Here is a 72,089-nt window from a genome sequence, read left to right as displayed (position 1 = left end):
GTAGAGGATGATTTGAATGGAGGGGTGAGGAAAAGAGAGAAATCAAAGACAATTCCTATATATTTGGCTTTGGCAATAGAATGGATGATATTGTGGTTCATTCTGGTAGGGAAAAAATCTGTGAGGAGATAGAATTTAAGGGAAAATACCAATAGTCTGACTGATATACATTAAATTATAGATACCTATTAGCCATCAGTATAGATATCAAGAAGGAGTTGGAATTCTGAGTAGAAGTAGTGACTGGAGCTACTTTAGGGATCTTTGGCACTTATGCTGTATTTAAAGACAAGGAATTAGATGAAGCAACTCCCTGGAAAGTGTGTAGATAGAGAGAACGGAGAGCTATTCCCATAGTTAGGGGTATGACAGAAGAGGAAGAAGCAATACAGAAGACTCTAAGGGTGGTCTGTAAGGTGAGATTAAAATTGATAATTTAGTATTATGAAAGCCAAGTGGAAAGCCAAGTGAAGAAACTGTTTCAAATGGGAGAACCAGTCCCTGAATACTGCTGAGAAATCCAGTGATAAGGAAAATAGAAATGATTATTGGATTTGGTCACATGGAGGTCATTCATGATCTAGAAAAGGGTGGTTTCAGTGGAATAATGAAGTATAAACCCAAATTGAAGTGCATTGTGATAATAAGGTAAAGAGAAGTAACATCCCGTCACTACATGATCATGGTTTGAACTAATAATTCCATGATCAACAATTCATCTTGTGTGACCATCAGCCGTAGGGTGACTGTTGACGATCCATGATCTTTGAAATTCATAGAAAATGAAAGCTTGTAGTCAGATTTAATGCAAAAATCGGAGTAGTATTTCCATCCATGAAAACCATAGCTATTAAGAGCTAGTGTGAGGTCTGCAAGTATAATTTCTCACCTGAAGTAATACAGAATTTTCCTTTCCTTTCTCCACCCATCCCTCCTTCAAATCAAATCTCCAACAGAGTAATGATCTTTCATAAAAATAAAATTCAATCTGCATTAGCCTGGCAAAGATGGAACTTAAAATAAGCTCTGAGGAAAAGATAGAAAAGACGAAACAGGACTCTAGATAGAAAGCCTTGGGTTTTAATGAGCTCCATTTCTAAATGCAAACATTTTTATGACTTGGAAATCAGAGGGACAGATATGTTAAAGTGATAAATGTATGAAGCTGGCAATCAGAGTCTCAAATGAGGAAATAAAACAAAAGGAAATTATGGAGAGGAGAGAGAAAGTTGAGTTTGTTTTAATCCAATTTTTAATCTTAAAAATGATTAGCCATAAAAACAGTGGAAGTGGTCTTAATGTTCCTTGAATTCTAAAACTCCTAAACCTTCTGAGGGACAACAAGGAATACCTCAATTTCTGGTGTTAATTATATTATGGAACAGGATGGCTGGATTTTAATCAATAATCACAAACCTCTTTTATTAATTGTTAATTCTAATTGTTGCTTTAAACTTCCCTGAGTTTCTTGCTACAATGGCACATAGAATGCTTAACCTTTTGGCCTGGTATAAGAGTGATGGTTCTTCAATTAGTTTTTTTTTCTTATTTTTTGATATTTTGGAAGTAATTTTCCTTAAAATTTCCAAAGTTATAACCCAGTAGTTGGCTGATAAAACATATTGTGAAATAATTTGGTCCCACCAAGTTTTAAACCCTCATCATTTCTCACCATCCACCTAGTCTGGAAAATTGGGCAGACTGCATTTAACGATAGCGTCAATGGTAAAGTAATACCCATTTGTTTGTTCCAATGTCAAATAGAAAGTCCTGGAAATTTGTGGAGGTTTATTGTATCTTGGGCTTCAACATTGCTTTTCACAGAAAGCTCTAATGAGAAATAGAAGTCACTTTAAGAACGGAACATGACCTGAATCATGAAAAGGAACTCACTGGGTATCCCTAGTTCTCCAGAAAGGAGATTCTCTTCTTTACCTTTTAATTATCTCACCTTCTTTCTTTCTTTTTTATTGCTACAAGTCTAACTTGATTCATTAAAAATTCATGAATGCTTTTGCATTTTCTGTAAATAGTGGTTGCAGAAAAGTACTTTCTAACAGAAAAGACATTACTCATTTACTCAGGGGAAAAATAACAGCCACTCATTAAACCATGACATCAAATCTAGGCTGTCAATGGGATTATTAAAAGCTATATAGTGCTTCTTGCTGACTCTTATTTCCATTATTACTGCAATTATTTTTCGTTCACAACTGAACTATAATAGCAAAATATGTTTGGAACTCTCTATGACAAAGAAAACAAAATCTTGGTAACAGCAGTTTTAATGGTACGGGCCTTGAATTAGAGCTTAGTCTCATGCATTAGTAACCAGGCAAGACACACCTAGTGTCAGGTGAGGACAATGTTCCCAAACATATGTTCTATTAAGATACCAAAAAGAGGCCTTCCTTAACTTTCTGAATTTATTATTAGGCTGATGCTGGTAAATTATGGGGGGAAAAAGTCCTTATAAGTAAATATTTCAGCCTAGGGACGTAAATGATCCAGAAGAAAGATGTAGATAGCTTTTCTAAGACCACTATGGTGAAAATCTAAACCTTTTTGTTTGTGTCATTTAATATTTACATTATCAAAGGATTATCTGAACTTTCCTTCTGATAGGAATATTCTCCTTCCTTTTACATTTAAATTTGTGTTTGTAGTTTCTTATGTATTTGATAGTAGGATATATTTAAAATAAATTAAAAATGAAAACTTACACTTACAGAATATGTGAAAGCTATATTTTCACATCCTTGTGAGAATCACACTATCATTTCATTTATCTGACAGGAATATTAGACAGCTAAATATCTCGAAATCCTTTATTGAGGACTCAGTGTGCCTAGGTTGAGCCTTTGTACACCAATGGGCTTGTTCAGCTAGAGCTCCACTTCTAACACCCACCATATGTGTTCGGTTGATGTAATTAGAAGTATTCTTGTCCTCCCTGCTCTAATTCCTGCCTGGGGTGGAGCCTGTCCTGAAAGCCTGCCTAACTCTTACTCATCATTTCTCCCTGCAACTTTTCTCTGTATACATATTTCCAGACAGTGCCTGGGGTTCCTTTTCTGTCCAGAGAGCTACTTTCTAGAACCATGATCCTCCATATCACAAAACTAACTACAAGCAGTGCTGTTAGCTTTAGGGCAGATATACGCAGGAACAATCACTGATCAGTTACAACATGGTGGGGGGGTGGGGGGTCACAGGGCTGGAGCACAGCAGCAGAAGCTTTCTTTAACACTGCCCTCCAACAGCCACCATGTATCAATTAGACTTGGCATGTGGGAGGAAACAGTTTCCATTCTGGTTTAAAGACTCTTGTTGCTGTGTCCCAGCCCCAGATTCCTGCTCTTGTCTTGCAAGTCCTTAATGACACCCAAGTTTGTCACTCCTATGATTTTCAACTGCAGGTAACCCCTGCAGGGAACAATCCATCAATGTTCTCCCATTCCCAGACCTTCCTATTCCAGACTTACTTTCCTTTCCACACTAACATACCACTGAGAGCTTTTGAGTAAGTTGTGCTGGAATTCCTTCTGGTACATATTACTTAGATGGTTCATTGGTCACTACTTAAATATTTTCAGAAATCCAAGTCCATTATCTTGTTGAGTACTCAAATTCTTAGCAATCTACCTAATTACGTTGTGAGGGTTTGGCAGAGGTGTGGCTTGGTCGTCACTCAGGTCCCCAGAGACCACCTGAAACTGGGTATAGGATAAAATGTTATTTATTCCCAACTCTACCCTGCTGATAGGCATGGGGTTGCTAAATGTTAAGTACTAACCTCTTCAGCATTGGCTCATACCGGGACACCAGCTGAGCAAAGGTGGAGATAGCAGAAACTGATGTTGTCACACATTGAATATTGCTCTATCAATCCTATGAGGTGCCAACATCCAGGCTATAATTGAAATAATGAATTTTTTGGAATCTGCTGTGAGACTTTACATGTGTCCCTAATAAGCTTTTTCCTGATGTTATGGCCTGTTGAAATAATTTTGAATCTTGACTTCATTATTTATTATTTATGACTTCATTATATGCTAGAGGCAGTAAAGTATCATGATTGAGGCCACAGACTCTAGAGCCAGACAACCAGGGCTCATAGTCCAGATCCAAACTTATTAGCTGTGTGACTTCAGGCAAGTTACTCAACCTCTCTGTACCTCAGTTTCCTCTTCAATTATTATAGCAATAGGGTTTTGTGATTATTAAACATATTAATGTAAAAAAAGTGCAAAGAACATAGTTAAGTGCTAAATACATGGAAGAATTCTTATTAATTAGGTATCTATCCCACAATTTAACTCATTTAAAATTTAATAAATGTGCCTTTTCTGAAAGTTGTTTATTATTTTTGTCAAAAAAAATGATGAAAATGTCCTATGGACAGCATTTGCATTGTTCACTAGATGTAGACCCTTTTACTTGGATATTTTTGATTGACATTCCTTAGATATTGCATCATTCAGATATAAATTTACCTAATAATATTATCCTATATAAATATATCCATCTTATTAATTGTTCTAACATGGAAAACTACCAAATATTTTGTTGAATAAAATTGCTCTGTGTATATTTCATCTGATCTACATTTTTATTTCATTAAAATGTAAAATGAAGTTTTTTCACGTTATTTATTCTTTAGGACCCATATTAACTTCTAGTGTTGATCACACATTTTCTGTCTATAAACCATTTGTTTGACAATGTGTTCTAGAATTTTTCAAAAGAGAGACATTCTGATTCTAGCATGCATTTATCAGAAATTATCCACTCTGTCTCTTTGAAGTCAAGATAGATTTTACTTATGTCTTCTGTTGTTCATGTTTCTAAAGATTTCTGACAGTTTCCTTAAGATCATCTCTTTGTATGACAGTTTATCTTGTTCCAGATATTCTAGAAGTCATTTATGAAAATAATTATTTTATTTCTATTTTCTAACTTGGATACAGGCTCCAATAGGGGACAGAATTGCCTCCATTTGAGAACCACTGATGTACGTTATGCTTGCGTGTCTGCAGAACATTTTCTGGAAAAACACATCAGAAACTAAGTGACTGCTTCTCTGGAATCACTTCTCTGGGGCAGGAGATGAAGAGTAACTTTTAGGCTACTGAAGATTTTAATCTGTGTATGTATAATTTTAATATCATAAACACATTTATAATATGCATTCCCAAGTCATTCTGGTCTTTAAGTACCCTGACAATGTTCTTTCACACTTTCGTAAATTTTTCTAGTTGTCCTTGATTATATCTCACTCCTCCTACTGTTTTGTAATTCTTTTGTCTTTTTAATCTTTCGAGAGAACACTCAATGCTACCACATTGATTTCTTTGGTTCCCATGTTACCCACCATTACTGGGATTGGTCGCTGCATGATAAGGGTTTCTTTCTTTCTCTGGGACTCTCTTTTTTCCTCTCTCTATGTCTCTTCAATTATTACTCATTACTGAGACTCTAAATCTGGAATTATACCTATATTTTCACAAAATGTTTAAAATTGACGTCTCTAAAATTTACCTCACTCATTCAGATAGGCATTACTTCTTGCAGCTCTACGCCTCATCCAGTTTAACCAAAATGCCATTTAATTGGGCACAGTGGCGCTTCCAGCTGGCAATAGTCAAAAAATAGCAGTTTCTACTTAGAACAGAACCTGGCAGCTGGGGCATCCCAGAGTAGCAATCCTCATTGCTAAAAATGGTTCTGATATTCCGTTTAAAACATACAGTATATTTTTATTTAGAAAATATTTATTTAGCTGTCAGAAACACTTCAACTAATCACTACTCTTTAAAAGGGCTGGAATCTGGTTACACCCTCAGACATCCTCAGAGCTCTGGTTTTTCATAAGCTGTGTATAATGAACTATAGTTGAAGAACCCTTTATAGTTTCCCCATGTGGAATTTTCTTGTCACCTACTGTATACACAACACACATATCTAAATCCTTTGCATCTTCTAAGGTCCTATTCCTGCCTTGTCTGCACCCTCTTATCTTGCATGGTAAACAGAGACACGCCTTCAACAGGGGGAAGTAGAGAAGATCAAGGAGACTTAGTGACTCAATTTAATCTCCTTATGTACCCAGACTGAGAGATTTCAGCAACTACAGAGTCAGACATCTCTTAATGGAGGAAATTGGAAAGCTCGGATAAGATAAGGAGGAGGAGGTGGTAACTGATTAGCTGTAAGGGCCTCGGGAACAGACTGACCATGAGAAAATCAATGGACTTTTTTTTGTCTGTTTCTAAAGCAAGTGGCATCCAAGACAGAGTTCAGAATCAAAGCTAAGTCAATAGTCTAGGAAGAGAAATCTATGTTAAGGGGATCCATAATTGACCAAGCAAAGTCAAACTATGACCTAGCCAATCTTTCATTTTTTTCTCTGCCTTCTTTCCTCCTCTCCTAGGTATTGAATTTTATCTTAGAAATTATGCCTTCCAGAATATCTGTATTGAAGGGTTCCCCCTGGAATTACTATGGATACACACATATGATAACATATGCTCATATACGTTACTCTTTATTATTGTATACACACATACATTTTTTTCATCCCTTTGGCTCTTGTGTACTTAGTGTTTGAGAATTCATTTTACTTGATGTTTTTCAAGGGTTGCTAATTCATGTGTGTGTTCCAAGCACTGAATCCTCTTTCTTTTCTGCTCTCTTGCTGACCACTGTTTCTTACCCAGTTCTATCCACTCTCCCCTGCAAACCCGCTGTTCTATATGTGTTCACATATGCCTACTTATGTGCAAGATTCTGCAAACATAACATATGCTTAAATCATTTATGTCTTACTGAAATTTCTGAATAATATTGGGCAAATAATCATAAAGATGAAAATCCTGGAGATGTGTAGTCACTAAATCCTATGAGAAAAATCACTCAATGCTTCTTATCCATGAACTGTTTCAATATATCCCCTCAAACTCATCAACTATCTCACACAGGAAAATTTCTGCAGACCTTACACTTAGATTGGAATAAGAAGGAGCAATTTACTCACTTATATTTTGATGTGACAGCATGGAAATAAAATATAAATTTGGCTTTCATGGTAGATGAAGACAACAAAGACTTAGGTCTGGGAAGGACTTAGTTTACATAGCTCATCTAATCTAACACTTTCTTTTAAGGTCAATCAGATTATCATTTTGCATATGGGCATTAATTTGCTGAATAATATTGTCATTATTATTTTGTAATTCCCAGAGAAAAAGTGAATATACCCATCTCAGCAGAGAAATTTATATTATTTACATTTGTCATTGCTGAAGATTTGTTAACGTATCATGTATGTTGGTGCGATAGGCCAGTCTATGTTAAAGCTTCTAAAGAAGAAGCTCTTTGACATTTGCAAAACTTGTTTCCTGTTGGACTCCAATTATGCTCAAACTGAGCTGATTTTAAACTGGTCTCTGTGAAGATGCTGTCTAGATCCTTTCTCAACTCAGTACTTCTCAGGGTAGGACCAGCCTGTTACAATGCTTGCAAAATATTTTTTTCTTCTTCTGTGTTTGAGAGAAACACTAAGTAAGTTCACTGAAGCTGTTGGTAATGAAAACTAGTAATCCAAATATTTTATCTTGTTTATTCTCCCTGTGTTGGCTACTTTGAAGTGTTATATAACTTTTTGGTGATCTGGAAAAGCGATACAAAGAGAAATGTTGGCTAGCCAATGTTAATATTTGCTCAAAACAGTGAGTCATATAAGCTGGGATTTCCTCTTTGGGCTGCGTATTACTGGCATATTATCTGAGTCTCATTATAATTTGCTGCAATAGTCCTGTTTAGAATATGGAAGAATGCCTTGTTCAGGGTAACGGGAAGCCTCTATTTGTCTTGATATTCCTGTTGGAGAGTTTACTTTGGTTGCATTTGGAGGAATTAGTAATCTCATCAATGGTTACCGGGTAAGGCTGTTTGTTTTGCCTTTTCTTCCCACTCTGTGACATGTGTCCACATACTGGCTCATCCGCAGTTCTTCTAAGAAACAGTTATTTATCTGTTTTATCTCATACACTGACCACCTAAATCAGAAGAAAGTTCAGAAAGTGTCCTTCAACTAGAAAAGGCTTATGTGCTAACAGAATCAAGCGTAGAATAATCTACCATGTAAAAAACAAAAATTCGTCATTTTCTTTCGTACAGGCAACATGAGCTGTATGTATACTATTTCCTTAGGCTTAACTTTTCATGATTCCAAAGGTTTCTTTGGGTTCTAGAGATTATAATGTGCTGTATTGTCATGCCATCTGTGTATAAGATGAAACTGTTTACAAGGCAAGTCACAGATAGGCGGCTTGGTCACATTTCTCCTCTCTGAATAACCCCGTACCAATGACTCCAGGCAGTAACAGTGCAGTGGATAAGAGCATGGGGTATGGAGTCAGGCCAACCTGAACTTAAGTCTAGGCTTTGCAACTTATTCATGTATCCATTTGGGCAACTCTCCTCATCTGTAAATCAAAGATAATGAGAGAACATGTCTCATATGAGAACTGAAAGTGATATTATAGGTAAGACACCTAAGCAAAGGACCCGACACAGAAAATAGACCACACACATTTGTAGTTTTTATTGTATAGTTAAAAACCTATGTGCCATAATGTAGAAAACAGTATGGCAGTTCCTCAAAAAAAATTAAACATAAAATTACCATATGATATAGCAATTCCACCCCTAGATGTATACCAAAAAGAATTGGGGGCAGAGACTCAAACAGATGTTTGTACACCCATGTTCATAGCAGCATTATTCACAACAGTCAAAAAGTGGCAACAACCCACATGTCTAGCAACGGATGAATAGATCAACAAAATGTGGTATATACATACAATGTAATATTACTCAGCCTTAAATAGGAATGAAATTCTGACATATGCAACAACATGAATGACCCTTGAAGACATTATGCTAAATGAAATAAGCCCAGGCATAAAAGGAAACAAATATTGTGTGATTCCAGTTATGTGAGATACATAGAGTAGTCAAATTCATAGAGATAGAAAGCAGAATAGTAGTTACCAGGGGCTGGAGGGAGGCAAAATGGGGAGTTAGTGTTTAATGGATACAGAGTTTCTGTTTAGGAAGATGGAAAAGTTCTAGAGATGGATGGTGGTGATGATGGTACGACAATGTGAATGTACGTAATGCCACCAAAGTGTCCACTGAAAACTGGTTAAAATGGTATATTTTATGTTATATATATTATCACAATAGAAATTTTTCTAAACAGTCAATTTGTTAGTCATTTGTAGCCAAAAAATCCTTATTCTTTTCACCTAAGAGAGGTTCTTACGTATCCTATACTCTTCATTGTGATTATGATGATGAAATTATTGATTATTAATATCTTTTGATTTCTCTTTTGTAGAACTGTGGAAATATAAAGCTGGTGCAGGGGTGGAGAGGAACACGTGTATTAGTCTTCTAGGGCTGCTATGACAAAATACCAAAGACTGAGTGGCTTAAACCACAGAAATTTATTTTCTCACAGTTCTGGAGGTTGAAAGTCCAAGATCAAGTTTGGTTTCTTCTGAGGGCCATAAGAGAAGGATGTATTTTAGGCTTCTATCCTTGGCTTGTAGATGGCCACCTGTTTGCTGCCTCTTCACATGGTTGTCTCTCAGTGTCACACATGTTTGGTATCTCTCCAGATGTCCTAATCTCCACTTCTTATAAGGACACCAGTCGGATTGGATTACAGCCCACTTTAATGGCCTCATTTTAACTTAATCACCACTATAACAGTTTTATCTCAAAATGCAGTCACACTCTGAAGTACTGGAGGTTAGGGCTTCAACAGAGGAATTTTAGGGCAGGGGACATGATTCAGTCCATAACAGAGGGTAGTAAAAAGAACAGATAGTTTACTATAACTTGTGCTTAAGGAATCAATCTCATTATTCAGTTCTATACATTGACTCATTTATTTTGTCAAAAAGAGTTGTTGGGAGTCTGCTGTCCCAAATATTCTTCTAGCTGCTGGAACCACAGTGATGAAAAAGGCAAGATCTGTGACTGTTTAGTTAGGCAGGAACATCCAATCAACGAATGAATCAATGAATAAAAAATATAATTCCATGTAGGGATAAGTGGTATGAAAACAACTAATGAAGCGTCATGTGTTAGTGGTGGAATGGCGAGAGGGTGATAATTAGATAATGTAATATAGGAAGATCTCTCTGAAAGAGTGATGTTTCAGCAGACCTAAAAGAAATAGGGTTCAGATTTGCAAATATCTAGAGGAAGAAGATTCTAGAGTTGAGGAAAGAATAAGCTTGACATATTCAAAGAATGGAAAGAAGACCAGTGTGACTGGAGTAGTCAGCAAAGGGAAAATGGTTGGAGAGGAGTTGGGAAAGTTCAACAGGGGCCAGATTGTATAGAACCTTGAAGGCTACAAGACAGATCCTATTTGGATTTTATTCTAAATGCAATGGAAGACATTTGGATCTTATTCTAATACAATGGAAGCCATCAGAGGGAATTACAGAGGAGAGATATGATCTGATTTATATCTTTAATAGATCACATAACTGGATTTTGAACAAGCATGACGGATAACGAGGTCATATGCCTTTATATGTTATTCCCACCACCTCTTTAAAATGTATTCAGTGGGAATAATCTTGCCCTGGTCCTGGATGAAAACTCTGGCACTCTTTCTGCTCACTCTTTCATAATAAACAGTTCTATAATGACTTTAAATTGCAAACAGAGTTTCAGTTCAGGAGTGTTCAGCCCTGTATAACAATCCAAATCTTGAATTTGACTTAGTGTTCATTTCTCTCTTCTCTCCCAGTCAGGCTGGCACTATATGGGAAGCCTGCCCACATTGGAAAGGAGGTATAATTGACTTCTCTCCCTACCCACCACTGCCCCTCCATGCTGCTCTTGCAGGTGAATGAGACTTTGCCTCAGTGGCTTTGCATTCTCTGGGCCTAAAACATGATTAAAACTGTTGTGGGCCCATGTTTCTTGTATTTCCTTTGACCCGAGTATTTATATCTCTAGTCCTGTTGACCACTACATGTTCTTGCTAGGCTCCCAAGCATCCGGAAGTACACATCCATGCCCTTTCTACTGAAAGTTCCTTGTCCTCCTGGCAGCTCTACTGGACAAGAGGCAAAGACATCCCTTTACCCAGCGTCTTTTCCCAAATCCTCTTTCTCTTGGACTCTTGTTCAGAATGGATGAGAAATTCAAGATACTTGGAATAAGTTGTCAAGGATTTCTTTTGAAAAACTGCATGTGAGGATTTGCTGACGCCTGCTTTGGGACCTCATGTTGATGTTTCAGTGAAACTAGGGCAGGGAGAGTGCATTTCTTATATCATGTCACATGACTCCAGCCACTGTGTGAAGAATGTGCTGTATAGGAACCAGAGAGGAAGGAGTGAAAGCAGGTGGGCAACAGTAGCAGTCCAGGTGAGACACAGTGGCTGCTTGGAAGGAAGGTGGTGATGAGTAGAAAGATTTAGGATGTTTTGAAGATAGAGCTGCAAGAACTTACTATTGATTTAGCTATTGGGGGTGGTGAGAAGCGAAGGTAGACTTTGAACTTTTGGCCCAAGCCAGTGGAGAGAGAGAGGTGCCATTATCTGAGAAGCATGAGACCACAGAATATTGCATTTAGGGTGTGGATAGGAGTGTGTGAAAAGGAAGATTTATGAATGAATTGTTCTGTTCTGTGTATTTTAAGTTTTAGAGCTGGATTTATGAGTCTGGAGTTCAGGGAGGGTTCAGGACTGAAGCTATAAATTTCGAACTCATCAGCAGATAGAAGATTTAAAATCCATAGGATAGGATAAGATTACTTAGGAAAGAAGTGTATTTACTGGAGAGTAGATATTCTATGGCTGAGTCCTTTTGATTCTAAAGTTTAGGGTTTGATAGGAGGTAGAGAGGTGAGGGACACAGAATAAGATGTGTTCAGTGGATGAGTGGATTTACAGGAAAGTGTGGTATGTGGAATCTGCCAAAGTCTAGTAAGAAGAAGCCAGATGATTGGACTCTGGATTTGACAAGAAAGAGTTGTTAATGATCTTGACAAGAGTAGTTTCATTTGGAGTGGTAGAAGTAAAAATATGATGGGAGTGGCCTAAAGAGATTGAGAGAGAGACAGAGAGAGAGAGACAGAAAGGAAGAGGCAAAGGAGAGAGAGAGATCACAGTGTGCATTGAGTCAATTGCAAGTTTTGTAAGTTTTTTTCTCTATTTTCATCCATAGTCCTGATAAAAATTTTCAAAAAAGGTCAAAGAAATAATGCCGTCGTCTGTTAGACACTTTGCTCCTGGGTGACAGAAAATGGAGTTCCATTGCATTATCAATATTTTTAGCTCTCTTGGTGAAACAAACAAAAAGTATGAAGAAAGAAACTTGGCAAAATGATTTCAAGTCCTTGCTGAGCAGGACGTCTTTTGTTTTGTTCTATTTAAAAAAAAAAAAAAAATTTAGTCGCACTGCACACCTGTTAGAATAGCAAAAATCCAAAACACTGACAAAACCAAGTGCTGGTGAGGATGTGGAGCAACAGGAACTCTCATTCATTGCTGGTGGAAACGCAAAATGGTACAGCCACTTCCAAAGGCAGTTTGGCAATTTCTTGTAAAACTTATATTCTTACCATATGATCCAGCAATTGCCCTCCTTGGTATTTATCCAAATGAACTGAAAACATATGTCCATACAAAAACTTATACCAGGATGTTTATAGCAGCTTTATTCATAATTTCCAAAACTGAGAAGCAACCAAGATATCCTTCAGTACGTGAATAGATAAATAAACTGTGGTCCATCTAGACAATGGAATATTGTCCATTGCTAAAAAGAAATGAGCTATCAAGCCATGGAATGACATGGTGGAAATGTAAGTACATATTACTAAGTGAAAGAAGCCAGTCTGAAAAGACTCCATACTCTGTGATTCTAACTATATAGCATTCTGGAAAAGGTAAAACTATGGAGACAGTAAAAAGATCAGTGGTTGCCAGGGGTTATGGGGGAGGAAGGAATGCATAGGCAAGGCACAGAGTATTTTTAGGGCAGTGAGACTATTCTATGTGATACTATAATGATGGATACATGCCACTGTACATTTGTAAAAACCAGAGAATATACAACACCAAGAGGGAACCCTAATGTAAACTATGGACTTTGGGTGACAATAATGTGTCAGTGTAGGATCATTGACTGTAACAAATGTACCACTGCGGTATGGGATGTTTATAGTTGGGGAGGCTGTGTGTTGGGGCAGGGGGTATATGGAAACTCTGTACTTTCCTTTCAGTTATGCAATGGACCTAAAACTTCTCTAAAAAATAAAGTCTATTAAAAATAATTAATAGTATTTAAATAATAAGTGGTTTTAGCAGATATTCAGATTTCTGAGATTTAATTCCACTCATTTTGGCATTGCCAAATTTTAGAGGTGAAGGGACTATGCACTGTTCCAACAATTTCATTAAAATGATTCATTTCTTTTTACTTAAATTTAGTGATTCAGGCATCCATTAAACCCTAGTGCAGAAAGCCTTTTCCTCTTCAAACAACTTTCTCAATCTTCCAACACTGACACATCATCAGAATTGTCAGAATTAATTACTTAGAGATGGAGTGTCTGCAGTCATTATAAATGATAATTATGTAGAATCTTCTGAAATATGAAAAGTACCATTAAGTGAAAACTTGTACAAAAAAAAGGAATGATCGTCACTGTAAAGATGTACAGAACTGGAATAGTTTACAATAAATAAATAAGTAAATAAGTAAATAAATAAATTTTTATATTAGAGTGGCAGGATTTTTTTTCCTCTGTGTTCCAAAACAATTAACCTTGTTATGTAGAATTTTTATAGTGAATTTTTTTCAATGAAATGTGTTGTTCTGTTGCACTTAGTTGATTTTGTTTTCATTGGAAAATAGTTTTAGTCACTTTCCGGTTAAAAAGGAGTACATTGCTATGAAAAATTTGGAATATCTGTTTTCATAGGTGGCTCTTAAATGCACTAGATATCCGTTCCTCACTTGGCATATTTGTGTTCTTCATACCATCTTCTCTAAAAAAACCTGTTTACTAGTTGATCCTATTTATTTCTACAGACCAGAGAAGCTGTGATGTAAATTTTGTGCTTAGTGACTCAAGGATTGGCACAAACAATGGATCTAAGTATTTAGAGCCCATTGTGGGATGTGTTTCTCTCTGGAAATGAAGTATATATCCAAAGTGCTTTGGAGAAATCCATTTTCAAAGGGAGAAAGAAAAGGATTCTGCAAATGAAATTTTAAGTCCTTATTGTGTTATCCAAACCCGTATAGTACTTGTCCCATCCACCTCTCTCAGAATTATTTGCTTTTATTCCCTTCATTTTCTCTGCTCCAGCTATGCTGATATGCTTTGCTTTTCACAAACATGTCTCATTTCTTCTCCTTAAGGCTTTGATGCTGTTCCAGCTGCCTGGAAGACACCGCAGCCAGCTGCTGTGTTGATTAATACTTATTCAACTTTCAGTCTCCAGGTAAAAACCAACCTCTTCAATAAGTTTTCCCAGATCCCATTGAAATCAACTAATTATCTGTCATTTGTAATATCCGTTTTTAGATTTCAGCTCTCTGTAGGCTGGTAGTCTGCTTTTGTCTAGCCCTGCATTCCAAATGCCTTGCACAATGCCTGGTATATAATAATAAGTGCACAGAAATATTTACTATATGAAGAGTCAGCACCAAATACTCAGAAATGCATCCTAGAGAGGTCACAACAGGAGAACTGATCTGCTCACCATTGTTTCCCATTATTTATGCACAGGCTTTTTGTGGCTGTGCTCCATCACACGTGCATTGAACATTAAAGTAATTTTCTTAGCACTTGTTATTTGAAATCAAGACTTAAACTTACACTTCACCAAAGTTCCTCCTTTGAAAAGTTGTTTTCCAGCTAGCATTTTCTTCCTGAATTGACTGTTGCTGAATCTAATAAAAATAATTTATCTATTTTGGAGTTCAACTTATAAAAGTTTCTGGAATCCAATAGATTTTAGCTATTTCTTGAATACTACAGATGTCTTGCTTAAAAAAAAAATTACAACACCATATGTTCCCTGTTCCCATGAGTGGGTTTCAGGGAAGTTTTAACAGTTAAAGTAGGTTTTTTCTTTCTTTTGAAACCTAGCATGTGGATTTAGTGCTTATTAAAGTGAGAGACGGAGTGTAGTGGTTTGATTTAGGATTAGAAAAGGGAGCTGCACTAAAAGCTTAGTTCCAGAGCTGTGCCAAGAGCCCTTCCCTGAATAGCTCTCACACTTACTGCAAATTGCTGAGATAGCCCTTGGATGCATTGTTTTCCGTCTTTTACCATTAGGCACATCAGCTCATCCGTTCCCTTCAAGAAGGCTGTGTTCAAATGCTAAGCCAAATAAGGACCTACTGAAAAGATGGATGTGTTTACTATTTGAATCCTTCGTTCTCTCTTTTCATGACACAAACTGTCTGAAACAACCAACTGCAAGCCTTTAACTTTTAAAAATCCAAACTCTGTGGCAAGTACACCCATCTATTAAACGCATAAACCAAGTAGCCAGAGACATGTCATTGTGCAAACAAACCTATGTGTGATGCCTGACACTGCCTGGCCACTCCATGTCACTAAGACAATATCTTCCTGAAAATGACTGAAGGCAGTCTCCGTTAAAGAAAATACTGCACAAATTGTTTCTTATGACATCTACAGTTATTACCCAGAGCTAAAACATTTTCCCACAGTTTAAAATATATATTTAGAGAGAATGCTAAAACTGGTATTGATATCTAATGTCCCAGTACTTACTGTTGAGCAAAACTATCCAAGGATGCAATATCTAAACAAGACTTAGAAGAGGCCAGGGCTCTGCAGCTACAATGAGGACCTGGTCCCTGGGATGCTCAGACTCCCTGCCTTTGCATGACTGTGAAGAGGGGTAAAGGTTCCAGAAAGAATCCAGCATCTGAATCATGTGGTACATCATACCAAACCAGGGGATGGCAAACTGTGTGCCCATGGGCCAAATCTGGCCCATTGCCTGTGTTTATAAATAAAGTTTTATTAGAACACCACCATACTCATCTGTTTATGAATTGTCTATGGCTGCTTTTGCACTACAATGGGGAATAAGTAATCCTTTTAAAATGTATTAAAGTGAGAAGTGTAGGTATGGAGATGGTGTAATCACTCCAGATGACTCCAAAAATTGTCTCACAGATCATTTCCGGTATATACAGGGATCAACAAAGAGACTAAGATAGTTGGTATATAGGGTGTGAATTGTGAGAAAAGTGTTGTTAGTGCCATGGAGTTGATTCCAACTCCTAGTGGCCCTATGTACAGTAGAGCAGAACTCTGACTGGTCTTTTTTCTGCATCCTCTCACCATTTGGCACTGTATCAGACCGTGCTCTGCTGCTATTCATGGGGTTTTCATGGCCAATTTTTTCAGAAGTGGGTGGCCAGGTCCTTCTTCCTAGTCTTTGTTAGTCTGGAAGCTCCACTGAAACCTGTCCACCATGGGTGACTCTGCTGGTATTTGAAATACTGGTGGCATAGCTTTCAGCACCACAGTGACACACAGCTGCCACAGCATGACAACGACAGACAGGTGACGTGGTTCCCTGACTTGGAACCGAACCTGGGTCATGGCAGTGAGAACAACGAATCTTAACCACTAGACCACCAGAGAAAAGTGAGACAAGCTTAAATAAGTAGGTTAGTGAGTCAAGACAGCTTATGTACCCCTATCCTTTTGACTCCTCCTTTAGTCCTGGACTGTGGCTGTTCACCAACCAATCAGGATTCATCTCCATTACCTTGGTACCAAGTTGGGGCCATTGCTTTTTAAAGTTATTGGAATTAATTGCCCACTACATGTATCACAGGTATTTTGTCTTTTATAACTTCACCACTTAAGAACTACCTAAGATTTTCCGTAATAGTCTAGGGGTCCTTCCTGGCTATATATGTATGCATGTACGTATATATTTATGTATCTATCTATACAGAGTATTTTTGAAATAGTCTATTTTTACTATATTAAAATATTTTGGATATCCCTCATCTTTTAAATTAATCCCCTACATAATTTGGGTTTCTCCACAAAATCTTTATGGTTTCATAGGAAATTTTCTAGATACTAGAAGCACTCAGTTTGTGCTTATAATCCAAAAAGATATTTAACAATGTTTTTAGTATTTTTAAACGGGTAGATCAAAGTCTTATTACTCAGTATTAATGAAGAATGCTCAAAGATGGTGAAAATGAGGCTACTACTTACTGATTATAGGTAAATTATTTAGCCTTCCTCAGTCTCAGTTTCCTCATATGTAAAATGGGAATAATAAGACTACATAACTCAGCATTGGTGTAGCAAAATATAAGATAATTCAAGTAACACGCTTGAAACATACTAAGTTATTTTTATTATAATTATCAGGTCACTTTCACAATTCTCTATAAAGTTCAGGCGTATGACAAAAAAAGAACATCAGGATATCTGCCACAAAATTGTGCGTCAGTCTAAATGGAACGTTTCCCACCAAAAGTGAAAATAGCCCAGTCTGGCATTTCTTTGGGTTGGGAAGGAAAAAAACAATCATATGTCAAAGACACTATTTTATGAGGATTTAACTGGGCACAAATTGAATGTGTGGCTTGGTCAAAGAGAGAAATATTTGCAAAACATCTCAAAGATGGCAGTGATATCCACATTGCCATTGGTAGCAGTTTAAAAATGATAACATTATGCTGCCACATATTTCTGAGAAAATGGTAAATACTTAAGGGACAATAAGCCCAATTTTCCCAGTACATACTTGTCTCTTTTTCAGTGTTCAGAAGCATGTTAACACTTTCATAGTGCCATGTGGGAAATTCTTTCTCTACGAAATTAAATGGCACACATCAGCAAAACTCAGATTTTTTTCGCTTCAGGTTTGAAGCCTGAATGATCTTCTCAAATGCTTCATTCCAATGTTATACCAAATTTGGCTTTAAATAAAAAGATCTTCCTTGTCAAAAGCAACATATCCAGTAAAGTTCAAGAATTAAAATGAGCATATTCTTTCTTTGATTTATTTCATAAATTATGTTGGTATGAGAAAAAATATATACTTTTTTGAAAAAGAAGGTTTGTTGCTATTTCTATTATTAGTGAAATGCATACAACTTTGGCCAAAATTAAACAAAACCTTCTAATCATTCTAGTCAAGTTCAAATGAAGGTTGCTCATGGGAGTGACATCTAAGGTGGATCTTAATTTACTGGAACTGGTTTACCCGGTCCTTTTGTTCTCATGATATTTAGTGTATGGTTAATTCACAGTGATTGGACAACATAATATTTTGAAATAATCCATCACGCTCATGTGCACCAGGATATAATTGAAAGTCATAGGGCACTTCCTAGAAAAACAAAAGATGTTTTGTACAGACCACATCTGACTACATGTCAATTTCGATATTCATCCAACTAGATTCAATGACATTGCATAATTTCTAATAAACTCTTGAATACTGTTATTTTTTCTTTTTTAAAAAAGAAAGCAATAAAATAAAGCTTTAAATGCTTAAATGTATAATTAATGGTAGCTGTGATGCTTCTGCCTCATGTTAAAGGAGAAAGCATCCTATATGCTTTGAGAGAATTCTCTCTCTAAATGGGCATCAGAAACTCGTGTCAATAATCACTGTAAAGTGAAACTTCATGAGTCTCTTGGAATTTCCCAGTTAACTTTCAAAGTTAATATATTTCTGTTCTATGCTATTTGTTCTTTGGCATTAAAACTCTTTACCTTAGTTAAATGGAAATAGATTAATGGATTTCTCCAAATAAGCTTACAGATTTTAATTTATGGATAATAGAAAGCAATGAAAAAACACTGGTTTGGCTGTCGGTATAAAAGACGTACATCTACGGAAGTGTAGCGATAGCAAAACTTCACTGTCTATGAAAACATTTTCTTTCCTTTGTAGGTATAGTGAAAAAGTCAAAGTTTTGGAAGACTTGAAGGCTTCTGAATTTTTTTTTTAATTAAAAAAAATGACCTATTTGGAAAATAGTTCGGCAATTCCTTAAAAAGTTAAATATAAATTCATAAATGTGTCATGTGATCAAGCAGTTTCACTCTTAGGTGAAGAGAAATGAAAACACGTGTCCCCACAAAGATTTGTACAGGAAAGCTCACAGCAACATTATTTAAAATAGCCCCACACTAGAAACAGTCCAAATGTCCATCAACTGCTGACATATCCATATGGTGGAATACTACTCAATAATAAAAAGGAACAAGCTACTCATACATGCTAACAACATGGATGAACCTCAAAATTATTATGCTAAATGAGAAAAGCCCTCTAAGATCAGCAATAAAATAAGAGTGCCCACTCTCGCCACTTCTATGAACATAGCACTGAAAGTCCTACCAGAGCAATTAGGAGGGAAAAAGAAATAAAAAGCTTCCAAATTGAAAAGGAAGAAGTAAAATCGTCTCTGTTTGCAGATGACATGAACTTATAGGTAGAAAACTCTAAAGATTCCACCAAAAAAACTATTAGAACTGATAAACAAATTCAGTAAAATTACAGGACACAGAATCAACATTTCTATATACTAACAACAAACTATCTGAAAAAGAAATTAAGATAACAATCACATTTACAATAGCATCAAAATGAATACATATCGAATAAAGGGTTAATATCCAAAATATATAAGGAACTCTTAGAACTCAATAGCAAAAAAACAATTTAGAAAATGGCAAAGGAACTGAATACAGTAGACATTTTTCTAAAGAAGACATACAAATGGACAACAGGTGTATGAAAAGATGCTCAACATTACTAATCATCAAAGAAGTGCAAATCAAAACCATAATGACATATCATCTCATTCCTGTTAAGATGTCTGTTATCAAAAAGACAAGAGATAACAAATCTCTTTGGCAAGGACATGGAGAAAAGGAAACCCTTGTACAGCATTGGTGGGAATGTGAATTGGTACAACCACTATGGAAAAGAGTATGGAGCTTTCTCAAAAACATTAAAAATAGAACTGCCATCCATATCACCCAGCAATCTTGTGCCTGGGTATATATGCAGAGGAAAAACAAATCACCATCTCAAAGAGATTTCTGCACTGCCATATTCATTGCAGCATTATTCACAATGGCCTAAGTATCCATTAGCAGATGAATGGGTGAAGAAGAATTGACTGCAAAAAGCCTGTGAGGAATCTTATTTTTGGAGAGAGAATGAAAATGTTCTAAAATTGATTTTAGTGATTGTTGCACAATATTGTAACTTTGCTAAAAATAAATTATACCTCAAAAGCAAAAAAAAAAAAAAAAAAGACATCATATTTGTTTTTAGAAAAGAAGGACCTATTTTGTCCATGGTCTCACAGAAAATTAAGAGGCAGAGATAATATTCCAACTCAGGTGTGCCTGCCTCCAATGTTTTAGTTTGCATTTAAAACTCAGTTCTATAGCACACTAAAAAGCGTAGAGCAAATTCGTTTCAGAATTAAATTTGGTAAATATTGAAAGCCTACTCTATGTTTAGCATTTTAGCACTTTTTGGCAAGAGAGGGTTTATAATATATACAGAATGGCCTCCCTCCTAAAATAGTTAACACTTTGTGTGGAAAATATAGAAAACAATTATAAAGTACCACAAGGATTTTGTAACTGGAAAAAAATATAGACAAGTAAGTTTTTCAAGGCTTCTGAGGATAAATGTCTTTGCCAATGGCAGGAGTAGTTCATAAAGAAATAAGATTTGTAAAGGAGATATGGAATTTGTGGCATAGAAATATAGGCTATGGGCTGCCTCACCGAGGGGGAAAACCAAGTCAAAGCCAAGCTAAAGGTAGGAACAAAGTGTGTGTTGGCACAAGTGAAACCCATTGCACAATGAAGGAGGAGAAATTAGCAAAGCTCCTTCAAGTTTCATGGGAAACAGGAAGTCAAAAAGATTCAGAAGTCGTAAGATGAATGAGATTTATTAGATAGAGTGTCTGGTGGTGACCACAGTCGGTTTGTGGACTAGAGACTGGAAAAAAAAAGATCACGAGGAATGTATTACAGAAAAGAAGTGACAGGGTTGTTGACTGCATGGGAACAAAAAGGAATAGCAAAATCATAGACATTTTTAAAACATAGAAAAGACAGGCTAGATAGTCATTATTTCATATCAATTTGTGATTGATAGATTTCTCCACACTTTGTGAGATAGGCTCCTAAAAGATGAGAAAACTTAATCTTGTAAGTTAAGTGCTTACCCAACATAGCACATAGCAAAGGCTGAAGAATATTCCTCATGACTCCAAATCTAGGGTACTTTTTTCTGTACCTGGAGTTATGCAATCAAAGATCACTAGGAGTCAGGCTGGCGATGTGCATAAGTGAAGTAAATTAGGTAAAAGAGAAAAAAAAAAATGATGGAAACATGATGAAAAATGGCAACTGTTATTTGACTTTATTTTCCGGGAGTAATAGAGAGTGGTGAGGACTGTGGAAAATGCCTCATCTTAAAGGGAAATCACTAATATACTCCAAAAGGACAAAATCTGAATATTCGGTTATCAAAACCAAAAATGTAGGAGTCATTCTTGATTATTGCCCTTTTGTCTCACCCCACAGCCAAATCTTGGACATTCACCTTCAAAATATATCCAGAATTTGATCACCTCTTCATAGTGACTCCATTGGCTCCAAGCCTCCATCACCTCTCTCACTTAAAATGTGTCCTCCCAGCTGCTTTTTCAGAGCTCACTCTTGATTATCGAGCTTCTTAGTTAGAAGGTTATCATTATCTAGATTATCTAGATGCTTCTTAGAACTAAGGCCTTAGTTCCTTGCATGTGGACCTCTCCAACATGCTTGTTTCATCAAGGTATGCAAGCTGACAAGGCCATAGCATCCACTAACAAGATGTAAGTTATAATCATCTGTGACCAAAACACGCTAGTAACATCACATCATTTTTGCCCCTAGTGATTAAAACAAGTCACAAGTCCCACCTACCAGCACCCAAGGGAAGGGGATTACACAAAGGTGTGAATACAAAGAAGTGGGGATCATTGAGAACTATTTTAGGAGTTGCTTACTGCTCATGTGTCTGACAAAGGACTTGTATTCAGAATATTAATGAACTTCTACAACTCAAAAATAAAAATATTTTTAACTCAGTTAAAATATGGGGAAAAGACTTGAGTAGAGAAGACATCTGGTGGCCTATATATATATGAAAAAGTGCTCTACATCATTAGTCATCTGAAAATCCAAATTAAAACCACAAAGAGATTCTACTACCTGCCCACCTGAATGGTAAATTTAAGCAACTGACAATACCGACTATCGTCTAGGACGTAGTGTGACTGGAACTCTCCCTATTGCTTGTGGGAATATAAAATGGTCCAACCACATTGGAAAGCACTTTGGCAATTCCTAATAAAGTTAAACACATACCTACCCGTGACCCAACAGTTCCATTCCTAGGCATTTCTTCTCTCAGAGAAATGAACTCATGTGTCCAGACACACACACACACACACACACACACACACAAAATACCTTATTCACAATAGCTCCAAACTAAAAAATACCAAATGTCCATCAACAGGAGAATGGAATAAAAAAAAATGTAGTATATTTCTATGAATTGCTATGTAGCAATTCTTAAAAAGGATGAGCTACTCATGCACAACAACATGAATGAATTTCAAAACCAATATTTGAGCAAAAGAAGCGAGAAACAAACAATTCATTCTGAATGATTCCATTTTTATGAAATTCAAGAAGAGGCAGAAATAATATATGATGATAGAAGTCAGCACAGTTGTTATTTTTGGGAGGGGTTAAGAAACAAGTTTTTGACTCAGAAGGAACATGTGGAAATTTTCTGGGTATGATGGAAGTGTTCTATGTATTCATCTGGATGGTGATTGCGCAGATGTATATGCATGTAAATAGTCACTTAAGAGTTGTGCATCTTCCTGTATGTTTATTTTAGCTGACTAAATTAAAGCAGAGTGAGAAAACACTTTGAAGTGCATTCAAAACACTTGGGGATCTTTTTAAATTGCAAATTCTGATTTAGTAGGCCTGCAATAGGCTTCAGATTCTACATTATTAACCAGCCTCTAGTGATGCTGATGCTGCTATGCCTGGACTGCACTGTAAGTGGCAAGGTCCTAAAATTTATTCCTCACTGTTCTCGTGACTATTGTTGTATAACAAACACTCCCAAACTTGGTGGTATAAAATAACCATTTTATTATGCTGATGATTCTTTAGGTCAGCAATGTGGACAGGGCACAGCAGGGGTGACCTGTCTTTTACCCTGAGGTTCTACAGTATCGAAGGCCTCAGCTGGGAAGAGTCAAAGACTGGACTTGAGGGCTCAGGCTGGAATGCCTGAATGCTTCTTCACTCACAGGGCTGGCGTCCGGGCTGGGGGGACAGGAAAGTTACATGTTTCTGACAAGTTGTTGTCAAAGTGGAGTATACATCAGAATCACCTACAGGGCTCACTAAAATTCATACTGCTGGGCTCTACCCACAGAGTTTCTGCTTCAGTAGGTCTGGGATGGGCCTGAGAATTTTAGATAATGATGCTGATGGCAACTATTTGTAATGTTAAAATAATGCAAACAGTCAAAGGTAAATAGTGACATTGACATTGGCCTTTTGGCATTTGTTGTTGTTGTTTTTCTTTCCTGGTCTCCATATTGACTGTTTCTTTTGCTTTGGTCTCTGAGTTTCAGGTTGGAAGCTTTCCTCAGAACATGCCTGGTAATCCTTGGGTGTACATTTGTAGTTAAGATTGGGGCACTAGAGAGCGTACTGAAAAGTCTGTGTGTTTGGTACTATTCTGTATGGTAATTGGGTGCCCTCTCCGATGAGGTTCCCCAAAAGCAGGCTCTAAAAAGGAGATTCTTGTGAAAGTGATCTATGTAGTGATTGTGTTGGTGGGATTGTTAGGGAGTAGAGTTAACATGTGGAGAAGGAGAAGAAGCCAAGCAAGGGTGAGACTCCAGGCAAAATCCCAGCCCCAGCCCAATCTTGCAGAGAACTCCGGGGTGAGGGACACCAGTGGGCCTTCACACTCCTGCTTCAGTCAGTCACTGGATAAGTGTCATCCCGAGGAGAAGAATAACTCCCAGACTCTTCTAGCTCTTTGCCTGGCGTGCAGTACAAAGAGACACCAGTAGCAAGGAATGCCCTCCAAAGAGAGTCCCAAATGCCAGCTCTTAGAAGCAAAAGCCCACAAAGGCTTGGGGATGGGGGTGCTGAAATGATAAAGGGAGTCACAAGAGAACTGCACGTGGTGATGGTGGGGGCACCAATAATGTCAGCTCCAGAGGTGCTGGGAGGTTTTCTTTGGAGAGTTCTATGAGTATTTTCTCTGGGCAACAGGGGGAGTGGGGGGAGGGGACATGTGTGTTCCACAGGTCACAGTGCAGACTTCTCTTTAATCTCCCTCTCTTCTACTATGTCCAGACTTCTAGAGTCTAGACATTCACTGGACTCAATTTTTCCACAGAATAAATCTCTCCTCTCCTGTGGGGTATTGCCTAGGTTTCGTGATTTGAATTGGAATTCAGCAGGCCAATAACCCAGAGGTTTTGAGGAGATGAGAGAACAATCTCCCACTCCAGAGGATGTTGAGGGAAACAGAAAAAAAAACCCTGGTATTAGTGAAAGCCCTGAGGTAGATCATCTTTGACTCACACAGTAGGGCCAAAGGCACATTAGTTAAGTGAAACAAACTTCACAAAGGCTGGGTCTAGTAGGTGAGGAAATCATAATCTGTGGTTCTGAGACATGAACCCACACCTGAACTTTTCTAGACACAGTCATACCCAGAGGTTTGACCTCTGGGAATCTATTTCAGGGCCACAGAAGGTCAACTTGGATGCCAACAGCATTTAGAGATTCTACTGTGGGTTATGAAGAGTAAATCAGAAACCCAATAAATGATAGATATGTTGTTAGTCTGGCCATATTAGACTGAAAACATGACTAGTTCATACTTGGAAGGTTTGTTACTCAGATCCTTCTTTGAGCAGTAGAACTCTGATTATCTTGATCATTTATTCTCTAAACTTAATACTTTTGGCTTCTTACGTGAATAAGCCACTTTTCCCAATGTCTGAAAATTCTCCTAGTTGATGTTATTATTCCTTAATATAAATTAACAAAATTTGTTCATTTAACAAAATGATCTATCATGCTTAAATTTGAACAAAAATCTTACTAGGCAAGTTACTAGACTAGATAACAAAATTTGAACAGAAGTTATTTACTAGACACATTAACATTATTAATACAGCGGTTTGCTACAGTAAAATATATGAAGATTTGAATCAGAGTTACCAGCTATAAAATTTAGACAAGTTACTTGTCTATAAAATGGAAACAATAACATCTACTTCACAATATTGTTAAATCAGGCAATATCTGTGAAGCATGAATTGTAGTGGGTAGCCTGTTGTAGATGTTTAATACGTTTCAATTCCCTTCTCCTCATCCACCCTTGACTTTGCCAGAGCACTAATCTCTAGCCATCTCTATTCCCTGGTATAAGATCCCTTATGAAAACTACTATACAAAGTATTTAATTACCTCATAATCCTATGAGAAACTAAGTATTACTGAATATTGCATAATATTCACAAACTGCTTTTCCTACTGGTAATCCCAGAAATCAGGGTAAATGTAAAGCAGTCAACACAACTAAAAGAACACTTAGAGGGTCTAAATATTATCTTCATTATTTTTATTTATTTATTTTTTTAATTTTTTGTTTATTGCAGTAACATTGGTTTATAACATTGTATAAATTTCAGGTGTACATCATTATACTTCTATTTCTGCATAGATTACATCATGTTCACCACCAAAATACTAATTACAGCCCATCACCTATCTTCATTATTTTTAAAATAATTATTAAAAATAAGGTAAATTTCCTTTTAAAAAAACCAAACAAACCACAATGAATAATGAGGATGTGATAATCCTACTCTTGGGGAAAATGAAATGATGAAATTGCCCTTTTCTGGTCATATCTGCTCTTCTCCATTGTCCTGCCCTCCTGCTGCCACCATTCTGCATGGCACTGGGAAAGTTAGAAAGAATGAGCTAGGAAGGAGGATGGAACTGCCCTTCTCAGAAACCACCCACAATATGTGTGGGAACTGAAAGTAGAATAAAAACGAAAACTCCAGGATTAACAGCAGGTAGTCACTCAGCAATTCTAAGGGATTTTCACAGCATGAGAAGGAAGGAAGGTACAGTGGCCAAAATAACCAGTGAGTGATGAAGAACAAAGGGAGAGTTAAAGGATTATTGTCCAAATAGAGAGTTGGTCAAATGAAGAGAGGGCTAAATTCAGGGATTACGATGTCTGAGTAGAATTGTTAGTTGTCCAGATGTGTCACCACTTTTCAAAATAATATTTTTTCTTGATTATAAATGTACTAAAGCTTTTGTTGCAGAATTTAAGACAATGCAATAAAAGATTACAGTACATAAACAAGCATTGCTGCCAAAAATTTTACATACTTTTTGTCCTCATATTTTATATGAATCAGGGTCCTGGCAGGAAACAGAAGACACACTCACATTAGGAAAAAAAATAGGGTTTACTTACAAAGGAAGTAATTACAAAGGTGTGGCTGAATGTAGAGGACCTACAAAACAAAAACTCAGGGCTAACAGGGCTGTTGCCAAAAGAAATAAAGGGAAATGTTACTGTAAGCCAGAAAGAGAGACAGTTATGTAGAACAGGATGCTTTGTGAAGAGCGTTAAGCCCTCTGACCTTCAGGAACACAGCCAGTTTAAGATGCCCTCTCACAGGGAGAGAATCAGGATTATAAATACCTTGGCCTTTCTTCCCTAGCTTCCTCCAGTCTTTTGTGTGGCCTTCCCATTGATCAAACCTAAGTCAGAGGAAATGGGGACCCTTTAATGTCACCTTGTGAATTTGGAAGTCCCCAAGAACTGAGGGTGGTCTCAGATTCAATAATTTTCTAGAAGGACTCATCGAACTCAGCAAAGCTGTTATGCTCATGGTTATGGTTTATTACAGTGAAAGGATGCAGGTCAAAATCTGTCAAGGGAAAAGATGCATAGGAAGGGCCCAGCACAAGCTTCCTGTTGTCCTCTCCCAGTAGAGTCATTTGGACAGCACTTATTTCTCCCAGCAACAATGTGTGACAGTACACACAGAATGTTGCCAACCAGGGAAGCGCACCCAAACCATGGTATCCAGAGTTTTATTGAGGGTTGGTCACTTAGACAAAGCTGACTGCATGTGTGACTGACCTTAGTCCCCAGCCCCTCCAGAGGGTGAGCTGATACCATGTGGCCCAAGTCCCCCACCATAAATCACGTTGTTAATATAGACTATCTGGTATGGTCCAACACCCCCAGATAAACAAAATCACTCTTTTCAGGCAAGACATTCCAAGGATTTTGAGTTTATTTCCCAAGAGCTGGAGGCAAAGGGCCAAACCTTTGTTTGTACAAAGTAAATTATTTATTGTATACACCCATTTAGCTCAGCAGGATTGGCTACATAATTAGTAGGGCTCAGTGCAAAATGAAAATGTGGGACACCTATTAAAAACTTCTACGAATTTCAAGATGGTGACTAGAGGGCATTAAACCAAGTATGGGGCCCTTCTGAATGCAGCGACATGGACAATTGCACAGGTCACCTGCACATGAAGCTAGCCTTGATGGTCAACGTCCATCAGAGACCAGCAAGGATGAGGATGAAGAGTGAATATGGGGGTAGGACAAATGGGAGATATCTGGCTCACCTGTGTTATTCTACTATACAGGTTTAAAAAAAGTCTTTCTACTATGAAATTTTAAACATATATAAAAGTAGACAGAATAAGAAAATAATCTCCAATGTACTCATCATCCAGTTTAGAAATTATCATCTCATAGCCAGTCTTTTATTCATCTATACTTCCACCCACTTCTTCACCTCATAATATTTGCCAAAGTAAATCTAAGCTATCTCTTTAAAAGATAAAATCTCTTTCAAAGATAAGAATCCTTTTGAAAAATATATAAACAATTGAATTCTCAAACCTAAAAGATAATAAAAATACATATGTTCATTATTTTAATATGCCCATATATTGTATTTTTCCATTATTTAAAAATCATTTAAAACCTTATCTTTAAGGACTACTTTATTTCTCTATTTATTTCTATTCATGTTATTTCCTTTGAAATCATATTTTATGTAATGCTAGGATGAACATCCTTTGATTGCATCTATGCTTACTTCCGTAGCATAGACATCTGGAAGGGAAATTGGTTCAAAGGGAATTGGTAAATTCCTATGGACTGAATGTTTGTCCCCGCCCCCCCCCCCCATTCATATGTTGAAGCCTAAATCCCCAATGTGATGGTATTTGGAGATTGGGCCTTCAGAGGTAATTAGGTCATGAGAATGGAGTCCTCATGAATGGAATTAGTGCCCTTATAAGGGATGAAGAGACCAGAGAGCTCTCTCTCTGCCATGTGAGGATACAAGAAGAGAGCCATGTGTGAACCAGAGGGCCTTCACCAAGATCCCTACCATGCAGGCACCCTGACCTAGAACTTGCAGCCTCCAGAACTGTGAGAAATATATTTCTGTTAAGTTACCCCATCTATGATAATTTATTATAGCAGCTCAAACTCAATAAGATATACACATGTTAAAATCACTTTCCAAAGAGGTAAAGTTGCTTTTCAGTTTAGGAAAAACTTTGGGTTAGTTTTTCAATGGCTCAGTTTATTTGCTAATTGGTCATACCTGCCCTCATTCACCTGGTACTAGGTGCTGTGGGGAATTCCAGAGGTTGAAAGAACCTGCTCCTAAGGCATTTACAATCTATTATATTTACAATCTATTTACAAGTTATGTCCACAAACAGCTCTAATGCAAGTTAACAGTCCGTGTACCTTCAGGAAGAAATAGGAAAATGCTGTAGGAATTTAGAAAGCTTAAAAAATATTCCACCTGGGATTATTAACATAGTTGTTACAAGGATCAAACAGATAATGTTTATGAAAGCAGGCTGAAAAAATATATATTCACATGTGATATATCTGTTTGGTAAATAACCACCTGAGCTTACAGAATCCTTTTTGCTTCCATCTGTTCTATTATTAGAAAAAAGTAAGATACTCAAAGGAACATGCTGTTTTGCTTCCAAGGGTAAGCCAGCTAATCAGATGGGAAACATACATGTCCAAGGAACGATAGGAAGGACGTAAGACTGTCTCTCTGATGGCTCTTACCTATAAATTCAGGCCCAGAATTAAACAAATGTAAGTGAGCAAGCAAAACAACAAACAAAATGAGGGCTCTTTTCTGCTACAATGACTTTGTGTGTGTATGTGTTTGACTAGATTACTTCAAATAGTTGTTTGGGCACTTTTGTCACCTTTGTAATTGCATATAATCAGATACTTATGGAAAAATACAGAATGACAGGTTGGAAAGAAAAGAAATTTCAACTGGCATAGTCCATTGGTGCATTTCTGTTCATAGAGGCAAAAAAAAAAATCTCTGGTCTATGTGAAGATTGGTGATACAGAACCTGTCTCCTTTCTGATGACGTCTCCTGAAGAAAATTTGATTCCCCAGGAATCTGTTAAGAGAAACTCAATCACGTATCCTTCCTGACAAACTCTCAGAAGATAATAATCAAATATAAGGATGTTGGAGGAGGTCATCAAGAGGATGTGACCGCTAGTTGACCAGTGAGCTGGACCTGGGCTATCAGAGGCTCTTCACTCCCTTCCCTGTCCTTGGAATGTACATTCTGCCACGTTCCCACCGTGGGAGCCATTTTCAAGGACACAGCCTTGAGCGAGCACTATGTTGTTGAGGCCATCTGGACTGACTATGTGACTGAGCCCCGTTAAGGCCTCTCTATAAACTTTTAAGATGCTGATGGGAGGACGCAGAGATCTTTTTGTCTTGTGGCCACCGGACAAGCCTCCTGTGTTAAGTTCCCTTGCTTCTTAAACTTGCCACCTGCCAATTTGGAGTGATCTGCCTCTGTCTTTGGTCTCTCCTTGCCCTCCGAATGCAGGGGGCCAGTTTCCAATTTCAACTGGGGAACTCCTGAGATTGTGAACCCACAAAGGAAAACCCACAGCTAGAGAGAGAAGGTCTATGTCCCAAGACATCACCAAGTTGAACAGTTGTTGATAAATAGTGGCTGGAGATTAATAAGTAAACTTTTAAAAAGCAAGTGGACAGGTCCCACAAGAAGACTGAATTACTAATTAGGAAGCAATTCCGTATGCCATTGAATGTGGGAAAGAAAACCCCACACCTGATCCAATCTGTCAACCTCCGGGTTGTTCCTTTTCTTTAACCCATATTACTTTTATAACTTTTCTCCACCTACAGGTTAATGAAGTTACTGTTGCCTCCAGGATTAAGAAAACATGCTTCCTATAATAAAGCAAAGATCTTCAGGTAAAGTAGTGTATAGGATTCCCATATAGTATGAAGAAAAGGGCACTTGCCTGGAGAGTAGGACATTTTGACAAAATCAGTTTGGTATTCTTGAATTTAGATGCTGTTGCATTGCACTTTACATGTTAAAATGGTCTGTTATTTTAAAGGATAACATTGTAACATCAAATTTTGTACAATTAATCTCTTACAGTGGCCTGGCAAGGGACCCGTTGTAACAGGACAATATTAACCTATTTACATCAATTTTCTTTAAAAAGAAAAAAGGAAACTCAAAACTCTATAATCTCAGTTTCCTGAGAAGCCAACAACTATAATGGAATCATGTGATATTTATATGTTTTATTTTACAACTGGACTTTAATACAATATGTGAGATACTTTTTATTAACAGATTTTGCAAGAGTTTGTATTAGTGGAATTGTGTTTTTTGTTTTTTGTGTTTTTTTGCTTTTTGTGGTTTTTTTTGCTTGTATTTTATTTTTTTGCTTTAGTGGGTGTTTGCATGCTTGGGAGGCTGTGTGAGTACGTGTGTGCCTTTAAAGAACTCTTCTCAAGAGACTTGGAAAGTGATAGTTAGAGGATGGTGGGTTATGAATTAGTCCAACTAGTGGGGAGAAAAGGTGAGTATAGTCTTTATCAGGAATAACAGCTACAATTAAAAAAAAGTGACACTTGATTTTACCTTCTTGAGGAAGATATCTTAATCTTCAAACAACATTCACTCCACACACTCATACACATTAAAAAATAGATCTTTATCTAAAAAAATAGATCTCTAACTTAACTAAAGCAAAGCATTTTAATGTTTCATTACATGTATCCAAATTAGTCCTAGATGAATTCTGGAAAAGTTGCAAATATATTAAACTTTTATAAATTGCTAAGACATTAATGTTTTATAAATTAAACCATATTTATATTACCAAAGCAAACTCACTTTTTAGCATGATACACATATATAATATAAAATTTATAATATAAAATATATGAATATATAGTCATTTGAAATTAAATTTTGTTTTCTCAGATTTTCCTTAAAAAGGACCTACATGTATTTATCTATGAATAGGCTAAGAATCCTCAAATTCCATATGATGCTTGTCAGCATGGTAAACCTAATTTATAAAATGGTGCACACTTCTTAAATTCGGCACTTCCCTTATTTTAGCCAAATGATGTATTTCTTTTGATTTATTAAATGTAACAAATGTTCTCCAGAATGGAAGGTGTGACCTCAAAGTTTGGAGGTTAAAACTAACATTGCATAATTGGCATTATTTGATTTCTTTTCTCCTCCAAATTCTTTCTATATGATGGTCTTCCTCCTCCTTCACTGTGGAAGATCAGTTGCATTAATGGTCAACTGTAGTGCCCTCAATTCTGATCTGCACCTGGCCATGTGACTTGCTTTCACCAATGAGATGACTGGAGTTATGACAAGGCAAGCAGAGACTTGAAATGATGCTTGCATATTTCCTCTTGTGCTCTTGCACCTTCTCCATTGACAGGAGAATTTTTCCAAGCTAGAGGATAGGAGACTTACGGAATATGTCTTATAGAGTCTACTTGCCCCAGCTGAGGCCAACATTCAGTTGACCCTCAGAAATATGAAAGGCCAGTCAGTATCACCAGAGGCACCCAGCCAACCACACCAGACTTGTGAGCGACTTATTGTTGCATCCCTCTGAGCTTTTGTGATTGTGTATGATGGAGCATTATCATGACAGTAGATCAATCTATTACTGATATGTTCACCTTAAGGCACTGTTTCAAGAAATTGATTGTATTTGCAACTTATGCAGCTTGGCCAATACGTGGTATCTTTGAGCAATCTGAGACTTTGGAGACGGTAATTTTACCTCTCAGATCCTTGATTTCCTCATCTATAAAATAAAATCATCAAGCCACATCAGCTTCATGGTCACTTCTACATCTGTATTATTTGATTGATTGATTGATTTTAAAGGTGATGACTTATTTTGAATTTACCTTTAGAAGGCTTTTGCAAAAGTAAATTTATGGTTCTGTGTGACTAGAACAGTCCCGAACTATTGGGGAGGATTTTGTTTCTTTCCATTAAAACTTACCTATGTAGAACTCCCCACCCAATGCCCAGTATCCACCCCCACCCCGCCCTCCCACCCCCCTCCACCCCTCATCCCAGACAGAGAGGCAGCATTAGTGGTGGTTAAGCTTGCTACCTCTAGAGACAAACATCTTTTCTCCATAGCCCAGCTCTGCAACTTAGGGCTGTGTAAACTTGGGCAAGTCGTGTCGGGTCTCACTGTCTTCATTAGTTAATGCTAGTACTTACCGCAGTGGTTTGCTTTAGAAAACTGAATGAGCTCATCTGTTAAATTTAATACATATATTAAGAATTTAGAATGGTGCCTGGCACACCTAATATTATTATGCTTTGGCTATTGGAATAGTGATCCTTTCAATTCTCCTGCCTCAAAGATTTTGGTTAAGAACTAAAATAGTTTAGTGTCTGAGTAGAAAGTGGGCATTTTTGATAAGACCACATTTGGTGGAGCATGACCAAGATCAGTGGGCTGTTTCATCAGGAAAGGTGAGGCATAAATAGATGTGCACACAATTATTATCAACCTTGGGAGCCGCAATAACCGAGATTCCAAAAGAACCAATGTCACATCTCTCCTGTGTCAGAAGGAGGCAGTGTGGTGTCGTTGAAAGAACAGAGAAAAACCGAAGTCAGAAGATCTAGGTTTTATTTCTAATCGTTTCTAGTTATCCATTTATTTCTAGTTTGTTATATATGTCTAATGACATCTCTTATCAACTTGCAGTGGACTCTGATGACTTTAGACAAGTCATGTAACCTCTTTCAACCTCAAATTTTATCTTCTGTAAAAATGATGTGAGCTGTTGGAAAGACCCCATTGAGATGCTGATAATATATTTCTCCAGTCTGCTAGCCTTGTACTTCTTAAGTTCAGTGAACTAGGAATCTTTAGGGTGCAAGGTAAAAATTCAGCTTCCATCAGGGAGCCCAATTTAGACTGTCTATAGAGTGGAGGTCAGGAAATCTGCATTTTTCACAAGGTAATTCAGATGTGGTCTCTGGAACACACTCTGAGACACGCTTTGTTGCTTTCCTTCTCTGCTAGTTAGGAATATGAATAGCAGACTCTTTGTCTGTCATGGCATTGTGGGCATCCAAAGAGAGGATGTGTGAGAAGGGGGCGCTTTTGTAAAGTTAATGCCTAGAAACTTACTTACTCTTCTTGTTAACTAAGTGCTCAATGCCTCAGAACTCCCCTATCCTAAGTGCATTTTTGGTCTTGGGGAATCCTGATTACCTACCTCTAAGCAACAGGGCTTTAGGACATTTCTAAGCAAGGTGTTTGTGAGCTGATGGATGTCTTCTCATATTGATCTTAGGAGGTTACATGGAAAGGAGACTAACGGTGGTGCCCCAAAAGAGCCTTTTTTTGCCACTGGATCTGTGATTGGCCTCCTCCACATATACCATCTCTTTGGATGCGCAGAACCCTCAAGTTATATAAGAACAGCCTCTGGTTAGTTCGACTCCAACCCGCTTCCAATACCTGAGTGCGTTGTATTTCCTGCTGGTAAACTGGAGAAATCAAACTAAGTAACAAACTACTGCTTTTGAGCCTGGGACACTTCCAATCTAAGGTTTCTAAGGAGCTACAGGGTTTCACTCCGGTGAAAACCAGACAATTTCAGTTGAGCAGGTCAGGATGAATCAATTAAAACAACTATATAAAAATGGCAACTCAGACCCCTCACAGCATAATTGCCGTTGACAAAGGCAAATTGGGGATTGGAGGTTCCTGAGTGAGGATGCTTCCAGCCTTTCCGTTTCTCTTCCTTTCATCTCTGTTCTTTCCCCCTCACCTTTCTTGTGCTCTGTATGTCTCATTTTTGTCTTCAACTTTATTGCCCTCGTGGCATCCCTCTTTCTCTGTTTTCAGCTCTCCTAGTCTTCCTTTCTTCTTCATAATCTAAGTCTCTGGCCTGCCTCCCTCTCCACTCCATCTCTTGGACCCCCTCCCGCCCTCCCCCCACCAAAACTCCCTACTGATTTTATAAGTCCCTCGGTAGGTCTGCAGTTTATTGAAGGGTGAGGGAGGGTAAGTCCACCCTCTGGTTGTGGAGGGGGTGGTGGTTTCCTCCGTGGGGTTCCCTAGTCATTGCAGAAGGGGCAGACAGCTTTCTGGCTCCCGTCTGTCGAATCCCAATCAGAAGGCCCTGTGCTGCTGTGGGTGTCTAAAAGCCACCTTTGGGCAAAAAGGATAATAAAAACGTTCAGTCAGACATTCAAGGCAGCGTTCCAAACTGCTAGCTGCCAATTCCCCAGTTAAGAGAGGCCTGGCTCCGAGCCTCTCAAATTAACCCTTTTCCCTCTGCATCTCCATGGAGATATTTCTACTACGATGTCTAGAATTGAGGGAAAAAAAGAGAGAGAGAAGACGTTTCAGGATGAAATAGAACTTTAGGCAGAATCCAGATTTCAGTGTTGCAAAGTTTTTATTCCATTTGGACAACTTGTGCTTCAATAAATAAGATGTTGTGAAGAGAGGGTGGTCAATGTGTTTGAAAGAAAAACATTGAAGGGTGGGACTCAGCTTTCTCTGGCTTTTTAACAGCCATGAACGGGCTTGATATTTTTGGCTTGGGTATATATGTGAATGTGTGTGTGCGTGTGTGTATATTTTTTCTTTTTAAAAATATGAGGTATTAGGCTCACTCCCAAAGCACATTCAATTGAGGCTGCCTCGAAGCCACGATCCTCTAATAGGCCATTGTGTCTTGCAGAAAGGAAAAAAAGAGGAAGGAAGGAAGGAGACTCGCTCCCTATGACACACTCACCTACATCCTGATGGCAGTGCCGCTTAATGTTCCTCTGTCAACCTCCCTTTCTAGTTCTATCTACATAGGGTGCTTGTGTTTAGAATGCTCATGTTTTGGCCAGGGGCTTCATTCTACTGCAAAAACCTCAAACATTATATAGTTAATGAGCCCAGGTCAAAAGAGATAGAATATAAAGATAGGGAGTCAGACAGACTCAGAACTCACATAATGCTCAGTTTGCTTTGTCATCTGCCTAATGGCCTGAGTTTGAATCTTAGCTCTGCATTATGCTGTCTCTGTTATTTATTTTACATTTCTTCACTGGTTAAATGAGGATAATAGTAGCACCTATTTCACAGAGTTGTGGTGATGACTAAATGAGATAATACTTGCAAAATTCTTCACAAAGTGCCTGATGCAAATTAGTGCTGAAAAATATCTCTTATCATTATGAAGTATAACTTATTATTACTATCATGATTACTATCATGGTTGTCATAATAAATATTTCTGAGGCTCCTTAGATGCCTGTTGCTATAGAATGAAGTAACAATTTCACTCCAAGACCATACCAGGTTTTTGTTTGATAAGCATCCTCCATCTTGGAAGGGCCACATTTAAGCCCAATCACCCAGAATTCCTACAGCATTTTGCCAGATTCCCTAGATAACGGTGTTCAAAGAAGAAACTGACTAGCTTCTAAAACATTTTCTACTTTCAGTGAATCAGTATTCAGTCCGGTTATAGAGGAAGCCCTCAGTTGAGGTTTTGGTTCAACCTGAATGAAATCCATTCCCCAGCTTAAACCTAGCCAATTATTACCCATTTCAGCTGCAATGGCTAGCTTTTGGCTATTAAAAGAAGCATATCTTTGCACAAAAATAAGTCTTGAGCCCCATAAAAAGAGGACAAGGGTGTTAATAATTTGAGTTGAAGATATGGGTAGTAAGAGGGACCTGTCTGTATTGATTTAAATTATTCTAACATAAAATCAGCAAAACAATCTATGCAGCCATAGCTTAATCAGTTTTGTCTAAAGAATAAAAATGCTAAAGGTTTATCTCCTGTCTTATCTTTATGTAATCATGAATTTTAATGGAAATCTAGTTTATGATCATTCTTCTTTTATCCTTCACAAGCCCGGGACCCTCATGCCACAAATGAATTTTCCAAGACTAGTATTTTGCTTCTCTGCTTACTTCTGAGGCAATGTCCTTAGTTTCTCTTAACTATACTTTGTCTTCTCAACTCAGCTGTTTTATAAGCAAAATAGTGATTTGATAAAGACATCTGCACTTAGATGTTACTCTTCTTTGTTTTCTATTTGTCCATGACCAGGACTTTTCAGGAGGCATAACACCTTATATGATGAAATGACTGATCATAAAAGTGGGAGTGCCTAACACCTAACTGAGAAAAAAAAATAGATGTTTGCTGCAGAGGCTTCCAGTTGGCCTCACATTCTTGCCAACCTCTCCAGGAACTGAATATTTAACTCGAAATGCAGTTGTTGATCTTAAAGTCTGTATTTGCCAGCCTGCCTTGTAGCTAGGTAAGTCCATATGGTAAGGTTCTCACCAATAAAATGTAAGCAGAATATTTTTCCTTCAAATGAAATAGGTGTATCCTGCTTCTCGGTCTCTTCCTTCTTGATGTCTGGAATATGGAGACAATGGCTGGATCTCCAGCACAGATCTTAAGAGTTCAGTGCAATCTGAGCACGTGTGTTCCAATGAACTATTACTGTGTAATAAACCTCTCCAAATTCAGTAATGTATTTTATTATGCTTGAGGATTCTGGGGGTCAGGAATTTACACAAAGCACAGTGGGGATGGTTTGTTTCAGCTCTATGAGGCTTCACAATGTCTGGCATCTCAGCTGTGAAGGCTCAGATGGCTGAGTACTGGGATGACTTGGAGGATTCTTTAATCAAATGTCCAGTGCGCTAGGGTAATTTCAAGGCTAGGCTTGTCAGCTAGGACAGTCAACCAGAATACCTGCACATGGCGTCTCCCTGTGCTTGGGCTTCTCACAGTATGGGAGTTAGATTCTAAGAGCAGATGTTCTAAGAAAACCAAGCAAAGCTGTGTGGTCTTTACTGACCTAACTTTGGAAGTCAAAGAGCATCCTTTCTGCTCCATTCTTCTGCTTTCATGCCAGCTCATATTCAAAGGGAGAGATAACTCTTCTCCATCTCTTTATTGGAGATTAGCAAGGCCGTGTTGCATAGGAATGTGTGGTAATGGGATCACACATTGTGACCGTCACTGAAAACTCCAATCTGCCACCAGGATGGAATGAAATGATAGAAATATGGGTCTCTAATAACTCTATAGAGTCTCTATAACTGCCCTACACTGTTAACTTGCAGGCTTTTTTTTTTGGTGTGTGTGTGAGAGAGAAATAGACTTTTATCCTGTTTGGAATATTGTTACTTTGATTGTCAAACCAAATGCTAAGCGATACAGTGGTCAATGACCCAGATTTTACCACATCAATAGTTCATCCATAAACAGGATAGGCTTAAACATCAACTACCAAGGGAATCAATGTAAGTTAGCAGGCAAAATTCAACATCAAATCCGTTGCAGTCGTTAGACTAATAGCATTCTTTTTTGCTCCATTTATTCAATTTCTTTTTTATTCCTGCTATTTATCTTAGTGGAGAGAAGTAACCTCTGTGCTGAAATGGCATGGTGGTATTTCCCATCTAGTGGTGTTGCTGATGGTGTACCAGCACGTTCTGATCCCATTTTTGGAGCTGGAACAATCTAAACTTGTATGGAGAAAGCCTTCATGGGTTTTTGTTGGCATAGGAGAAGTCTAATTACACACATCCAAATACACAAGAGAGAAATGGAAGGTTTTTCCCCATTGACTTGGAAAAGTTGGTGGTTTTGACCTGCAGTACTTGAATGAGAGATCCAGGTTAATTATGGGATTGCATGTTTAAACAGTTATTTCTTTACAGAATACTCATAGCACATTTGCAAATTTAATTTTCTTTTGGATCTGTGCTTTTCATGGACTTTCTGCACTGAATTTTTTCAATTCAGGAAGGCACATTGGCTTTTATTTATCAAAAATAGCCTCATTAATTATATGCCTGTATTATTAGGTAGAGTTAAAAGCTTGTTCTGGACCTATATTTTATGATTATTTTCTAGTTTATTTTGTCTATTTTGTTGTCTGCTCATAAAGATAATTCAGTTCTATGTTTGAATCACTTCTACTACTACATCTAGCTTTCAGATTCCTTGAGGTCTGGCACTTGCTTTGTTTCAGTGACTGATATTTTTGTAGTATTTGGCATAGCAAGTGCAGATAGTAGACAATATGAATGAATGACTGACTGAATGAGTGAAGAACTAGATCTTATTATTTTTAGGTCTCTTCTTATTTAAAATTATTGTTATAGTAGATCTAGTCCAGTCTTTTGTTAATGTGCATTTGTAGAAATTATCTCATTGTTTTCACAAAGACACATATATCATTTACGTACTCTACCTGTGGAGATCTAGGATGATTCTGATATATTTGATATTCTGATATGCTGATATCTAATAATCTCTGATTATTAGAGATGAGTAGAAAACTCCCTGCAACTATAATTATAATTATAGTACAAGTATAGGACAAAAAGTATCCAGTTCACAGTAGGGGCTGAGGTACGGTGAGGTATGATAACAGGAGCATTGAAACACCAATTTTAGGATTATAGGATACTAGCAAAAGTAGGGCACACATCTCTGTTTGGCAAGGCCTAGCAGGAAATATATGATGGTTTAAAGACACCAATTAAATACAGTAGGTTTCTCCAATGGGGAAATAAACTAAAATAGGAACTATGGAGGAAGGATCAGGAAAACTAACATGCAACTCAGTGTAACTCATGTGTACTTTGAGTTCTTTTCATCCATATGCCTCAGACACAAGGCACAAAGTATAAGGATGTCTCCAAACTCCACTAACCTAGAAGGAGGAAATTTTAAATATCTTTCCAAGCAGAGGAAGTCATTGTTTCTTAGTCATGAAAGAGCTCATTCTGCAGCTGGTAGGACTATTGTTCCTGAAACTGACATGTAAAAAAAAAAAAACGGCAACATAAAGTGTGAAATCTCATTTCATCCCTCCTATGCTTTTGTCTTCTTTTCTTTTCTCTTTTATCCTACAACTCCTTTCTGCTCACATTCTTTACCCTTTCCCCCTCAAATTCCTTTCTTTCCTCTCTCCCTTCCCACAAAAATTTCAACCAATGACAATTTATATTATTGAGGGATGAGGGATCCTACCCATCCCCCAAAAGGAAATTACATCATGTGATACTGTGATACTCCTCCCACCTCTCACATGGCCTGAGCAGGTTAAAATGAATATTCATGGAAACTTCAGTGGCCGAAATCAGGTGATAGCTAGAAGGCTGTAAGACTATGCCATAAGACTGCCTTTTTTCATAAGCAACAGTTTTCAAGTCAAAATTTTTTTTCAGAAGCTGTTCCCATAAAATTCAAGATTGGCTACCCCAGGAATAGTTTAAAAATATAACTGTTTTAATTGCATGTATATTTGGTAAAAAATCATCAGCTAGTATGAGTAAGGAAATCTCATTTACTGAAAATTGTTACTGATTGTTTGGGAGTGTAATAATATGGCTACACTTTTGTTCATAGACACAAGACTTATGCAGAGAGGTAACAGAGAGATAGCCCTGACCATAATAGTTTGTATTAATTGGGTAATACATTTATCTTAATATACAACAACCATGATCCCAATTCTAAGGCGGTTTGGGCTGCTGTAACATGGTACGATAGACTGGGTGGCTTATAAACAGCAGAAATTTCTTTATCTCAGTCCTGGAGGCTGGAAGTCTGAGATCAGGGTGCTAGCATGATCAAGTTCTGGTTTAGGCCCTCTTCTGGTTGCAGATGGCTGACTTCTCACAGTGTCCTTACCTGGCAGAAGGGGCAAGAGAGCTCTCTGGGGTGTTTTTTATAAGGGCACTAATCCCACTCATGAGGGCTCCACCCTCATGACCTAATCACCTCCCAAAGGCCCTCTCCAAATACCATCACCACGTTGGGCTTTAGGTTTAACATAAGAATTTTGGGGGGACACAGACCTTCAGTCTATAAGATAGATAGATAGACAATTAGATAGATAGATATGGTAGGTCTACTGGAGAGAAGAATTTTTAAACATACTTTCTCTACATTTGGATTTTTTTCTCTTAATTTTTTATCCCTCAGTATAAATTTCAAACTAGAAACAGAGAAACAACTAAAGATAAGGTCCCTATTTTATAGCTTAATACAATGACATCAGCCAAGAGACATTTTTAGAAAGCTTTAAGAGAGTAATGGGGAAGTTAGCATTAATCTTTTATACTGGTGCCAGGCATCATGCCCATATGTATTACGTGTCCTGTCTTTCCAATCCACTTACTTGGTGGAAATTAGTAGTCTCGTTTTACCAGAGAGTAAATTATTATTCTGAGAGTTAAATTAACTTGCCCAATATCATGGGCTAACAAGTGATAGAACAGGATTTGAACTCAGGACTTAGTGTTAGCAATGTCTATGCCTTTTTTCACACTGTGATCTGAAAGAGTCCTAAACACAGAATCAAACAAAACAGAAAACGATGCACTGAAACATAGCAATGATATCATATGTGTCTTTTATTCTCTCATAAAGCATGTCCAAGTTATTTAGAAATATTTAGTGTCCAAAATACACAGTACTGTGAGTCAGAAGCTATGTGATAACATAAAATTAGAAGCATAGTCCCCATATTCAAGGGACCCTACAATTGTGTTAGTATCTTGTTAATTTAAAGCACAAATATATTACCAAGGATATTGTATTATTATTTAGGAAATGAGAAAATATATAAATGAACATAAAGATGATTTATGCTTACCTTAGATTCCTCAGCCTTACATACGTCCTGGGCTCTTTTTCCTAAAAAAATAGGCACTCAATATTGCATTTTGGAAACTAGATATAATGGGAGAATATTAGTGGGTGTGAATGATGCAAATCAAAGACACCTCTGCTTATCTTAGTCTCTTCTGTAAGAGGGAGTGATGACAATTTAATATAAAACATTTACATTTATAGAATATAAAATAAAAATAAACTTTTTGTGAATTATAGTTTAATGTGATCATTTTATAAATGAGGACATTGAAGAAATTAAGGCTTTAACATCTTGTTTGAAGTTAAAAGACTTGAATTCAAAGTCTCCTGATTCAAATTCTAGTGTATTTTATGCCATGTCTATATGTTTTGTAAAATAACTGCATCAGAATCACCTGGAGGTCTTAATTTAATTTAGTTTTTTTTGTACTTGGGAACTACCTCAGGAATCCTGAATCAAAATAGAGTCAGAAGGAACCTTAGTCTTCATTTTTATCAAGAATTCATGTTGATCCTGGTATGTATTAACCTTTAAATATAGTGGTCTAATGAGTACCATATCAAAAGCAAAACAAATAATATAAAGCAATTCTATGAATGAAAATCCTATGTAGAGAATACATCTCATTTTCTAGGAGCTCCAGTCAAGTACAAACTCACAATTCCCAATTACATGTGGCTCATTTAGGAAACCAGTACTTTAAGGATAGCATATATCTACCTTCTTAAATAAATGTGATGCATTATTCTGACTGTTTTTTTTTAATGGAAAAGAGTAGAACTATTGTACTTGGAAAGCACAGAGTACTTCAGAAACTACTGCCAAGATTCATTAATAATATTATTCCTTTAAAAAAGATATTAAAATACTTGATATGAAGGATGATATGTGAATGTGAACATTTTAGTGGAAGTATACCGGGGACTTAGTTATTTATAATCTCAGAGTAGTCTGGGAATAATGCTAGATTATCAAGAACAAAACCAAACTTATATTTCTACTATGAATATTTAAGGATAACAAAGTTAATTTTAATAAACCACTCACTGATAGTAGTTACCCTTTATATTGTTGTGAACTCTGAAGATCTGTGATTTTAACATACTTGCAAACTTATAAGTTAGTGTGCCACAGTTTCATGAGAGCTAGTAGAAGACGTGAGACTCCCGGGTCAGAGATGAGAGATGGTTCGTTACTCACAGCAATAACAGTAGCCGTAGTACCAACATTATTGCATGATTCCCCTGAGCTCCAGTTCCTACAAGGCTACACAGAAGAGGATGAGATGACATCTACACACACACTAGGTTACATTACAGATGAAGAACTCTGAGTTTAGGAAATCTGAGTCTTTTATAATGGGCAGTAAGCATGCTGCCTTTAGCTGCAGAGGGAGACATTATCTTTATTATACTGGATAATAACCATGCCTACCCATTTCCAGAGGAAGACGTCTCTGTATCCCAAGGCTGTTCTCTGTGCAAACCTCCTTGAAAATATAGTTCAGAACAAAGGGCAGACAGTGCCTCTGCTTGCAAGACATGAAGAAATATGAGAGATCTATGGACAATTGTCTGCCAATACACATCAGTAACATTTTTCTTGATAACTATATAGTTTATCATTCCACAAAAAGATTCTTTCAATATGCAAATAAATATTCAAAGAACATCCTAAGAAATGTTATAGTTCTTTCCAATCCTAATATACATTTTAGCAAATTAGTGTAAGGAGAAAAAGTTGTTATACTTCCAAAGATAGTACTTTTTTGGGAGAGAAGGGAGACTTTATTATTTCCATTAATTATTTAGTTAAAGGTTCATTTCTCCCCTTTCTTTCTCTTCCTATAAAATAACAGAGCAAGAGCTGTAACTCTGACACATTGGACCGTAAAGAACTTGGTAGACAAAAGCAGTGCAGGATAATGAGAAAGCTGGGTTTTGGAATCAAACAAAACTAGGCTTAAATTAAAACTCAGATTCTTACTAGATGCCAGTTAATTAAAGCTTGCTAATCCTCAGGTTCCTCATCCTTAATATAAGGATTACATTACCTACTCTATAGGACTATATGAATAATGTGTGGAAAATGTTTATTGAAGTGTGTGACATCTAATGCTCAATAGATGATGGTATTAATGGAAGTACACAAAGAATTTAATTTCTTCACAAAACTGATTGGATGTGCTCTGACCAATCTATCTTGTCTAACGTGGACGAGGAAACCAAATTATGGAGCAGTTAAAGGAACTGTCCGATACTGAGTTGGGGTATAAGTGTTTGCAACTACCTGAGTATACTTAGACCACACGTACACTTTATTTGGTTTTTCTCTGATAAATGATTTTTAAAACAAGGACTGTTGTGTGGCTCCAAGTTCATACCTAGTATCCACACCAATGTGGGGAAGCAGCTCAGGGAAACCAGTGGGGAACCTGTGAGCACGAGCCAGCACAACAGGATGCTAAATCAATCAAAGAGTTAATGGTAGTCAGTTCTAATTAACCAGATTTTAAAGACTTTTTCGTTAAAAAATGCTCCAAGTGTGACAGCTGGAAGTTGGCAATTAAAAGCTGTTGAGCTCTAGGTACCTCAAGGTAAGCTCTATTTTGACTTGTCTCAAAAACTAAAGAAAGAAAGAATCCATTTTCCCCCAAACAGTTCCTATTTCTCTGCTTTTACTCTTAAGCACCAATGTATATGCTTTTAAATGAATTGCGTTTGTTTTATCTTAAGTAATGCTGCAATTGATTGAGACTGTGGACAGCAACACTTCATTTTCTAGCAAGTTTTATCCCTATTCCCCACATTAATATTTTTGTAGTTATGAGTTTGTGCCTTTTTCTTTATGTGCATAACATGGTGTTGGTAGTAGGTAGAGAAGAAGAAGGAGCGTGTGTGTGTGTGTGTGTGTGTGTGTCGCAATTGTCCACCTCCTGCTAGTTGAGACTTTAGTTACGTAGGGTAGGAGGATTTTGGCACACTTTCCTCTAAAGAAAACACAGTCTGATCTGAGGAGTGCCTACCTCTCACAAGGCCTCGATTGTGTGAGAATGCCAAAAAAGAAACAAATGCAGTTTAATTGCGTCGGATGCTTGGTGACTAGTTCACAAATCTTTTATTTGTTTTGAGAATTGCTGCAGTGGCACTAAATTTTGTGTGCGTTCAGGGAGATGCAGACGTAACTTACAGTAGGACTTAGAAGCCGGCATAATTACCTGGGCTCCTGTCAAACTAATAAACTAATAGAGACTTTAAATAAAATCAGGAAAGACCAAAGATTTGGGAAACTTAAAGAATGAAACTAGATGTTGAGTTCTGTTAAATTTTGTTTATGCATGTATTTGAGAGGCCAATGGTCCCATGAAATATGAATTATATATTTCAAATTAAAAAAAATCTTTTAAATCTCTCTTTGGAGGATCCTGGGATTTTGGAATCAATGTATTTCTCCTCTGTTTTATTCCATTTCTATAGGCATCTCAGGAACATCTTCCCTGAGAGAAAAGTCTCCTAGTATAAAGTCCCTGTCCACTTACAGAAAAACCATGGCCATCACTGTCATTTACAATATTGTTTATCATCCCGAAACCATATAAAATCAAAGAAAATTTAAAAGCTATGAATAGCTATTGAAAAGGGTCTTTTGATAATTTAATAAATTTACTTGGTGGGTATTTTCACGGAACTAGGAAACTTGGAGTACATTTCCCATCTAATAAAATCAGCCTTTTGTATATGGACTATATTTAAAATTTTTAGTATATCATATTTAGAACTACTTAGTATTCTATCCATGGTTCCCAAACTATAGACTGTAAGTAAGGCCTTCAAGAAATTATGGTCTGGAGCCAGCTCTGGTGGTCTGGTGGTTCAGGTTTGGTGCTTTCATCGCTTAGGCAATCTGGGTTCGCTTCCCGGTTGCGGAACCACACCACCTATCTGTTGGTTGCTATGCTACAGGAGTGGCTCACATAGAAGAACCAGAAGAACTTACAACTAGGATATCCAACTATGCACTGTGGCTTTGGGGAGAAGGAAAAAAAAAATGAGGAAGATTGGCAATAGATGTTAGCTCAGGGCAAATCCTTCTCTGCAAAAAAAAAAAGAAATTCTGGTCCAGGGAGGAAAGGCTGCGTAAATGATTGACTACGTGAGTGGATGCATTTCTCTAAGTGAATCCAAACACTAACTTTTGATTATTCCTCTGACTTGTGCTGTCCACGTCACTAGTAACCAAATTTAGTAAATATGAGTCATTTGTTCCACATAAAATATCATGAGTATATTTAGAATGAGATTCTTAGAACCACTTGTGGTAATGTAACTGAGATTGGGACTATGGTATAATTTTGTCTTTCTCCATTTCCCTTTTTAGTAGTAGAATCATTTATCCAGTCGTCCATTCATTCAATAACATTTAAGTGCTTAGTATGTTCCAGGAAATATACTGTGTATTGGGAATAAAAATAAGCCAAGGATGTAGTCTTTTTCCTCAAAAAACCTAATGGGTAATAACAGACTCTAAGACATATATAAAGTAATTAAAGCACAATGCTAAAAATGATATAAATAAATACATGTTCAATATATGATATAAAATCAGAGATATATTTCACTCAACCATGGTGGAAATGGGAAATCTCACAGTAGAGGTGACATTTGGTTGGATCTTGAGTTCTAAGTGATAGTTTGCCAGACGAAGAATGGAAGAAAATATATTAGACATACAAAATAGGCAAACTTCACTGTAAACTCTCTTCATGATAAAATGATAAAAAACAGAAACACATAAAGTAGATTTAAACTACTATTATGTAGTCATAATTTTGGGCAGCTATTTTCTTTTTGGCGGCCTCTTCTTTGGCAGAGTGAACTCTTAAGGACTATAAATTATGGCTCTCTTGTCCTGGGGAGTTGTGTGACGTGTGAAGCTCCTTGAATATGCGTGGCTATGCCTTATTTGATTTTGTGTCCCTCATACCTTGTTATGGCGCTCAAAATTCCATGTAGGTGGGCTTAGGAACAGCAAACTGATTGGAAGTATGACTGGGGGAGTTGTCTTGGAACTTTTCGCTTAGCAAGTCTGCTGATTTTACATAGATTGTGGCTTTGGGGGATTGGAAATAGTAGGGATCTAAGGCCCTTCTCCAGCCACGCTTTGGCTTGCCATTGGAATGAGCGAAAGACTGAGTTAATAAATAGGCATGAGTCACTTTATATTTTTGAAATATAGAACCTAGAAACAGGCTCTCTGAAAGTATATGGGAAATGAGAAATAATGGGGAATTTTTCATCAATGCCCAGTAAATAAGTGGAGAACTAATTGCAAAATGGCAAATTGAAAATAGTCTGTTACATTTATTGTAAAATTATCTAAAGCTCTTGATTAATCCCCTCACTCTATGACTGTGCATGAAAGCAATCAAATGTTCTTGTCACCAAGGGGGCAGAGAGAGGCTGAGCCATCTAGGCAACTTAGTCAATCTACAGTATACTTGGAGTCTCGATTTTTGCCAAAGTTGTAAGTGAAAATATCCAGGATAAAAACCATATATAGAAAAGAAGTTTTTAATCCACATTTCATGTAACACCATAGATCACTAAAGCAAAAAGAATTTTAAAATCTAATTTGGTTTTCACAAGGGATTGGGAAACCTGACAGAATTTTGGGTTCTTCAAGTATCTCGAGTTATTTCTCAAATATTTTGGGTTCAATAAAATCCAAAATGCATTTTGCCCTGAGCACTTTCTCCCTTAATTTTGAAACCCATGTGTAATCTAAAGGAAATGTAATCCATATGTTTCTGATTCATTTACACTTAACTCATCAAAATATTTTTCTAGGAGCTATTTGATGTTGAAGAAGCATTTCGAGACTTTTTAATAAGCTTTTTAAAACCTTCTCCCCACTCCTTTAAAACAGAAGGCCATGTTTTGCCAAGGAGAAATAAGCCCCAATACCAAAATATTTGGGTTCAGTTCCAAACTCTGAACCACAGACTTTAAGATAGGTTCTCAGCTTATCCAGTTTGCTCTTGTATCCCATTTTCTGGGTCTGGTTCAGCACGTGAAATTCAGTAGATTTGTCTAAGATGAAAATGGGACTCCTGTGACTTTACCACAGGATCAAGAGGAAGGATTAAAACTGTGAACTAACAAGGTTGTGATGTTAATACAAAAAAATTAAATGTTACCTCATATGGGCCATAGCTTCAGTTCCAGGCGGGAAGGAAGAGTTGAGGGAAGTAACCTGTTTCGGTTAGAATAATAGTCAAGATTACCCAACCACCATATTTTGTTTTGTATTGGAAGCATGGTCTCATTGAAGTAAAAATCCTCAGGCACTTTTTCAAACTTGCCCCAATATAAACTAAAATTTCCTAATGAACTTATCTTTGCCACATATCGGTCCTGTTCCCCAAACTCTCCATCACCAATCTTAGTTGCAGTGCTTGAAAATCTGGAGTTTCATAGCTTCATGTTCACTGCTCACCACAATTCTGGCCTGAGATACTCTCTGCCTCCTTGCCCACTAGTCTCTGACACAAACCATGACCTCAAAATAGTCAACACTTTGTACTGGTCCTTCCTCAGGTGTTGAACTTGGCTGCATTTCCTTTTGCCACGCTCATTGTCTTCAATTCCACTGTATTCATGGAAGCTTTCTCAGATCACCACAGGCAGAGGGTTGCTTCTTTTAACTGCATCCTTTTAGACCAGGGTTTCTCAACTGTGGCATTATTGACTTTTTGGATCAGATTATTCTTTTTTTATCTGGGCACCCTAGCTATCAGTCCTATGCTTTTCAAGATTTGGCATCCCTGCCCTCTACCCACTAGATGCCAGTAGCATTCCTCCAGCTGTGGCAATTGAAAATATCTCCAGATATTGCCAAGTGTCATGGGGAAAGTGAGCAAAATTGCCCTTGAGTAGTTGAGAATCACTGCTCTAGAACTTTGTTGGTACCATCCCTATGGGCAATCGTAGATTACTTTACTTGTATATGTATATATTGGTATATATTTTAAGCTTCTGAAGGCAGGCAGAGTATTGTGCTCAACTTTATATCCAGAATAATGCATTCTTTGGTGATTTGTATAAACTTGGTTTTGTGTATTCACAAAGTTATTTGTTCAATAAAAGTGCTGGGGAAAAAAGGAACATAGCCTCATTACTTTTTCTTACACCTCTAGATCTAACTAATAACTCAGTTCTGCTGGAAAGATCTAGGATGTGCCCCTGCTCCTGCAAAACTCCTCTCCAATGCCCTGCTTTGCAGAGTCATTATCTTAAACCACACCACTTCAGGCCTTGGTTATCATGTAATAACCATTACCAGGCCTTCTTTTTTCCCTAGCTCTTCTGCTCTAAGGGAAAGATAAGACAAAACCTTGTCCTTGTAGATGTTAAAATCTAAGTGATTTGGAAAGACCTATGACAATATGTAACTGAAGGTTAGAGAGTAAGTTGATGCTATCAGTAGAGTTGACAGATTCAGCAAAATAAAATGCAAGATGCCCAGTTAAATTTGAATTGAAGATAAAAAACCAAACACTTTTATTAGTATAAGTATGTCCCATGCAATATTTAGGACATACTTATGCTAGAATTATTCCTCGTTTATCTGAAATTCAAATTTAACTGAGCATCTTGTATTTTCTTCGACACCCCTAACTGTCAATGTAGAAATTCCAAGAAGGACAGAAATAAGGACATCAAGTTACAGGGGCAGGAAAAGCCATGGTTTGCTTATAGAAATTAGAGATGGGTCAGATTTTAGAGGAGGGTGTATGTTAGGGAATAACATAACTGTGATTGCTTGTAGAGAGTGAAGCCAGATAATAAAGGTGCCTGAAAGCCACGCAGATAAACTTACATTTGAACGAGAAAGATATAGGAGTCCACTGAAAAGTGCCTTTTGTCTCCTGCTGTTCTCATTACCCATTGTTTCACTTGTGCTGGTCTCCCCATATGAAGTGCCTTCCCACAGCCTCCTAGACTCCTTGTCCACATCTCTCTGTCATATATTCGCAATTGTTCGTTACATGTCTATTTTCCCCTCTTGATAGTTAGCTCTCTGTTATTGCTCTTACTACTTTGTCCGCTATTGAATTCCCTGCCCTTAGAAACTCGAAGGAATAATCTTACCTGCTTCAAAGTTTGTTGCCGTTCATAATCCATGGGTAAAGTCTGAACTTCTAAACATGCTCTTGATGATATTGATCAGTCAATTTCACCTGGCTGATCCAACCTATTTTCCCACTGAGCTCTGACATATCCCTTCTTCCATCATCAAGTGTGTCTTCATACTCTCTGCCCACTGTCATAATTCCTTTGCTCAGCATTGTCTCCAGGTTAGGAATTGCTTTATCTCTCTCTCCATTAAGCCCAGATCCATCCCTACTCAAGGAATCAGTCCATCCTTCCTTCAGAAATCACTTCCAGCTTCACAAACGAAAGACTTTACTGATTAGTCAAAGCTGCTCCAATTCTCCCCTCTTCTGAATTCTCATAGCAACACTATTTAGTTTGAAGCAATATTCCAACTGTTTGCTTATATTCTACTTTAAGATTTCTTCTTTGTTTCATGGGCATAATTTTTATCTTTCTAACTAAACTATAATATTCTTAACCACAAAGAGAGCTTATAAAAATATTTTTGTATCTCCCATGGTGCCTGCCATGCTTCTGGGCATACAGCAAATGAACAAGAAATACTTTTTGGTTTTAATTGAATTAGCATCCAGGGAAAACAATTTAGAAAATAGTATATAATTCATATCAAATGTTTGAAAGTTTGTTACGAAAATTTGTAGGAAAACCTGTTTCAAAGATTAACCCTTCTTACTTAGAGTTTTCTTGCAAGTCAAAGCATGAAAAATTTCTGAATATATTTATGGGATATGGTATTTAAGAGTCATAGTTTGATTCCCCATGGCCTAAGCAACTAAAATGATAATCACAATCAATTACTGTCTTGAGTACCAACTATAGTCCGGACATCGTGTCAAGCAGTTTTAAATTTATCAACTCATGCAATAGGCATTGCATTTTTCCCTTTTTCTTTTAAATAAGAAAATTGAGGATGAGGAAGGTAAAATAAGCAGGCCAAAGGCACACGACTGAGAAGGAGCTGCACTGGAATTTAAACTTAGGTTGGTCTGATTCCAAAACCTATGCTCTTTACCACTGTGCCCTTTTTCCTTTCCTAGCATGGATGAACAAGGGGAAGTAAACAGCACCCCCTAAATCCTGTGTATAATTTTATTGAAGGCCGGTGGGGGGAATCATGAAGACAAGCTGAGCTCAAGAGTTCTTCTACAAAATTGTCATCGATAACTTTCTATAAATCCAGCCCAGACATCTTTTATTTATCTCCTGCTGTTTTTCAAAAACGTTTGCCGTGGGACCTATTGATTCCATTTATTTTTTTCTTGTTCTCATTGCTTTTGTTGTTGTTTTTCTAGCTTTCTTTTCTCTTACCTAAAATCTTAGAGTATGTACTAACCGATCTGGCCATCGTCAATCTCTCCCTATTCAATATATCAACATATTCTATACAAAATGATCACATAAAGGATAATTTTCAGCATGGCATTCTATTGTTAAAAAAAAAAACCTCAATAGCTTCCAATGAAAACCAGTGAAAAACCAAGATCTAATATCAGATTTCTTTAGGTTTCTGTATATGCCATCTTCTCTCAGGGTACGTTTTTGAAGGCAGTACTCATATTTGATTACTTTTCATCCTTAGTTTCCCAGAGACTTTCGTACAATGCCTATACTTAGTAGATGCTCAATAAATACTTATCAAGTGGACAAGTACAAGATTGAAAATCTAAGATAAATTTTGAGTTTTGAATAATACTACCTCCTGGAAACTAAACTGCAACTCTTCACATTACTGATAATATAAGCCTGTGGTCCAATTACGAAAGAAATTATTCATCAAGATTGTGCTTAAATTTCTGATTGTTCTAAAAGGAAACTGTTGGAGATTCATGAAGATTCTCAGCATTTCAAGAAAATGGATGATTCTTCAGAAAACCTGGTGCAAATGACAGATTAATACTCAGCTGTTGCATACTTGTTTTCATGTCCTCTCACTCTCTACTTATGGTCTTCCCACAGTTATAACTCCCATCTCGGAATAAGGAAAAAAAATAACCCCGGAAAAGAAGGTTATTGATCTTTTGGAAATTCCCAATTTTAAATGAAATTCAAAGGAAAAAATATAAATTAAGGGCTTGGTGATTTCACGCAAGGAAGATAATTTCACTCACACGTTTACTCATGCAGGGAATTAGGATATTTGATGACAGAACATAATTCTACCGTGATTGTAAGCACCAGCGTTTGGTATTCCATTTAGCTCCAAAATAAAATTCAAATTTTGCAACACTTCATTTAGCAGAATATTAATCCCCTGAGACTGGAAAGGAGAGCCAGTGTGAACAAAGCTTTACAGGGTGGATCAAGTTAAAAACACACATACACCCACATACACACACATGTGAAAGGAAACAGCTTTGAATGGTTACAGAAGTCCACAGCTCTGTGCTTATAATATTATCTGTATTTTGGCCACTGATCCACTTGCTCAGAATAGCGCAATTACGATGAATAATTATTCAATCAAATAATTGCTCCATGCCTCCAACACCACTCCTTTAAAAATAGAATTGGAAAAAAGACCAACAAATATGTAAATTGGAACTGATTAGGGGATTAAGTTTCACTAAAAAAAAAGAAAATTAAAAATTGGAATAAAAAACAGCCTGCAAATGCCTCTAAGCCAAGCCCTGTCTCTGAATTACAACACCAGCGCCTGTCGGCTGTGATAATTTCACTTCATTATGTTCCAGATATAAATAGAGAGACTTTTTTTTCCATCCAGCACTTTAAATAAGCATGGACTGAAAACACAGGGGTTATTGATCCACTCAGCTGTTTGTTATTGGGTCTTTGGTCTTGCTTCATTGTTGCATTAGAAACTTTCAAACACCTATATCATGAAGCCAGGGACAATTCACCTCTGTAAAAACCATTTTAAAGCTATTGTTTCCACTGCCAAAAAATATTAAAAGAATAAAACTCATCAAGTATGCTACATACTGAAATGCAAAACAGACGTGTGTGTACACTGTATATAAAAAAATGCAGAAAGATTAATAAGAAAACTTTAACATTAAATACGAGTGCTTTGGGCACTAGTACTAGATTGCTTTATAGAGTAAGACAACATAAAATACGTTATTTTTCCAGAATGTTTAAAGGTTTATATTCAAAGTTTTTTTTCCTAAACCAGAGGCTTCCATACTATAGATTTTTTAGATAATTTATAATCCAGTTCCTTCAAATTAACTATATTTTTTGTCACCCAAAACTTTTGAAGAATAAAATTTATTACATGGAATACCACTAATTCTAATATTAAAAATAAATCTATGACAGAAAGCAAACAATTGAATTAAGAGAACAATAAAAAGCATACTTTTTTATAGTTTAAGGCCAGAGTCAGCAAATTTTTCTGTAAAAGAGACAAAATCAAGAATATTATGTTGGTACTTCTATAACCATTTGAAATGTGATCCTTTAAAAATGTAAAAGCTATTCTTAGCTGTGGGCCTTATAGAAACAGGTAGTGTACTAGATTTGGTCCAAGGGCCATAGTTTTCCCACCTCTGGCTTAAGATACACAAAATACTGGTGCTTTTCTATTTTATATATTATTTATCATTTTTTCTAGATTCATATCTGGCCACTGATGAGTATGGACATTTATGGATTTCAGTTTTAACGTTTTATCTCAGAAAACTCAAGTTCAAAAACATTTTAAGTCTCAAGAGGAAATGACTTTACAAGTTCTTTACCTAATATCAATGGGCATTTGTCCATATAATAAAATGACTTGGCACCTCTTGGTACCAACAAACATGATTGGCCAGGTGGGGTTGGCAGCAACCTAAGAGTAAGTAACAGAACGAGGCTGTGGGTCAACATTGAGGAGAAAAGTCTGAGCTGCGGGGTAGAGGTACAGAGGTTGCTCAGGGTCTGGCGGGGCTTGTGCTTGACTGAAGTCAGTTGATTCTATAAATCCTTTATTTTATTAGCATTGGTTTAGAAAACAGTTTCAAGAGGCCAAAACCCAAAGACAAGGTGATTCAGGAAATTGTTTGGGGGATCCTCAACTTAATTAGTGTTGGTTTATGTAGGTCAATGGTTATTATTCCCCAAAAACTGCATGAGTTGGATAGAAACCAATCATTACCCTAACCAGCTTTATGTCATATTCCTATTATCAAATGCCTGGCTAGTTGAGAGGGGAAGGAAACTCTTGAGCAAACTTTCATCCTAGCTAGGTCTAAATGTCCTATTGGCTTTGTTCTGAATTACCAACATTCAAGAGATCATGGAGAAGATTGTGTCAAGGTCTGAAAACATAGCTCATGTAGGCAACTGCAGAATATATGCTTTAAATATCTAGGAGAGGAATGATCCTCCCGAAGGACACTGGGAGGTTTGGAGCTATAGTTCCCTACGTCTGAACTGGGAACTCCAAAAGACCAGTGACACTAACAGCAGGACCTCTGAGAATTTGCTTGTGTTCAAAGCACTGTTTGTAAACTGAGTGTATTATACACATATGCCTTGTCTTTTAAAAGGTTTATATATGCTCGCTGTTGTGATTCTTATGATACAATATATGTCAAAAGCATTGCTTAATTATAAAAATAATATCTAGTATGTTTTGAGCGCCTATTCTACCAGATGCTGAAAGCATTTTGTAGGTACTGTGTTCTTTAATCACAGTATCCAGGAGATAAAGACTATCATCATCATTCCCATTCAAAAAGGAGGAAATTGATATATAGAAAAGTTATGTAATTTGCTAAAAGTCACAGAGTGAGTGAGTGACAGAGGCAGGATTGAAACCCTGACTTTAGAGCTCAGTCTCCAACCACTAGACTTGAGGTCAGTGTGTGGTCTCTCCAATGGCAGATATTCAGAATCCACAACTGCTGTCATGTGGAGATGTGGGAAGATCTTGATGTTATGATCGGGTCCTTGGGGACAAAGCATAGTAAAGGAGAACAGAGAATAGGATATACATCAATGTTTTTACTGAATTTTTCAGAAAGGAGAGAGTCCTGTTAATGGACAAGAGAATGTTGGTCTTTTTGGTGGAGCTATGTGCATTGCAGAAGGAGAGTATCAGAGCTTTGGCTCACTTGGCTGTAAGAAAACCATATTCAGCTAAGTCAGTCTGTAAAATAGCTTACTATATTGCTTGCCTATGGCAGCAGAATGCCTTGAATTCTCTTTTCGGTGAATAATTCTGCACCCTAGTGATACACTACACACACGCACACACGCACACGTGCACACGCACAGGTTCACATGCAATTTTCTTATTGGTTTATATATCTTCCTCTTACGTTTTTGAACGTATTTCTCAGAGGCTGATAATCTTTGGGTCTATGGATGGATTTACATTTCTGGATTTGGAAAAATGAGTAATCATACTCTAGAATTTATTCATCAAATCATAAGCCTCTGGCATCCTCTAGGTAAGCACTGACTGATAGAAATATAATGCAAGCCACATATGTGATTCAAATTTTCTAGCAACCATATTAAAAAAGTAAAAAGAAAAAAGTGCAATTAATTTTAATAATAATATATTTTATTATGTCCAATATATCCAAAATATTATTATTTCGACATGTAATTAATATAAAAATTAATGAGGTATTTTTCATTTTTTTGTGCTAAGTCTTCAAAATATGGTGTGTATTTTATACTTACATCTCAATTCTGATGCTAAAATTTCTTTGGAAACACTTGATCTCTATTTATATTCCATGAAACATACTGTTGAAAAATATATTCACATATCCCAGCTGTTCTAAGCATACTTGAAAGTTTTCCAATAACTGAATCAAATATTAGACTTTAAATTAAAAATAATTAAAATTAAATAAAATTTAAAATTCAGTTCATTCATCACATTGAACATGTTTGAGGGACTCAATAGCCCTCCATGGCTAGTGGCTATAAAATTGGACAGTGTAGGTCTATTTTATTTTTTTATCTTTTTTTTCTTGAGGTGACATTGATTTATAACATTATATAAATTTCAGGTATACATCATTAAATTTCGATTTCTGTCTACATCATGTTCACCACCCAAAGACTAATTACTGTCACCATATACATATGTCCTATCACCTCTTTTGTCCTCGTTCCCCTCCTCTTCCCATCTGGTAACCACTAATCTGATCTCTATATCTATGTGTTTGTGTTTGTTGCTGTTATTGTTGTTTTTATCTTCCATTTATGAGTGAAATCAAATGATATTTGACTTTCTCTGTGTGACTTATTTCGCTTAGCATAATACCCTCAAGGTCTATCCATGTTGTCACAAATGGCAAGATTTCATCTTTTTTTATGGCTGAGTAGTGTTCCATTGTGTATGTATACCACATCTTTATCCATTCATCCATGTTGTTTCCAAGGTTTTTTCCAAGTCTTGGCTACTGTGAGTAATGCTGCAATGAACACAGGGGTACAAATATATTTTTCCATTCGTGCTTTCATGTTCTTTGGATAAATACCCAGCAGTGGAATAGCTGGATCATATGGTAGTTCTAGTCTTAATTATTTGAGGAGTCTCCATACTGTTTTTCATAGTGACAGTGTCTATCTAGATCATAGTTTTTAAACCCTTGCTGTGCATCCAAATCACCTGTCAAGCTTACTGAACACACAATTAGTAAGTAGTGATGAAGAAAACAGCTAACACGTTTTGAGCACCTCCTATGCCAGATACTATTCTAAATGTTTTAGCTGTAATGATTATTAGTATTATCATTTTACAGATAAGAAAAATGAGGCACAGAGGGGTTAAATAATTTGCCCCAGGCCACACAACTAAGAAGTAACAGAGCCCCTCCAAAGCTGGTCGTCTTAAATACTCTACTATATATAGTACAATACCACACTATTTAGAGTCTGTAGGCTCCAGTAACCCCTAGAGGCGATGATTTACTGTGTATTGAGTGAGGCCCTGAGGTCTATATTTTCTGAAAGATCCACCACTGATTGCGATGTACACCACCAATGTCTATGACATCATTGTAGCTTTCTTCAAAACTCAACAGTGGGGAATAAATATTGATTTAATTCAAATAAACCATCCTTCAAAAAATTCTATTGAGGATTTAAGCATGGTTGTCAAAACAAAAATCCTTTGTATTGACTGTATCTTTGGTGAAATAATACTGCATACTCAATGTCCGGTCCTCACTGTTATGTTTGATGAAGTTTTCTAACAATTCTTAAAGGGATTAACTAAATCCTGAAGCAGTTGTAATCAATAATTTCATACTTTTGAGAATAACTGCTTCCTGGCTGTTTGGCAGATACCATCTAGAGGGTATTATTATTGAGTTTTGTGATTTGAGGATGGGATGGGGAAACAAACAAGAAATAAAATATTAAATACCAGCTCTCCAATTCTCTCTAAGGTTACAATAATGCACCACAATATCTTGTGTTTTTAAGAATTTCTCAATGTGCTGGCCCTGAGAAACTCTGCTAGGTTTGCTTGAAATTGAGATCTGCGAATTAAGAACACAACTTTCATTTATTCAGCAACAATTGGAAAGTGTGCACGTTTCCATGGAGACAGGTAAGCCATTTCCTTTTCCACATTATGAGCAGAGGCCTTTCTACCGAGTCTGATTTCCGTCCCGTCACCCAAGGGCTTGGTGAGATTGGGGAGTTTGATCCTAGGGTCTGGCATGGATCCAGGCAGAACAATAATAAAAGACATAAATCATGGGGAAAAGAGGTTGACACCAGTGGGAGGTGTGAAGGTGGAGAGTTGAAATATGGCTGCCACTGCACATCTGCAGAATGCAGAACATGCTTAAATTGAAAGAGCGCATCTTAATGAAAATGTGTATACAACCTCTGTTATTCGTAGTACAGATGTCAATATGTATAATCCTACTAAGGGATCATAGCCCAGTGGCATTCCTGGACTTTTGTAGATAATTCCTGATCCTCAATTTTACTATTCAAGAAGTTATTTACTTAGTTATTCATTGATCGCTTCATTCATTCTTTTAGTAACCATTTATTAAGCACGTGCTAAGCGCAAGGCAATGTTTTAGATCAAGGAGTCCAGTAGGGAGTTTGAGGGAGATCCAAAATTGTTTTAGACATGAATCTTATTGTGAAAGGGAGAGGCACGAGGAAGCATGTCCAAAAAAGAATCACAGTGTGGGTAGATTTTTATAAATGCCAAGAGACTTCCAATGAAATGCTTTGAAAATGGATATGGGTCTGTATTTTGTTTTGGAATTGAATACAATTAAACGACAAAGGTAGGGACATTTGTTCTATGTTGATTCCATCCAGAAAGAGGATTGAGTTCTAAAATTAATTGACATCTAAAGTAGAATCTTCCGGACTGAGACTTCAGAATACTGAAAAGGTTTCTTAGGCCGATTCACTGGTATTGGAGTCATTGACACTAACTGGCACCACACAGAACCTGGATCACCAACTCCAGCTTCTTACCCTGGACTCTGTCATATCAATATATAGACAACCTGTTAAACACCTGCTTAGAGTAAACATAATCAGACTGTGCCAACTCAAGGGAAGGGAAGTGGAAAATGGCCTGAGTTTTGTGGGTAAATATATATATTTTTGAGATAGGTGTGATATATTGTTTTTTGAATTATGTAGAATTTAAATAATCAACTGTGAAATTGGTTTTTAGATAATCATCTCATTTAATACAGAATCTCCTTTTAGTTTTCTGGTTAAGACATAGGCTCAGATTTCACCCAATAACACTACAACCTAAGAAGAAATTTAAAGCGAAAGGAGAGTGTCCTTTCCCTTTCTTCCCTCTCCCTCCCTTCCTCCTTCCTTTCCTCCCTCCCTCTCTCCATCCCCACTTTCCTCTCTTCTTTCCTTCCTTCCTTCCACTTTTTTCATTCTTTAGGGACTATTGCTAATTTGGGGACTTGGAGACTTTAAATAAAGGACAGATGTGAATTAATCTGCTAATGGGGAGAAAGATCCCATTAATTTCCTAAGTATCACATCAAATATTCTAAATTTCTGTTAACACAACTTCCAAAATTATTGAGAAGAGACAGATTTTATCTGCACCATTTCTTATATTTTCCGAGTAAATCAGGCCTACTGCTCAGGATTAGTCCAAAAAAGTGTGCAGGCCACTGAGATTGCAGGTAGGACTGTGAGATTTTCAGAGCTGTTTAGAGAACCTTTGGAAAGAGTTTCCAACTGCAGCATAATTCCTTTATTTGTAACTCTTTGCTTATCTTTATACCCTACTCATTTTATAATTAGTTGCTTATATGTCCAAGCAGTTAGTTGCTAGTGTCCAAGATTGAGACAAGGGCTTGTGTCCAGGTAGTTCATTTTGGGAAGTGATCCTAAGAAACATGAGTGGGAAACAGGAAGAGTGAAATGGGGAGGAGAGAAAGCCGATCCCCAGTGGAAGATTTTGCACGTCAAGTATCATTAAAGCCGAACCCTGAAAGTTCGATAGGGGTTGACCAGGTAGTGATTCAGCCTAAGCTTCTTGTTCCGTATAAAACCATAGACAGCTTCCTCTTCCCAATTGTATGGGGCAAAAATTAAGCTGAGTTTCTAGAAAAGAAACACAGGTCCTAGGAGGCTTATGTGAATATATATTGCTGCTGCCGGATACATTTCTGTGGATTTTCCGAAGTGTGACAAGATTTACTCGTGAAATATTAAATTATGTTTCTTTCTTTTTGTTGTAGCAGACTTGAAAGAATAAAAAGGTATATTTTTCTTTTTTCTCCCCATGGATCTGAATGCTTAAACTTTATGTTCCTGTTTGAGTATCCTGACTCACTTATGGGGATTTTAACAGCTTTGTGTTCTGAAAAAAGAGAAGTTAGCAGGCACCTGGAACACATCTTCAGGCCTAGGATTCTATGTGGAGTCTAAGACAACTGAGCTGGATCAGTCAACCTCAGTCACTGGGTTAGTGACTGAGAGAGAGAGCCTGAGGCTAGTACTGGAGGTGGCTCGACCTGGGTAGTAGACTCCAAGAGAAGGGAAAAGGGCGGGATGGCAGATTCTGCCAGTGGCAGAGACATACATACTGCACTCCTCCTGTGCAGCGTCTTGAGAGTGGTGATAGTTCTAATGGAGTTATCTATGAATGATGGGTTGCTAAGGACCAAGAACCATCAAATTTGGATTTTAATTCTTAAAGATTCCCAAAATGGACCCCAAACTCTTGGTCTTTTCCCATAGATTTCTGTACTACATATGTCTCTGGGCTCCTATATTACCTTAGAAAGGTAGCAGGGTCGCTCTGTGGTGATGGATACCATTTATTTTTTATTCTGTCAAAAGGAGCTTAAAAGAGAGATAACTTGATATGGAAAATCACAAAAATCATTTCTGGTACTTGAGGTCCATAGAACAAATTCGATTTCTACATTAGAACTGAGCCATGGGGTCCATTTCCATTCTGACTTCATTTATCATGGTTGTATTTTTCTTCATCATTTTATTAAGGTGCTGATCATTTACATTTATTCTCCTTAAGTGACAGTAGTCAGAAGTACTTGATCACCCTAATTGCTCCAAGAAGGCAAGAAAATAATCACTCCTTCCTCTTAACATCTATTTGTTACTTCCTTATAGTATCTTCCATTCTGAACTCTTTCTTACGATCATTGTTACCATTTGATTATCATTGTGCCCAGTACCGTGCCCTGTCAGTGGCATCATTCAACAGCTGTTTATTAAGTGTAGAATGAAACAGTTTATGAAACTGATTGACACTGGCAAATGGAAACAGGTTTAAATATCTTTTGGAAAAAAAAAATCAACTTCTGGCGGCAACTCTACTTACAAGTACTTCCTGTTTTCCTTCTTCCTGCCTCACACAGGGTAAATCCACAGAAAATTAAAGTTTGTTTAACCCCTAGAAGTGGGTATATACCCTTTATTTCTAGGAAGAAAAGGGGAAAAAAGATGAAAGGAAAGGATTAAAAAAAGGAGGAAATGATAGGCTGAATAGGGAAGTGAGGAAGGCATCCAGGAGCTAGCTTTTTCTAACCCAAATGGAGTAATAACAACAGCAGCAACAATAATAATAATGTGTTAGCTTTATTGAATGTTTATTGTGCCAGGAGTTTATTCTATTAACTCACTTCAGCTTTACAGCAACTCTTTGAGGTATGTAATATTATTATCCCCATTTGACAGATGAAGAAACTGAGCCACGTGCAATTGGGTAGCTTGTCCACAGCTACACTGCTAGAAAGATTTGATACTGGGGTATATGAAACCAGGCAATATGGCGCCATAGCCCGTTCTCGTACACCACACTATGCTGCCTCTCCACAAAGCAGAACTATTGTTCACCAGATGCCTGGTTTGTACTTGTCACTTTATCTATGCCATTTTATTTAATCATCATAACAATGTTGTGAAATGCTTTTATGTAAGTTTCCTATGATTCTCCAGCTTCTAAGAGGCAAATTAGAATTCAAACCCAGGCTGTCTGAAGTCCAAAGCCCCTGTTCCTTCTCTGTGACAGACCTCTGTGTTACCTTTTGGTGAAAGTATGGCAAAAAGTTCTCCACTCTGTCTATAACTTTATGGGAACAACTAAAGATTCCCACTGCAGCAGTAAAACTCACAGCCTTTTACCTTAAAACGAGGTAGTAATTTTAATTTGGGGGAATTTTATTTTTGATTGCCTTCCAGTTCCAGATTTCTGAGAAGTAGCTTATTTATCTGCCTCTCATTGTCTGGCACCATGCATCTCCATCCACAATATCTGGAGTCCATGCAGTCTCTCAGTGTATTTCCAATATGAAAGGTTAAAATGAATCACCAGTGACTTTTATATGTAATAATTTATATTATGGTCATGCATTAAAAGAAACAAAATAGAATCTTTCTTTAGACTAATATTGATTCAGAAGATAGGACTCATGAATAAAATATTAAGTTTGGACAATATTTTTTAATTTAAAATATTACACGTGTAACTATACATTCACATATTTACATATTAGCGTTGTACTTTAAAAGTTCTTCTCCTTAAAAACAAATGTGATAAATGGTTTAGTTATTATTTCAGTTTGGAAATAGGCAGCTACAGAAATAACATTTTAATATATTCCAGATTAGACTGTATGCTATATTTGTAATAAGGACTTGTTTCCAACATTAGTTGGCAGATCACTTGTATGAACAATTATCCAAATAGCTATTAGGATATGATTGCGCTCATTTCCAGGCAAAGCAGAGTTGCCAGAACTAAGCCTGGCTGCTGGTTAGATTTTGGTTTGACTTTTGGAGAAAGCCACAAGAATTTGTCAGTCATCTTGGCTGTAAGGGAGTCAGTCTCCCTGTCTTGAGGCTAGTCTCCTTCCTACTTGAAAAAAGAGGCAAGTGTGTTTCTCTTTTGTTTTATTTTTACAGTTTTACGTGATCTAGAAAAAAAGAAGAAAAGGAGAGAATTAGAGAGGAAAAGAGTGAAGGGGTAGTGTTGCACAGGAAAGTAAAATGAAACACTAACAAAGTGAAGGAGTCAAGGGCTGAAAATCATGGACCAGCTTGGATACAATGGATATACGTCCATGGCCGTGCATAGATCATTTTGTGGATATGCTCCATAGTTATACCTCGGCAAAGAGGTTCATACTTAGTATAATTTATAGAAGTGGCCGCCAAAAAGAAATGGTGTTTATAGAAATAGAGAATCAAACTTTTTCCTGTTGCCCATTCATTATGCTTCTGCATAGTTTGGCACCTGGGGATCCTGCTGGTTAATCTGGTCCAACACTCTAACCCAAGAACAGTGACTCCCTTAGACTAGGTGAAGAAAAGCTGCCTTTGTGCTCAGGTCTATGGCCGGTGGAAAGATTATTTAGAAAGCCCGTGTGCTTCATGGGAGTGGGGTGATCCCTCCCACAGCTGCATGATGATGGAGGTTTACGACAGGTCTCAGATTCCACTCATCAACCACCAAAACCACTGTCCCTGCCACAGCTGGAAAGGTCTCTATTCTTCTTCAGATTGTGGGATGAGGAAAGGCTGAAAGGGCAAAGCAAATACATTTTTTTCTTTCAATCTAAAGTTATTGAAGTGCATCTTGTTGAAGACCTCTCCAGTGTATTTTGCCAGTTTGGGCCTGGAAAGACAAGTTATCTGAAAGAATTATCTTCAGTGGAAAGAAAACACCATGAACTCAGAAAGGTATTTTTTTGTTACCTGATGCAAATGGAATGAGGATATTTTACTTTGCATAGAATCTAAGGGTCTCCAATAGTTAACCAGTTGGTATTCTTCCTTCCGGTGATGATCACAACTAGGCTATGTAAAATGGTTGATGATCAATAGTGAACTTTATGTTCTATCCTGAATGATTTCTATTAATGTGTACCTCTCCTGACGTTGGAATTCTGAGTGTTAGTAGAAGGAAGTCAAAAGATCATCCTTGTAACTATCCAAGACTGCTCTTGGTGCAAGTGCAATTATCAACACCTAACATTCATTGAACTCTTACCGTGTGGCAGAGTTCTTATAAGCACATGGTCTCATTTAATGCTCACAATGATACTCTTTGGGAAGGATGACTGTCATTTCCATCTTATATATATGGAAACGGGGTGAGAGAGAGTTTCAGTAACTCATCTAAGGGTATCAGGAACTTATGAATGATCTAGGAAGCACACTGCACCTAGTCCAGTGCAATGCGGGTTCCCAATCATGAGGAGTTGTACAATGACCTATATATATATTTTGTGTGTGTGTGAGGAAGATCAGCCCTGAGCTAACATCCATGCCAATCCTCCTCTTTTTGCTGAGGAAGACTGGCCCTGAGCTGACATCCGTGCCGATCTTCCTCCACTTTATGTGGGACGCCGCCACAGCATGGCCTGACAAGCGGTGCGTCGGTGCGTGCCTGGGATCCGAACCCGGGCTGCCAGCAGCGGAGCGTGCACACAACCTCTACACCACAGGGCCGGCCCTACAATGACCTATATTTTGGAGGATATTTTCATATACATCATCTCAAAAGAACCTCAAAGTAGTTGTTTTTAATATAGTAGAAAGCAGAACAATGACTAAATGGAGACCCTCTGTCTCTAAAACTCAAGTGCTAATTCCTTTTCTCTATTCTAGAAGTTACAGCTTTTCCCTCATGACCAGTGTAAAAGAATATATGAACCCTTTATTGCAACGTTGGTTCTTTAAAATAGAAGTTGCCTTCTGAGCCAGTAGGATTGTATTAGAAAGAGTTTAGGCATTTCTGTTTAAGTTTAAAAGAAATCTTGATTTTTGTTTTGCCCAAGGATAATATATATATATGTAAAATATATATATATATATTTGTATATGTATGAAATTAAGGATGAAGAGAGGTTAAAAGATAAGGCGTGATTGATTCCTAGGCCCTAACACCCTAACTATTTTATGAGATCACACCAAATGTCACCAAAACAGGATATCACATTCTCTGGAATCTTTTTTTTTCTTCCAAAAATTCCAGCTGTGGCCTGGTGTTATCTCAGTTTGTATTGTCAATTAGAGGAAAGGCATTGGGCTCTGCTTGCCGCAGCCTCCATTCTTCACTGACTCTGACACATATCACAGTCATGTGAAGCTCACGTGACTCCCAAGGTCAAGGATATAATCAACTACATAAAAAGAATACACCCTCTTCTCTTATATAAATTCTTATTAAAATCTGCAATTGCCAAGGGTATAATTATGACATTCAGCATGGACTTTTCTTTCTTTTTCATAACTACTGCTGAAATTAAACTTGGAAAAGAGAGGGAAAAGATTGATACAGTCGGTCGTTGGGGTTTGCATTTGACATTCCTCAAATAATGGGATGTAATAAGGTTATGCAGAAAACAGATTGATTTTTCACAATTTTCCCACAGAGGTAATGGGGAACAGACTGGAGGAAATGCCAAGGTTTCATTGGGGGAACTATTTGCAACACAACTGAAGAGGAAAACAAACTCAAACCATCCTTTTGTGCAATTTTCCCTTCAATATTTTTAAGTAGGAAATTTGCTAACTGATTTGTTTTCATTCCTGTGAGTTTCAGGAATTTGGGAATATTTTCAGTATTGCAGAAAGATTTCAGAAAGTCTACCAATTGGGTGAATCACAGATAATAACAGTTAAAATAATGGTGATAGTAATGGAATTTACATAGTATTTTCTTCTAAGGATTTAAGGTACATATTTTAGAATTTACTCCTTTTTCTTCCTCCAACTCTTCTTTGCCTCCCTATATCCCAGCAGAGGCTTAAAAATAATATCAATACGTGACTGATATTGAAACAGAACCAGAGATGTCGACTCAACATCACACAGTTGGTAGTGGCAATGCTGGAATCCCTCCCATTCCAGCTTACACAGACTTTTATTAATGCTAAAGAAAGGAATGTACCCATGAATTTAATTTCCTATTTCTTTGCAGGAAGCCAGTCAACTCAGTTGGTTAGAGCACCATGCTAATGAGGCCAAGGTCACTGGCTTGACCCCTGAACAGTATCTTTAGCTTTGCATTTACGAGGTTTCATTCTGTTTCTAACCCCAGATAATGGACTTGCACAGAACAAAACTTGCTCAATTCTATTTGTGATCAGAGTATGGATGGTTCATAGAAAACCCACCCTCACCACTGAGAAAGCCATTCACAGCCTTTGTTCTAAATTCTATGTATCTAAAATGACAATGTTACTAGAACAGTCAGCCAAAATTAATGAGTCAGTTTCCTTTTATTGATTAATAAACACTTATCTCTTTTTTTTCCCACTGAGTATATCTTTCTGTATCTCTTAATCCTAGCATAGGGAGAGAATTGTACCTCATTGCCCCAAATAGGGTCTAGGGTCTAGGAAAATAGCTCCAAGAATCCTCAATAGGGAGATAGCTGTAAACATACATGTGGTCAGAAGTCGTTTGGGGCTACACACAATTTCCAGTCTTAGCTCTGGCAGTCCTCACAGCAAGCCCTGTAAAGACTGAGTACAGAAATTTCGGAAAAAGCAAACAACATAACATAGGTGTCTGGTCCATGTGTAGATATTGCCCTGTTCCCTTTTTCAAATTATGAGTCTCATGTTTGATGCACACATCCCATTTCAGCATCCTTTCTTTCCGATTGCTTTCTCTTTTCCTGAGGCATGAGAAGTCTTCACATTGTTTGTGACCTGAAGAGAATTCCAAACATTTTCCAAATGCCCAGTATTTCTAGGCAGGTCGTCCTGTGCTCTGGTCCAGAAATATAGCTGGAAGAGGATGGAGTGGCAAAATGGCACTTTTCTAACAAGTCTATGATGAACTGTCAGTAGAGGAAGTAGTGTAAATATATTATTGATACATCACTGCTCAGCCATGAAACGCCTATAGAAGGGAGTCAGAAGGTGATGCTTTGAGTCACACAGACAAGTTAAAACGTGGTCTTTTTTAAAATCTGCTCACTCTTTTACCAGCTAATGATGTAGATCCTGTTCCAGACTCCTCTGGTTAGAACCTTCTGCTTCTGTTTCGGACGTGTCCTGTTCTCTGGGCAAAACTTTCTTGGCTCACGTTTTCTCACGGGGCTACACTCAGCCAGCTTTCATGTTAGAAGACAATCTTGTCAACTGATTGAAATATAAACCTAGTCACTGTGTTTCTCTTCTAGGGGTTGCTATTTTAAGTTGAGCCTTCTAGAGAAAACAAAAAAATTCTCTTAAAGCAACAATCACCAATGGATGGAAATTTAGATCCTGAAAGAGCCTGGCTTAGAGAAAATATGTTGAAGGTGGGGAATCTTCCTTGTAGGCCCTTGAAATCATCATAATATAGAATCGATGTCTATCTCCCCCTACTATTCATAAGGCGAGTTCTGTCCACAAACATGTTTGACTTTTTTTTTTTTTTTTTGAGGAAAATCAGCCCTGAGCTAACATTTGATGCCAATCCTCCTCTTCTTTGCTGAGGAAGATTGGCCCTGGGCTAACATCTGTACCCATCTTCCTCCAGTTTATATGGGACGCTGCCACAGCATGGGTTGACAAGCGGTGCGTCGGTGCGCGCCCGGGATCCGAACCTGCAAACCTGGGGCTGCTGAAGTGGAGCATGCTCACTTAACCGCTGTGCCACCAGGCCGGCCCCAGTGTTTGACTTCTTAATATGCACTGCAACAAGTTGTTGAGGGCTTTGAGGTAAAAGTAATCATTGGCTCTGCGATCGCCAGATGAACCCTCTTTATACCATTGGAAGATGGTTTCTAAAGGGGCACCAGACCCAGATCCCCTTTTCTGCTTAGAAAACTTCCCCAATGTCTTATTCCCAGAGCAAGCATGATTTTTGTAGTTTCTATTGCTTTGCTGGCAAGCCAGCCAAGTGGAGTACATTATTTCGTAGTAAAATAAACCTTCACTTTTTTTGTTCCACGGGAAATTACTCAGTGTGTAGTACAGACGTGTCACCCTCACATTTCTACAAAATTTGCTTCCCTTTATAATTGTGGATCCTGCTGTGTTTAAGAATGATCAAAAGTTACAGAAGCCTGGTTTTCATTTCTCTTCTTTTGTTACTTTCTAATCTCCAATTTCGCTTACTTCCCCTCTCCCTTTTCCATCTGACCAAAGTCCACTAACAATAGTGACTTAAAGTTTTATCCACATAGACGAACCATGAGTGTAATCAGTGGAGGAGATGCTCACTCTGTTTTATTGGGATTGCCCTTTCTATGAGAAATATGAATGAGAATTCATTCAGCTGTGGAAATACACCTAGTTTTTTTTTAATCCTTCAGGGAAACCATCTGCCTTTTTTGGTATTTTCCCATTTTGAGGGCCATGGCAACATTGCAAGTGACCAGCGCCGTTGAGAATAGCAAATCTCTGCCCTCGTACTTCACAGTTCTACAGAGAAAAATAAAAAAGAAAATAAGAGTTCCTGAAACACTATCTGATGTGGTGTTTCTTATAGGTGCTCTATAAACATTAGTCATTTTCTATTATTCTGATGGTTGAAAGAATGGTGTTCTGCTTTAGATGTTTGATTAGTATTTTTCTTATAGAAAAACTGTTCTATGTTTTAGAACCTGGATAGGGAATGTGATTGCCCCATTTTTAAAGCATGAGATAGTCATAAAAAGAACAAATTGATGACTTGTTAAAAAAAATTCAAATAAGGAAAAGAAAAAGCAATAGGTTACTAATACCCAGGTGCGTAGTTAGCTTAGGTAGTTAGAGCCATACACTAATGGAAGCAAGTCCTTGGGTCAACCTTCCTATCAAGTGGGTAAATTTAATCTATTCCACTGTCACAGTCAATGAACGTTATGCTGAAAGCCCATCTTACTAATACCTGTTATTAATCATAAGTAGGGGTAAGAAAGTTAGCTAAAAGCTACCAACCATTCCCCACAATGCAAAAGAAAAAGTAATTCCAAGTACATAGCCTAATGGTGATGAGTGCAAAGCGTCGCCTTTGTATACAAAATATAACTTATTGTCAAACAGGTTTCAAAATTTAAACATGTGGTGTGTGCAGTTTAAGAATTCGTTAATGTTTCATTGCAAAGCTGGGAAAGAGCAGTTCAAAAGCAATGTCTTCCATTTATGACTTAAAGATTTAATTGCATTGATTTATGGATATGAAATCTCTTTCTTATAAGCCAAACATATGCTTAATTAATGCTAAAGAGAGATAACACACCAACATGGCATTTATGGAACATGTTGCACTTTGTAGTAACTTGACTAGGACGTTCAAGAAAGATTAACTATGTAAACTCTCCACCATGGTAGGTAAACTTATTAAAAGAAACATGTACATGTATTTAGGAAGAATGACTGACTTGGGCCTCCATCTATAAGATTTTTGGGTAATTGGAAAATGTGAGAGAGTTACAGCAAAACATCGGGCAAACCTCTTAGGCAGGAAGAGGCACTCAGAAATGCTGCTGTATCATCCAACACCAAGAGTTTTCAAACCTCCTTTCTTGTAAATAAAAGAACCACTCCCCCCACCAAATAAAAGAACCACTCCCCCCACCCCCTCCACAAAATGATATCTTGTTTGCACCTGTAATGCATAAAACAGATAAAAATAGAATCTCCCAGGTGGAAGTAAGAATGGCAGGTCTAGGGCAGCCTAAAGCTACCTAACCTTTCATCCTCTGGTGATTCTTTGATGGAAGTGGGAAGGGGAGAAATGTGTTGATGCCGATTACCATTATTGTAGAATCATGAAGCGCACATTTTCCTTGGGTGTGTCATGCAAGGTCTCTCTCTTATTGTGCTTACAGCTTCTAATTCTTATGCTTAAGAAAAGGAAAGTATAATCAGCCTAAGGCACACTGACCTAATCTATGTACAGAAACACACTTAGAGTGATTCAGAAGCTAAGTAAGGTTGATCTTAAGATCCGTACTGGAACTGGGAAGGCAAACACAGTGTGAGTCTCCATCCCAGCCCTCTTGTTTTCTAGCTGTATCCTACTAAGTGACTAAATCTCCCTTGTTGCCGTTTGTCAAATGGTGAGGATGATATTAATACTTACAGCATAGGGGTTCTGTGAGGTCCAAAGAAATAACATATGTGAGGTACTTAGAAAAATTCAAGCATAAAGTACTCAATAAATATAAATGTTCTTAATAAATAAAGAATTTTATTGGAATAGGAAAAAAAAATAATCATGGATTGAGAATATAGGAACAACTCTACAAGATTAAGCTAGAATTTATTCAATGATAGTATACTCTATCTCTTAACTTTAGGCAACATTACTCTTTTAAACAAGGAGCCAAGAATATTAAATGCCAAAATAAAAGGTTATTCATGAAGTTTATCACTGCCTGGCAAGTTTCCATATTGTAGCTAATGAAGACATGAGTGGGTAATTTATTATATCGCTTGTTAAGTGTGAGATATTTACCATTTTAATTTTGTTGGTTCTTCCATTGGTCTGGTGATTCTGAAAATTAATTTGCACTGTCACTGGTTGTAACTTGTGTCCACCAATTGAATAAATGAAAGTCATTCATTCAGGTGTGAGAGAGAACAGATGATGAGTTGATGTGATATCCCTTATTGGCTTCAGCAGCTGAGTGTTGGCATTTAATAGAAGAAAGAAAAAAGTATATAAGATCAACTTTCAGAATATTCAATTAATTAAAATAATATATTGTAAAACTCAACATGGTTCTTGGCACAGACTAAACATTCAACAAATAGATATCATCTTCAGCATCAATATCATCTCTACCACCATCATCATTCAAATGCACCCCTGCTGATTTAAACAGTATTTTCTTCTCAACAATTCAGGAATTTTAAGCTGTGTCTATTAAAAAAAAAATGGAACCTTCTTACTGGCACCCACACAAATAGACAAATCATTCTTATGGCTAATATAACTGAAAACTTTTTTTAACAAAATAAATATTACATGAGACAGATTAGAATTTTAAGTTTTGATAAGTTTAAAAAAAGATGTTTCTTAAGGCATCCATGGACTTCATTGTTTTACATTATATTCCTGAATTTCTGCACTATGTATTTTAGTCATAAGTAAACTGGCTGGAGTGGCTTGCCTGAGACAGGATAGGAGAGATGTGAGAAAATGAGGAATGGAATCCAGGGTTGTCAGGCTAAAGTGTAGCTTACCTTCTGGCTCTGCCTGTCTCTGATACTTTGGGGAGATTTCTGAAGAGTCAAGGTAATGGTTTAATGATGATCTGAAGAGATAGATAGATGGATAAATAGATAGATAGATGGATAAATAGATGGATAGGTAGATGGATAAGTAGATGGATAGGTAGATGGATGGACAGATGGATGGATGGATAGATAGATAGATACATAGATAGATAGATAGATAGATAGATAGATAGATAGATAGATAGATAGAGCTCTACCTCTAATATCCATTTTATTTTTCCTTTGTAGCTACAACTAATGCATGAAACAAGTAATTGACAAGTAGATGAATGAGATAAAACTATCTTAGCGCCACTCAAGTTCAAAAAGATGCTGCTACATTTTGCAGTACAGTTGACAACCAAAATAACTCAAACACTGAGGGTCCAGAGAAGAGCATGCCCTTTTCTTTATTACGGCATGCTACGTTAAACTCTTAGTTTGAGGTGTTTTAAGTGAAAAGAGGAGTGATGTTAAATGGTTATCTATATTCACTGTGCACTGAAGCTTTTTGAAAAACTGGGTGAGATTTCTTGGCTTGAGGTTAGTGTCATTTCTCCAAGGCCAAGCTTTATTTCCAGAGGCTCGTGGTTTGGAATCCTGGTCTGGAGTTGGCATTCCAATTCTCCCTCGGCCTGCCACAGCTAGATTGAATTTGCTGTTTCTGGACTCAAGTGCTGAACAAGATCCTGGTGCCTCAGGTAGGGGATGTTTGACCATAGAGGAAGAAATATCTGTCTGCAGTCTTCTTTGCTCAGAGAATGGAATCACCCACTAATGTGTGGTGGAACTACAGTGCAGGCATTGAACTCCTGTATGTAACATATTAATGCACTAGTGTTTAATTTCTTCTGTGGAAAAATAAAGTGTATTTCCTCCCATAAGGTTGTCCAAATAGAGTAGATATAAAGTACTAGCCGTAAGGTCATAGAATTAGCCCTCCTACAGCTCTGGCACTGTAGGAGTTTACATTGCTCATGGTTTCCAATAGATTTCTGAAAAACTCTCTTAGCCTTTGTCAATTTTATATAAATGATGACAGTATAATCATAAATGTAAATTAAGAACAGCATCACAATCTTTAAAAGAGTAAACATTTAAAATGTGACTGGTATATGATAGCGATTTAAAAAAAAAAAAATCTGATCTGGTAGATTATAGAATAAGCCAGGTGAGAAATGCTATGGGGAGTGCAGACTAACATCACTTTAACTTCCGTGAATGGTGAGCAGTTCCCAAAATTATTTACACGATTACAATTTTGAAATCCCTAGTTTCCTCCCCTTCCTCCTCTCTGCCACGACGACGCCTTCTTCCCGTTTTGCCCAATCTAAATCAATGCAACTCCAAAAGGTTTCCTTGAACCTGTCCCTCATCCCCATCCTTCCTAACACGGGTAGTTGCTGGAAATTTCTCTAGTGTTCTACAATGTTCAATCTTTTGAATTTGACTTTAAGATAAAATTCAACTCTGCTTCTCCCCATGTCCTCTGCCCACCCAAGTAAACTATGTGTAAAGTTGTTTCATTTATTCCATAGTGTGAATTTCAGACCTAGGAGCAGGTTTCTGAGGGTGTGAAGTAGAGGAGAAAGGATATGATGGAATGAGGGAATCAAGGGTAGAGAACAGAGACACATGTCCCACTTTTGTGTATGAAGTTATTTTTGGGCTCCATCTGGGAATAAAAAAAGAATTAATGTTTTTCTTTCTTATTGATAGTTACTTCCTACTTTTGTCCTCAGATAATCCTAGAAATTATTCTTTAAGAAGACAGATATGACCCCTTTAACTCTTCAAGGTTGTACATTTTCACTGGCTGATAACTGAAATAAGAATAATGCTACGTATCGAGACTGTTTCTTCAGTATTCTAAATCTTTGTTTTTGCTAGAACTGTCTAGGGATGATTAGATAGTGGCTGTTTAATTTGGCAGAGTTACACAAGTGGCTCTTTAATATAAAAAATAAAATAATCTTTATTTTTCTCT

The sequence above is a fragment of the Ceratotherium simum genome, chromosome 16 (assembly GCF_057802395.1).
Source record: "Ceratotherium simum simum isolate JZ-2026a chromosome 16, ASM5780239v1, whole genome shotgun sequence".
Classification (NCBI taxonomy): Eukaryota; Metazoa; Chordata; class Mammalia; order Perissodactyla; family Rhinocerotidae; genus Ceratotherium; species Ceratotherium simum.
The sequence above is the reverse complement of the archived record's forward strand: the minus strand, read 5'-3'. Positions refer to the sequence as shown.